The following is a 72089-nucleotide window of genomic DNA, read 5'->3' as shown; positions in this document are numbered from 1 at the left end:
ATGAAAGGAGCCTGATATGGGACTCGGTCCTGGGACTCCTGGATCACACTCTGGGCCAAAGGCAGACGCTCAACCACTGAGTCACCCAGGCCTCCCAGGTCAGTTGATTTTTAGTAAGGGTTCCAAGGCAATTCAATGCGGAAAAGATAGTCTTATCAGCAAATTGTACTGGGTCAATGGAATATTCATATGCAAAAAACAAATGTAGGATCTTGTCTCACACCATACACAAAAATTAAATAAAAATAGGTCATTAGACTTAAATATACAATTGACATGATAAACCAAAAATAAAACAAGAAAGAAAACCTTTGTGACCTTGAGCAAGGCAAATAATTCTTAGATTTGACAACAAAATCAGGATCCATGAAAGAAAAAAAAATTGACTTTGTAAAACTTTTAGCTCTTCAAAAGCACAGTTAATAAATGAGAAGACAAAATAAAAACTAGGAGAAATTATTTGCAAACCATATTTGAAAAACTATTTGGATCAAGAATATATAAAGAACTCCTTCAACTTATACAAACTATGATCATGAGGTACTGCTGTATACCTGCAAGAATGACTATAACTAAAAAAGATTGACAATATTAAGTATTGATGAGGATGTGGCAAAGTTTGAACTCTCATATATTGCTGGTGGGAATGTAAAGTGGTGTAGGAACTTTGGAAAACAGTCTAGTAGTTTCTTAAGAAATTAACATAAATTTACCGTTTATCCTAGCAATCCTACTCCCAGTCTCTACGCAAGAGAAAAGCAAACATATATCCACAGAAGACTTGTACGTAAATATTCATAGTAATATTATGCACAAGAACTCCCCACAAAACAATCCAAATGTTTAACAAGTGATGGATGTTGTAGCAAAATGTGGTGGCATCCATACAGTGGTACAGTACTCAGCTGTAAAAAGGAGCAACTGACACATACTACTCTATGGAAGTAATTCAAAAACGTTATTCTCAGTGAGACAAGACTGACATTTGTTTGATTCTCTTTAAATACACTTCAGAAAAGGCAAATATATAGAAACAGAAAGTAGATCAGTGGTCACCTGGGGTTGAGTGTGGGAGCAATGTTTGGCAGTAAGTTGGCATGAAGGGTTTTTTTTTTTTTTTAGGGTAATAGAAATGTCCAAAAATGGGATTGTGACAATAGTTGCACAACTCTATACATTTACTAAAAGTAATTGAAATATATCATTACAATGGGTGTATTTTGTGGTTTATAAATTAACCTTAGTAAGGCTATTTAAGAGGGCAGGTCATCATGTTGGCAGACAATTGATGCTTTCTTATACAAACAAAATGGGAACGGTATTTCAATTTAGCCATAGACTGCCAGCTGTTTCATGAAGTCATCTACACACTTTCATTCATTGTCCTCTTTTGAATCGTTCCACTAATATTTGCAAATTATGCTGTGTTGGCAGAGGGGTTTGTGGTAAGCAGTTATCCTTCAAAGTTCTGAGTGAACGTAACTCTGGAAGTATTAGAGAGACTTGCCCTTTAAGTGCAAAGGACGCAGACATGCTTCTTGTCAGTTCATCATTTATGGTTAGGTTTGCCCAATTTTATTTTGTCTTTTTTTTTAATTTCTGATTTTCCTAGTTCTCTGACCCGGCTTACCTCTCCTTTGGTTTCATCCTCCCTTACAACTTGACCTGGTGATGATTGTTAAACCAACATTTGTTGACTTATATATTACAAAGTATTTTTCTTTTTTTGTTAACTGTATATATATCTTACTGGCTTGCTTTTATCATATTAGGTTCTGAGTATCTGGTCTAGTTAACACTAACGTGACTTAAACATTAGTTTGCCTTGGTTTGGCTTGGTTTGGATTTGCCCAAACATGTTCTGTGTCAGCTGTCTAAAACTCAGGTGCAGGTGTCAGCCATGCCCCTTTCAATCCGGTTAGATAATGTGACTTGGGAAGCAGATTGCTCATTAGCATACTGTCCGATCAATCTAATAGACTTTAATTCAGTTCGATTTAGCTTATTCCTCCCCAGGGTGCAGTGTGACTTTCTCCAACTTGTTGAGGTAATGCTCTGGTCCACGGCACTCAATGTGTCTCGGATGAATGTACCCACCAGTTCTCCTACCTGCAAGGTTACTGGGGGCTGCCAATATGCAGCCTTTAGGTTTGCCTCCTACCTTGCCTAATGATTCATTTACTGAATCATTAGGTGCACTTTCTAGAAATTGCAACCATGCTGCTAGAGCGTAAGCTGTTGAAATCAATTATAGCCATTGAGAGGACTACTTGAAGTCATTTGAAAATTCTAATGGGGGAAAACATATTAGAATTTGCCAGTGAAGGTTTTCTCTGTTTGGTATAATCATTAATGGGTGTGAGCTCAGTAAACTATTATTGATTACATTGTAACTAGAAGAGTATATCTCAATAAAATTTTTTTTAAAGATTTATTTATTTATTTATTTATTTATTTATGATAGACATAGAGAGAGGCAGAGACACAGGAGGAGGGAGAAGCAGGCTCCATGCCGAGAGCCCGACGCGGGACTCGATCCTGGGACTCCAGGATCGCGCTCTGGGCCAAAGGCAGGCGCTAAACCGCTGAGCCACCCAGGGATCCCCTCAATAGAAAATTTTAAAGATGAAGTTAAAACCAATGACATTTGGATATGAGTTTTCATTATTGTGTTTCTGAAACACTTTCTTAGACTCCTGTCAGCTTTGAAAACAGAAGTGTGTATGTTTCCTTTGGGTGAATCTGTCACCTGTTCTCCCATTTCACCTGGACATCTGGGCTTGTCGATAATTTTTTTTCTCTTTTGTAAGTTTGAGGGGACATGGTCCAATAAAAGGAAAGGGAGTGTTGAGTCAAAGGTTTAAATTTTATTTACAACAACCAGTATTGTTTTGATAAACAAGTCCTAATATCTCTGCCTGTCAGTGTCCCTACCTTAGAATGGGGATGATAAAATCTTTTGCAAAGGGTGCTGTGAGGTTTAAAATCGATGTCTATAAAATCCTTGGCACAAATAGGTGCAAAACAAATGCTGTCTGATGCTCTTTGCTTTCTTTTCCTCTTCATAATTCCTTTTCTTTTTCTTTCCTATTGCAACCTTTGCATGTCTACATAAAATAAACTTTTTGGAAATTATGATGCACTTTCCTTCCTTATAAAGCCTCTTCCAATCTTGTAGAGCTATAAGATGATAGTCATTCATCCATTTATTTAATGATTGTTTATTTGCTTCCTTACATGCTGGGCTGTGTTCTAAACGTTGAATATACAGTTGAGAACAAAATTAAAGCTCCTGGCCTCATGGAACATACATACTAGTAGTTATGAGTAATCATGTGGGTTTAGTGCCCTTAAAAATCTGAGTTGAAATAAAATTGAATAGTATTTTAACACCCTTGATGGTACGACCAGGAATTGTCAGTGGTGTGAATGTTTGACAACTTAACTTTTGAGAAAAGTGGCCTCATGTAAAGTTTGGCACTGGATGTTTTAGATCATCTGAAAATACTTAAAAAAAATAAAAGAATAAACCAACAGTTGTCACAAAATTTCATTTCATTTGGTCTTTAAAACAACCATTTCTGTATCCTTTGCATAAATACCTAGCAGTGCAATTGCTGGATTGTAGGATACTTCTATTTTTAACTTTTTGAGGAACCTCCATGGTGTTTTCCAGAATGGCTGCACCAGTCTGCATTTTCACCCACATTGTAGAGGGCTCCTCTTTCTTGGCATCCTTGCCAAAACCTGTTGTTTCCTGTGTTGTTGATTTTAGTCATTCTGTCAGGTGAGAAGTGATGTCTCATTGTAGTTTTGATTTGTATCATGATGAGTGACATTGAGCATCTTATCATGTCTGTTGGCCATCTGTATGTCTTCTTTGGAAAAATGTCTATTCATGTCTTCTGCTCACTTTTTAACTGGATTATGTGTTTTTTGGGGTGTTGAGTTTATAAGTCCTTTATGTATTTTGGACATTAACTCTTTATCAGATATGTCATTTGCACATATCTTCTTAAAATAAACTTATATATAGGAAGTTATATTTTAAGTGTAAATTTTTCTTTCAAGTTTAAATTCAAGTTAGTTAACATAGAGTGTTTACAGCAACATCATCAACAATAGCCAAATTATGGAAAGAACCCAAATATGCATCAACTGATGAATGGATAAAGGAGATGTAGTATATATGTATATAATGGAGTATTATTCAGCCATAAAAATGCAATGATGTTGATGAAGCTAGAGGGTATGTGCTAAGTGAAAAAAGTCAGAGAAAGACAAATATCATACAATTTCACTTATATGTGGAATTTAAGAAACAAAACGAATGAACATAGGGAAGAAAAAGAGGTGAACCAAGAAATAGACTTAGATATAGAGAAGACACTGATGGCTACCAGAGGGGATGATGTAGAGGTGATGGGTGAAATAACTGATGAGCATTAAGGAGGGCGCCTGTGATGAGCCCTGAGTGATGTATGGAAGTATCGAATCACTAAATCCTACCCCTGAAACTACTATTACACTGTATATTAACTCATTAGAATTTAATAAAAACTTGGAGAAAAAGAGAAAACAACAATTAAAAGCAGAAACGCCGGGACACCTGCACCCCGATGTTTCTAGCAGCAATGGCCACGATAGCCAAACTGTGGAAGGAGCCTCGGTGTCCAACGAAAGATGAATGGATAAAGAAGATGTGGTTTATGTATACAATGGAATATTACTCAGCTATTAGAAATGACGAATACCCACCATTTGCTTCAACGTGGATGGAACTGGAGGGTATTATGCTGAGTGAAGTAAGTCAGTCGGAGAAGGACAAACATTATATGTTCTCATTCATTTGGGGAATATAAATAATAGTGAAAGGGAATATAAGGGAAAGGAGAAGAAATGTGTGGGAAATATCAGAAAGGGAGACAACGTAAAAACTGCTAACTCTGGGAAACGAACTAAGGGTGGTGGAAGGGGAGAAGGGCGGGGGGTGGGAGTGAATGGGTGACGGGCACTGGGGGTTATTCTGTATGTTAGTAAATTGAACACCAATAAAAAAAAAAAGCAGATCTTACATTTCTTCTATTTATAATAAGGAACCAAAGGTAAAAAGATGACAAATCTTACCTAAGTTACATAGCCAGAGGGTGGTGGTTCTGTTTGTCTTCAAAATCCATCTTTTAAATAATATGTCAAGATAGAGGCTGCATTAGCTACATAGACCGATGCTAGTTCCTAACAGTGGTGAAAAAGATGACCTCTATCTTCGATGCCCATGGCCTTCTCTATCTGTATCCTGGTCTTCCTCCCTGCCATTTTTCAATGCTTAACCAGGGTTATCATCAGGTACGGAGTCTGTATAGAGAAAACCGAGGTAGAAATAGATTATTTCAAAGGATGGCCAACATGCATATGAGAAAATGCTCTGCATCACTTGCCATCAGGGAAATACAAATCAAAACTACAATGAGATACCACCTCACACCAGTGAGAATGGGGAAAATTAACAAGGCAGGAAACAACAAATGTTGGAGAGGATGCGGAGAAAAGGGAACCCTCTTACACTGTTGGTGGGAATGTGAACTGGTGCAGCCACTCTGGAAAACTGTGTGGAGGTTCCTCAAACAGTTAAAAATAGACCTGCCCTACGACCCAGCAATTGCACTGTTGGGGATTTACCCCAAAGATACAAATGCAATGAAACGCCGGGACACCTGCACCCCGATGTTTCTAGCAGCAATGGCCACTATAGCCAAACTGTGGAAGGAGCCTCGGTGTCCAACGAAAGATGAATGGATAAAGAAGATGTGGTTTATGTATACAATGGAATATTACTCAGCTATTAGAAATGACAAATACCCACCATTTGCTTCAACGTGGATGGAACTGGAGGGTATTATGCTGAGTGAAGTAAGTCAGTCAGAGAAGGACAAACATTATATGTTCTCATTCATTTGGGGAATATAAATAATAGTGAAAGGGAAAATAAGGGAAGGGAGAAGAAATGTGTGGGAAATATCAGAAAGGGAGACAGAACGTAAAGACTGCTAACTCTGGGAAACGAACTAGGGGTGGTAGAAGGGGAGGAGGGCGGGGGGTGGAAGTGAATGGGTGACGGGCACTGGGTATTCTGTATGTTAGTAAATTGAACACCAATAAAAAAAAAATAAAAAAAATAAATTAAAAAAAAAAAAAAAAAAAAAAAAAAAAAAAAAAAAAACAAAGGTTGTTTCAGTCTTGTGATTTATGATTTTTACGAGTTAGTAGCATTTTTAAATCAGAGGATAATATTTAACCCAAATGAATGAATCTCTAGAGAGAATTTCAAGCATGATGGCACATGGGGACAAGGGTGGCATTTTATGGATGGAATGACTTACTGGGCCTGGTCTAGTCTTATGGAACTGGGAATCACCCACTTTGTGGGACCTGGTCCTGGATACACATTACCTGGGATTTTAGAGACAGCAGCAGTTTATATTCTAAGTTCCTATATATAGGGCAATTAAAAGATATACTGTCTATCTTTCTCACCACTTTGCAATAATTTGAAAACACTTCTTAAGGTGACAAAAATCAGTGATTCAGAATATGCTCACTGAAAATATTTTCCTGAACTGGGTGAGTTTTACTGTCAACAAATTAAACCATCTCTGAAAAATCCTCTTCCAAATGAAAGATTTCTCTTGTCTAGAATCAATTCTCTTAAAAAGTATGTCAAAAGGGATCCCTGGGTGGCGCAGCGGTTTGGCGCCTGCCTTTGGCCCAGGGTGCGATCCTGGAGACCCGGGATCGAATCCCACATCGGGCTCCTGGTGCATGGAGCCTGCTTCTCCCTCTGCCTGTGTCTCTGCGCCTCTCTCTCTCTGTGACTATCATAAATAAATACAAATTAAAGAAAAAAGATTAAAAAAAAAAAAGTATGTCAAAAACCAAAGTGACCAATGCCATATCTCCATTGCATTACAATTACATAAGCTTTTAAGTGAAAACAATGACAATTTGAATGGCAAAAATTTATTTAAAAAGTTATACCTAATACAATCACAGACATCTACTAATACCTGCTAGCCTAGGAAAATTAATTATAACAAAACTCAGAAAATGTCACTTATATCATCTGCTCTCAAAATAAAAAATCTTGGCCAAAAATTATCTCTTTCCTAATATTTGGTCAGCACAGAAGAGAAATCGACTTCCATAAAGAGCCGACATTTCCAGCTTTTCTTCTTTCCTAATTATACAGAAAGTTACTCTGAAGTCAGACTACTTTTATGCATTAATTAACCTGAATCCCCCATGCAAATATTTAACAAACATCCAGGAAACAAATATTCAGACATTGATTGAATTAAACAAATATTCAGACATTGATTGAATTAAACTGAACCCATAATCCAGATTCCACATGCTGTTTATTTTTTCCTCACCTAAAGTGGATGGTGGGTGTGGGTTTGATTTTCTTACACTCCCGGGGTTTTGAGCATCATTTGGTGTAATTGATTTCCCTACAAACTGACAGTCTGATAGACAAGGAGCCTATTTATTTCTTCATCAGAGAAATGGGCTACAATCTTTCTCAATGTGGATTCTATCTCTTTCATTTAAATCATATTTAATCTTTAGAAGATTATAAGAGGAGTTATGGAGAAAAACTAAAGGTGTATGTAATATTCAAGCACATTTTTATGTTAATAGAAATGTTTGAATACCAATAGTGTTAAATCTTAACCAACAAATAATCATCATGGTTACTTTGTGAAAATGTAAATGATTTGTACCAAATTGATAATAAATTACATCAAAGGAGGACAGGGCAAGGTAATAAACTTTGTTATTTATACAGTGATAAACCTTAAAAATACAGCATATATAGATTCTTTTTTTTTTACTATTATCTCTCCTTTCTCTACTTAGCTCCTTCCTTTCCTTTATTTAAAAATTCCTTATTGAGAATATGCTACATTACTGGCTCTCTGGTAGATCCTGGTTAGTTTTTTTTATCCTTGTAAGTAATAGTTATTACATAGAATTTTTGGGGAGAGAGAGGAAGGTAGGAGATCCCAGAGGAGGGAGTGAGAACAATGAGAGAGAGGTGGAGAGAACGGATAATGGCAAAGACAAGGACACGTTGTTAATATTAATTCACACTATATTGAACTTTATTTCCCCTTGAGTTGGTTGTCTTATTTACTTACTGAGTATTTCATAAGCAAATACTATGTTCCAGGCACTGTGCAGGGCCCTGGGGATGCAAAGTCAAGAAAGACTCCTTTACTTCTGTCTTCAGGGAAGGTGCAGCCTAGTGGGGGTAAGAGAGTAAATAAAGCACAACAGACAGGGCTGGGGAAGTATGTGCTGCAAAGTCATGCACAAACACTGTGAGCCCAGGGAATGCATCTAAGTCAGATGAGAAAGAGGTACTGAATTTACAACGAGAAGGTCAAAAGTAAAACAAAACAAAATAGAACACATTCTTTTTTTTTTTTTTTTTTTTTAAATGACTGAGGCCAAGTCCATGGGTGCCTCATTCCTGCTGCCTGGTGCTGCCCCACAAGCCATACTCGCCACCTTGGGCTAAGCTATGTGGAGAAGTAGGGCAGGCAGTCCCTTTCTGCAAGAGGCTCCACCCCAAGCCTCAGTTTCTCCTTAAAGTGGGACACTTGTAGCTGTCCAGTTGGCCTAGATAAAATGAGGAGGATTTAATGAGGAAGACTGAATGGCATGGCTATACCTTTTTAGTCTTATCAGCTGAAATCCCATTAGTAATTTAAAACATGGCATAGCAAATGTACCATTTGCTATGCCATGTTTTAAGGTTTACAGAGTGCCAGCTCACTTTACAGATATAGATGCCGCATGATAATATCATGTGGCAAGTCTGATTTATGGGCTTAGAAGTGGTGTTTGTTTCCTTTGATAAGTCCCTAATCATTTTGCCATTATAGCAAATTATCAATAGTTCAATGGCTATTTTAGCCACACTGAACAAAATGACCAATATTTTAAGTCTGTTTGCCAGAGTTATTATTATTTTATTTGAGTGAAGTGGTTTTTTGTTTGTAATGGTATAATTGGCAGTTCCTAAAAAATATCAGCTCTGCCAATCATACCATTATGTGGTGGTAACTTTGATGTGAAGTTAAAACTAGAATATCTTTCCTCTCTGAGAACACAGGGGAAAGGACAAATAATGCACTTAACATAATTTTCTTTGGTAGGCTGAGGTACTAAATGAACAGCTGCATCCCACTGTGTGAGCTGTGCATAAAATGAGAGTATGTTAAGTAGCTGCCAAAAAAAAAAAAAAAACCCTTTAGTTTCAATGCTGCTTTAGACGGACGATCAAAGTAGCCCTGGCATCAATAAATTAATCACCATTCTAAAGTTATTTTATAACCAAGGAAGCAAATATTATAGAAATAGAATTCTCATACATTACAATGTGGAAAAGATGTGTGCAATTTTCTCAAAATAATGTTAATACTAAAACGAAGTGTCCTAAATTATATATTAGAACCATTCAATGATGATACATAATAGTAAAATAGTACAGATTCTTTTTACAACTCTGATTTTGCAAATTCATATCTACTTAATATAGCATTCAACTTAAGGTAGCACTCATCCTGCCGGGAGAGGAGTCTCTCTTAAGCAAGATATTAATTCATGAGCAGAGATATGTCAGAGATTGCTGAATAGATAACATAATGAAAATCCTGGAATTACTTCTAGCTTTTGCCATTTTAGCTTCATCATTATAAGAAAAGAGTGGTACTAATTCTTTCTAGCAAATTTAATAATAATTAGGTAATTGAATCTCCCACTCATAGCATTTCCCCCTTCTTTGGCATCAGATATTTAAAGCTTTTCTGAAGCCTAAGTATGAAGAGTTTCCTAGGAATGAGTCTCACCACAATTAAGCCCTTTATTAAAAAACCCGCTTTCATTAGTTAGTGAGAACTTCAGAATATTGGCTTTACCACTCTCCACATGCTGTTTGTTAATATGAGATGCATTTAATTTTTTATGCAAAATTAGGCTATCACTTGTGACTGTGCTGTGCACTTCATAACGCACAACAAATCCATTTTCTTTAAGATTCACAGGTGATTTTATCTTAAATATATTTGTACTTTACTAATTTCCAGGTTAGTGAAAACAGAAACATTTCATAGTGATTCATTCAAAGTGACATAACAACAAAAGCTTTAGCTAAAAAATTCCCAATTTATAACAACAGCATGTATAGCATCTTAACTAACAATATATCATACTGTGTCTATAAAAAATAATCACATTCCGTGGAAGAATGGGGAATACGGAGAAGTTGGTGTATGAGTTCTGGAAAAATACGAATTTTTGATAAATGATAATTACTGTGGCATTTTTGTTGTTTTATTGATGAGATGTCATCAAACAGATTCAGAAATGTCTGCTCTTTTTTTTTTTTCAATACCCCACACATTTCAAATACCGTAGAGAAGAAAGATTCATGGCAATTACTTAGAGCCTGTAAGAAGCCCATTTTATTTTGAGTTTATTTCCCTTACATTTTCATGTAATCAGGTTCGAGATTGATCACTGTGTTAGTTCACATAGTGTTACATTAGAAGCCAGGTACTCTCTGGAATATGAAGCCCCTCCCCTGGTTCTTGACTAAGTTTGTGAACTGGTTCTTTTTTAAGAAGCAGTCAGTGCACAATCTCGTCTGCTAAGAATATTCTTTTTCCCATTGTCTGACTGGTCAACTCTTACTTTGTTGATTCAAAACTTAGTTGTTAGTATCAGGGAAGGAGTTCCTCTCTCTCCCAGCCTTGGCTTCCTGATAGGATGTCTTTTGTTTTTTCCTTAATTTCCTCCAGTGTAATTGAGATATAATTGACATATAACAGACATTGTCTTAGTTTAAGGTCTGCAACATAATGATTTGATATGTGTATGTATTGTGAGATGATCACCACAGGAAGTTTAGTCAGTGTATCACCTCACATGCTCACATTTTTTTCACTTTCTTGTGATGGAAACTTTTAAGACCTGATAGGGATTATTAGGCTCTGTGCAACACCTGGGAATGGTTGTACTTGCTTCTCTGTGTTTCAATGTGGGCATCTCCCTGGGCATTTTAGACCATCTCCCCTGCCAGGATGAACTAACTCACTGAAGACAAGAACTCTCTTAGTTACCTGTTTTTTCACCTGATGACTAGACCAATTTCTTCCCAATGTCATAAGGGAGATATTAATACATGTTTATTACATCACAAACAATGTAATTGGCTCTTCTTACAAGAAAAGATTGTTATAATCCCTAGCAGTGATGGAAAGTTGGATCACTGGGCGTGATATAATTGAGCATGTTGAAGGAGTCCGTGTTACAATGAATCCATTGAGTAGATACGGCTTTTCAACAATCTGTTAAATCATTAAGATTTAAATAAGGGTTTATTTTTTTTTTTAAATTCTTACTGGCTTAGCATCTATGTAGCTTTTCTTCATGTATCAACTCTTTTCTGGATTTTTTTTTAATGAATAAGAAGGACATATCCTGTAGCAATACTCTGAAAACTCCATCAAGCTTCCAACTTGAAGAATACTGCCAAGTTATGCACATCTTAAGATTTTTCTCTTATAAAGCCAAGAAATGTGAAACTTATTAGCAGTTCTCATGTATGGTTTTATGAGGAAAAGGAAAATGCAGAAGTTAGTGTTCCTATGGCAATGAGGCTTCAATTCTGACTCCTTTCCCAGCTTTGCAAACCAGCGAGCCATGGCTGTGGATTCCTCACTCAACCAGACAGCTGGCACAGCCTCCCAGGACAGAACAGTTGCTTTGACAAAAATCTTTGTTGGATCTGCTTTACTCTTTTCTTCTCTGTTAATTCTCACTTGTGTTAAAGAAAAACCCACGCTTATGTACAGATAACTTGGTGGATTTTTGATAGAACTTGCTTTTCTCTCATATATATATAACCCATCTCTTTGTCATTTTCTTGTGCTTGACTTATGAATCAGCCTGCATTTTGCTGGCTCCTATCATATCATTCAGAAAAAAGTCTGAAAATCAGTGCATCATCTCTGGAGCAGGAACTCAAATTCTGTGATGGATGACATTGCAATGAGGCACGAATCAGGCAATGTCAGGCACCTGAAGCTATACCTACAATGTCAGCAGCGGAATATCATCATACTTGAGAATTCAGTTTTAGATGATCAGAGGCCGTGTTCCTTGGAGGCTGCATTTAGGCCACAGCCAAAGATCTCGGACATTAGAAGTCTTCCCACTCATAGGCTGCATCCCTTTGAATTAAATTAGGATTTGATTCTGAGTTCTAGAAGAAGCAGTATTTTATGTCCAGGGGCTAAAGAGAGCTCTACTGAAATCCAATCCACATATTCAATTGTTTACGGAGAAAGAGGTGTAAGAATCAGGAATGAGAAGGAGCAGGTTTAAGGGTGATATTTCTCTCTGTCGTTAGATTATTATTGCAGTTATTAGGGGTTCAGAGAAGATATTTTTCCTCTGAAAAATATTTTTTAAAATTAACATAAGGTAAAACAGTCCTATGGGTTTTAACACATGTGTACATACCTGTTACCACCACTTCGGGATACGGAACCATTTCTTCACCACAAATTATTCCTTCGTGCTATCCCTTTATAGGTACCCTCTGCGTGCCCCCCCCCCCAACCCCTGGCCACCACCGATCTGTGTTATGGCACTATACTTCTGAGAATACTAACTAGTCCTAGTCCACTAGCAAATTATAGTAGGATATGTGTTTTTCGTGTGGACCAATCACTTAGCAATTTTGGGGAGCAGGGAGCTAATGAGAGAAAGGGTTCAAGGGAGAGGAATGGGAAGAATCACTTCCCCTTTGGTTGGTATGCCCTCCTGGTGCCTCTCCTTTTTTTTTTTACTTCTTTTTTTTAATAATAAATTTATTTTTTATTGGTGTTCAATTTACTAACATACAGAATAACCCCCAGTGCCCGCCACCCAGTCACCCCCACCCCCCGCCCTCCTCCCCTTCCACCACCCCTAGTTCGTTTCCCAGAGTTAGGAGTCTTCCATGTTCTGTCTCCCTTTCTGACATTTCCCACTTATTTTTTCTCCTTTCCCCTTTATTCCCTTTCACTATTATTTATATTCCCCAAATGAATGAGACCATATAATGTTGCCTCTCCTTAACCTCATCTATTCTCATTAATACAGAAGAGCTAGGAAGACTAAATAAAATCTTTCCTCTGTCCTCAATCAAAAATTCTCATAAGGAAGTATTAAATCTATGTAGTGGAGAGAATAGAATTTTTTTTTATATGTTGTGTAGACACAGTCTACTGTCAGATACAAATCTGGTGTTTTGATAATATCGGGTGGTTTTCAGGCAGGCACCATATGAAACTTGCTGCTTCTATATATGGTAAGGGTGTTTTTACCTACAGAGAGAGCCACCCTGTGACACAACTCCTGAGAACTTTTTTCACCCTGGCCATGCATCTTGCCAGGGAAGGGATGAGCTCTGCTGGATGAGCCATGACCCCCTTTCCTGCACCCTCGGTCTAATTTACACGGAGCAGTGTCTGGCCACAGAACTAGCCACTGTCCAATTGATAAAAACAATGGAGTTCATAGGCGTCCGTGATAGAAGTAGAGCACTCAGAAAATTGCAGAGTGGTGAGGGAGTGACAAGCTTGCTCTACTTGTGCTGCAGAACACCTGGCGTGTTGTGTCTGGCTTTGGAGATGTTGAACAGGTGACATTGAAAATACTAGGGAAATACAGTGAGTTGAATGATCCAATGAAATGAAAAACAGGTTAAAGAATTTCATATGGGTGGCTTGGAAAGGGAAGACTCATAGGTACACGTACAATTGTCTTCAAATATCTCTCATGTGTTACCTGCCCCAGAACAGTGATTTTTAAGTTCTATGAATCATAGACACTTTTGAGAATCTGATGGATGCTTTGGACATTTGATGTAGAAAAATGCACATACACATAGTATTTGTATGTATGTATACATATATTTTGGGAATTTTAAAGAAGAATACACATATATTTTAAGGAAACCCTCAGATGTGCCTTCTTCCTAATTGGTGGATATAGAAAGATCAGAGTAGCAGATTTCAATTTAGTAACAGTAGAACTTTCTAGTGATTTGAGATTTCTGGAGCTGAAATAGGCTGCTTTAGGAGTTAACAAGCTCTCTGTCACTAGACAAGTTTAAGCCTAGGCCAGTGGTCCCTTGATGGTTTTGTTGAAGAGGAATCTTATAAATATGGTAGAGTTTTGGCTAGATGAACTCTAATTTCTTGAAAGCCTTGCGAATCAATTAGATTCTATGAGTTTTATAGTAAAAACCTCATGTAATATGGTTGATCTATAAGGCATATGGTAATCCTTTTCACAGACACTGGCATTCATGTACAGCTTTATAGAGTATTTGATTTATTTTAGGACTTCTGCTTAATTTCCTCTTGGTGTGCTCCATAATTTTCATTAGCTCCATTTGGAGTCCTTTTTGGGTTTGGCTCTATGGACCAGTATCCATATTCATTGCAGTAATAAAGCTTTAAAATCGAGATATAAAGTCATGTGTTAGTTATCAAATTTCCTTAGCTCATTAGCTCCTAAAGAATAGAAACTGGAGTTTTTTAGGTTGATCTTGCAGAAAGATCTGCTCCATGGGGTTACTAAGGTCACTCTGTGATTCACTGCCATCCTTTGCACAATCATATTTTCAAGAAGCTTTTGTGTCAATTGCCGTAATGACTTTACACTGTTTTGCTGGAAAAGAGGGGAGGGAGACAGGGATTTGAGAGAGACAGAGGGTGGAGGGGAATTCTGGTCACTTTTAACCTGTCCCTCTTAATGACAACTTACTATGCTGCCAAACTAAATGAACAGGTTTAGTTCCCATTTTCCAGGCATTGGGACTTTTCCTGGCCCTAGGTGCAAAAGCATTGTTTAATGACAATTATATTGCTTGGGACTTCCAGATTAATCTGGGATACAGCCACATCTTTTCGTTGTCCAGACAAGGCACAGAGAAAGGATGAATAAGGTCATCTCCCAAAAGGTAGAAACTTCATGGAAAAAAAAAAAAAAAGAAACCAGAAGAAATATTGCTGTGAAGCATTTGTTGTTATATCATTAATAGGGCTTAGATGTGTGAAAAATAGGTTTAATTTATATTTTTAAAATGCTTTTGAAATATATTACTAATCTTTTCATTCCCACAAACTGGAGGTTATTCGAGAGATTTCTAAGGGTGGTTTCCTCCACAGGAAAGCAACATGTTTTTCAAAATGCCAGCTATTTCTGGGAATTATCATAAAGGGTATTAAAGTCAGGAGAACAATATGTGGAATTCTGGATGTTGCAACCAGAGGAATAACTAAAGAAGGTCCAGGAAAGGCCACCTGAACTGAATCAAGGGAATGTGAGTGCTGCCATCTGAGGACAATCTAAAAATATTTGCTCTCATCTGTCTGGCAATATGCAGGCTAAAATGAAAAATGATTGATGCCTGTCAAATTATGAAAGTTATGTATAATTGGAACCAGACTTAAATGCAAATGAACTAACATATGTGAATGGGATTTAAATAGTTCCTGGCACATAGTAGGTGTTCAATAAATGTTAATTCCCTTCTTGTGCAAGCTTATTTGGAAGTTTAAAAGATGAAATTTTAACACAAATGAAAAGAAATATACTTTGCAGCAGGTAGTAAACATATGGAATTTGGTATTGAGAGAGGTGATTTTGGTGGAAAATGTAGAACTAGCTTCAAAATAGATTTGGATAAATCCAGAGATGATAGATACATAATGATCAGTTAAGGGAAACTAGTTATGAGTCTGTAGGCTGAGGAGACGTCTGACTTAAAAAAACAGAAGTTTGTTGTTTTTTCTCATTATGAAAGACACATTTGCTAAATAATTTTCAGAAAAAAGTACATGAACAAAAACCAAAATCACTTGTTATCAGTATTTAGTAATATCACTCAGAATTTTACATGTATAGTTTCCATATTTTTCCACATAAATGAAGATACTTCATTAGCTGTACATAAATGTTTGATACATTAATGTACATTAATGAAGTGAATATCTTTCCATATCATTAAAATTGTTTACAACACAGTTTTATTCAATTAATATTATATACTGTGAAGGATATAATATATACCATGTAATCCACTGCCTATTGATGGACCTTGATAATTTCTCCAAATCTTTGCTATTAGAACCAACATCCTGCTGGTTGTTGGCTTTGCATAGTTCTTAAGATATTTTATTAGGTTGAATTCCTACATGTGAAATTGCTTGGTCAAAGAGAATAAAAGTTTCTTTTTTTTTTTTTTTTTAGAGTAAAAGTTTCTGAAGCTTTTTTTTTTTTTTTTAAAGATTTTTATTTATTTATTGAGACACACACACACAGAGGCAGAGACACAGGCAGAGGGAGAAGCAGGGTCCATGCTGGGAGCCCGACGTGGGACTCGATCCCGGGTCTCCAGGATCACATCCCTGGCTGTAGGCCCGCTGTGCCACTGGGGCTGCCCTGAAGCTTTTAATAGGTATTCTCAAATGCCCTCTAGAAACATTATAATAGTAATATGCACTCAAATCTTGGTTTAATAAAATACTCATTTCCTCAAACTCTCCCCAAATCTAGGTGTATCAAAAATAGTTTACCAAGTTTATTTTAGGAATATGTTATAATTTTAATTTACATGGATTAGTAGTGAGATTAAATATTCATTATTTTAAAATATTTATTATTTTAGGGACAGATATTGCCATTTTATTATATACTTTCTCCAATGTTATATTGATATGTTTGCTTTTTAAAAAATAATTAATTTGAAGGATTTTTCAATGTTGCAGTTGACTTTTTTCTTTTTTCTTTTTGGGAATTCTCCTTCATTTGAATCTGGCCAACTTTCTACTATAGAAACCAGTAGGACAGGATATGCTAATTCCCAAGGTCCTTTGCACTTACTGTGTTTAGGTGATCTAAGGCAGCTAATCAACTGCATCCACCTGGGACTTTGAATTGGGAGCTAGTTAGACAAAGAAGGAAGGAAAGGCAAGGATTTACTCTGGTAATGTGGCAACTCAAGCAGTGAGCAGTAGCAACTAATGTCTCATGCTCAGTGTCTTCCACAGTGCTGCCTTCAGCAGATAGGATCTGTGACATGATTTTGGTTGTGATTCTGGCTGCCTAGCTTCCATTTATTCATTTAAAAACATTATCACTTTCCAATTCAGACTTATTGTGATGTATATATACAGTAAATACGAAGTGTATTATATGGTTAATTTTGACAAATGTATATTAGTTTTATAACCACTACCAGAAGCAAGTAGTAGACCATTTGTTTATATATTGGCTGTTTAATAAGTGTCAGACATGAATGTCTTACTTATGCTCTTTCATTCAAATCATGTCACAACTCTATGTTGTTGGGTTTTTTTTTTTTAATCATTTTCATTTCACCAAAGAGAAAAGAGATATTAAGTAATTTGTCCAAAATACAAATTTGGTTTTTTATTGAGCCAGGATGTAAATCAAGCAAGTCACTTTTTTCCTAGTCTAGACTGCTTCCACAGATCAAGGGATTGTTCAGTTGTTAAGATACTCATAACCTAGATGGCAACTTAGAAGTATAATTTCTCCACATTCTCCCTATTTCAAATCTCCAATATTCAGGAACACAGCCTAAAAACAAGATAAAATTCAAGTGTACATAACTTCATTTTGGCATTTGGTTCTGACTTCTCTACAAATTTTTAGCATGCAAGGTGTTTTTGTGGTGTTCATGTCAGAAGTCAATGAGGAAGTCAACATGTATTTATTGAATTCATTTATGAATTCACAGAACATGAATCTATGTTCATGGTAGATTTCTGAGTGAAGAAAGTATAAATAGAGAAAATATATAGCCTTAATTCTTAATTTTGTTGATGAGGAAAAAAAATAAGCAGAAATGAATGGGTTGGGGGCACAGGAAAAGGTTCTTTATGACCTAGGGTTAATTATGTGGGAGATAAATTGAAAGAGATACCAAGGAAAGCTCCATGAGGGAGAAATGGGTTTGAATAAAATGTACTGAACACAATGTAGATTTGGGATAGGTAGAGAGGAGGAGGAAGTTACTCCTATGTAGAGACGAAGAAAATGGGAATGAAGTAGGCACATGTGAAACACAGATACTAACTGGAGTGGAAAGTTGAGTTGGAGAGTAAGATGAAATGAGGTTGCAAAAACATCTGTTACAGACAAATTTGTTTATCAAAGAGAGAATGTTGGCTTTGATTTCATAGGCATTGTGGCATCGGTGCATACTCTTGAGAAAACCATAATTTAGGAACCGTGATCTCTGTGTTTGCAAAAGTAAATTAAGATATGAATTACAAAAGCCCCTTAAACATCAGTGTTCCCCATGGATTTATCTAAAAACTTATCTTTCCCTTTGAATAGCCTCTTCCTTGATAATTCCTGTCACCTTTAAGAGGAACGCTTTACTTTTATAGAAGAGGTAAGGGAGGCCCAGAGATGAGGTCATTAGTAATTAGTGGTAAAGTCAGGTCTAGATATACATCTTATTGATGACCAGCCTAGCACACAATTTTTCAGATCTCTGGTTTCCAACATCGTCCTGAGAGGCAATAAGATAGAGTGACATGGATTATAGGTTCTCTGGGCTCAAAATCCAGCTCTGCTTCTCAGTAGCTTCTGACTTTGGCACCTTTCTCTCTTATTCCTTTGTGTTTTTTTTTAGAGTATCTGCTTCATGGGTTCTGGGAAAATTAAACTAGTCAATATTCATAAAACATTTAGAACAGAGCCTGGCACATTCCTTGGGAAAGGAAGGTGTAAGGAAAGCTGAATCAAGGATTACACTGCTGAACTGAACAATGGCAATCTTCTTCCCACTTCACAGAAAACAAATGATATAATTTGATTCTTCATTTTCAGTTTTTGGCTGATACATCGTTTTAAAATTTTTGTTGTCATCACTAGTGCAGTGGATAAAGTATGGCCTTCTAGTCAATTCTATGATCTGAAGAAACAGAAACAACACTAACATATCTTATCAGGTTGTTTTCCATTTGAAATGAAGTATTATATATAAAGTTGAGTGTGTGCCATTTGGCGGAACTTAGTAAACGTTAACTCTTTTTTCTTCATTTTTTTGGTGTCAACCAGCAGTAGTAGAAAACAAGACAAATGGAGGAACAGCAAGTAAATAAATATCAATGAAAAACTTGAAAACAGTTGATAATTTGTATACTTATTGTGTATTTGTGTATGTTTTCTGAATACGTTTATACATGTACTCTCCTCACTTGGATTTTTTTTTTTTTGATTTTATATTATATACCATTTAACAGAGATTTTGAAGTTCTTTAAATGCACTTTCAGAGAAAGAAAGATGAGCAGGTTTTAAACTGCTTATGTAGACTTTCCCACACAACACTGTTCATGATAACCTCCTCTCTGCACCTTGAGAAGGAAAATAAGTGAAATTCTGAGTGATTTTTTTTTTAAATGTACATTGTTTGGAGTGCCTTACTAAAACTAACACTGTATTGGGTAGTGAAACTTGGCCACAAAAATGTTTCAATTACTAAGTATTATTAAATGTTTATATGAGCTAAAAGAGTCAGGCCAACAGTGATTCATTTCTCTGCTTTTCTGAGTGGGTCCTAAGAAGAAAGCAGCAAATGAGAGTACTGGCTCTGCTTCTGATGCTACAGCTTTAGGAAAGATATGAGGGAAGACTGGATCCTACTTTACTTGGATGAGTGGGAGTTTCTGGGAGGGAAGGGCATTATGTAAGGATCAAGCCTTTGGGAGAAGTTGGCGCATATGTATTGTTTGTTGAGATAATGCTCTTAGATGTCCATCTAGCAAAAGTGTTACCTCTAGCATTAGCTGCATATCCTTAGAGGGGGAAAACTTGACTTTGCTATGCTGTGGTACTTGGTAGTAGAGTAAGGTGCTATATGGCACCTTGTTCACTATCTCTATTCCTTTCATTTTTAAGGAACATTGTGTTGAGTGCTTAGGTATTGGTATATTGAAATAGGGAGGGATTATTTTTTGAGATAAGGAGGAATTTTATTTATTTATAAATTTATTTCTTATTGGTGGAATTTTATTTATTTATTTATTTATTTATTTATTTATTTATTTATTTATTTTTTATTGGTGTTCAATTTGCCAACATATAGAATAACACCCAGTGCTCATCCCATCAAGTGCCCCCCTCAGTGCTCGTCACCCAGTCACCCCCACCCTCCGCCCACCTCCCCTTCCATCACCCCTAGTTCGTTTCCCAGAGTTAGGAGTCTCTCATGTTCTGTCTCCCTCTCTGAGTAAGGAGGAATTTTAGTGAGCAACATGCTTTGACCAAATTTCTCCCTCTAACTTGAAGCCTTCTATAATACATATACCGTAATATTCATAATTTTTTCCTGTAAATTGTTTCTGATTGGAATAAATATACTGATATCATGTGCTTACAAAGTTCATTATAAACTCCATTGTATGAACAGCTTTTGTCAGTGGTTTTTTTTTTTTTCAAATTTTTATTCATTTATGATAGTCACAGAGAGAGAGAGAGAGAGAGAGGCAGAAACATAGGCAGAGGGAGAAGCAGGCTCCATGCACCGGGAGCCCGACGTGGGATTCGATACCGGGTCTCCAGGATCGCGCCCTGGGCCAAAGGCAGGCGCTAAACCACTGTGCCACCCAGGTATCCCCTTGTCAGTGTTTTTAACTGAGGGGAGAATATGGGTGTGGGAGATTGAGATAATAACAGAAATATATCAGGACCCACATTTTCAAATAGCACATGCCCCAGGTTAAGAATTAAGAAACATAGAATGCTCCTTCTAGTAAAAGAAAAAGTCCTACCCTCAAGGAGTATGTAATATGATTACAGAAATAAAGCAAAAATTTCAAGTACTTATTTTGAAGACTATGTTAAAATTCTTCGTGTAGTGATGAAGAAACAAAAATATGAGAACTTCCAAGATAGAGTGATAGAGGATGAATTAGGGTCAGCATAGTGATGATACCCTGAGCAACCAGGCTCAGGATGCTGTGATCACAACTTACTAAAAACTAGCATCGTCCTGGGGTCTTTAATATAGTTATTAGCCTTTTTGTGCCTTGGCTTCAACATCTGTAAAATGGGGATAATGATAATACTTTGCTTCTTAAGATTATTTTGTGGATTAAAAGAGTTACCAGTAAGGCTGTATTTATTATCTTTTATAGCTATCATCCTGTTTGTTGGAATACTGTTGGTATAATTAATCTTTTCTTCTTTCAAATAAATTTAGCTCTCAGCAACTTTTATTTTAAAATAAACATTCACTTAAACCATGTTAGAAACCATATTTTAATTTAAAAGTGCACATTTTAAAAAGAAGCAGTAAAATAGTACAAATGATTTGTTATTTGGAAACAATCAGTTGATTAAGCTTATCCTAAGAGGGGGGTGTTCTGGTTTCTTTACTGAAGGAAAGCAGGTTAAAGTGCATAGGCTGATAAATGGAATTTACAACTCCAAGCTTTTTGTCCCCAAGAATAATTACCTGGGAATGGGAAGGCAGCATTGGTCAAGGATGCCTTTATTTTATAAAGATTTTATTTATTTATTCATGAGATACACAGAGAGAGAGGCAGAGAGAGAAGCAGGCTCCATGCAGGGAGCCCGACATGGGACCCCAGGATTAGGCCCTGGGCCGAAGGCGGTGGTAAACCGCTGAGCCACGCGGGCTGCCCGGGATGCCTTTATTACTTAAGTTTGCTTTTCTCAGGAATTACGCACTGCTAGAGTGAGACTGAAAGGCACCTGGTTATATACTAGTTTTAAATGTTGATTGATCATAAAAAAGATATACTTTTATAAGAGGGGAAATGCATTCAACATTTTTCCTTGAGTAAAGTATGCAGAAAACTTGCTTAAATGGGGCATATAATTTTTAATGACTCAGGCCTTTAGTCCTCGGAAATGAACCAAGTGTGATAAATAAGATGGAAGCTGGTGAGTATTAGTGTCTCGTCATCACATCAGCAGGTTTGAAATCACCTGAGAATGTGTAAGAAAGGTAGTAGCTTGAAAGACTTGGTCTTTAGTCTAGCTGACTTTAAAGAACATTGAATAAATTGTAGAAAATTGATTATAATCAATTAATCCAAAAATATCTTTCTGAAAATTGAGAGATACTGACAAGATAATTAGAAATAGTGTAAGACTCTCATTCCAAGGAAAAAACAAAATCAGGGTTTCTTTTTTCATAGAAATTGTTTTTCTGTCAGTTTTCTTTGACCCATACATTATTGACAAGAAAATGTTTCCACCTTGTGCCTTTTCTTTTGCTAACTTTTGACCTTTGGTTTTTCAAATACCTATTCGTCTACACATAGGTAGGCTGCTCTTCTTTCTGTTCTTTGTTCACTGACTATCCTCAGGAGGAAATGATCACTCATTAGCCCAGGAGAAAAGCAAGGTTTGTGCATCATTACAAAATAAATGAATGCATTTATCTTTTTAAAATCAGATATAATAATCTAAATATATGTTAAGGCTGTCTATAAAGATTATAAAGATGAGAGAGTGTGGGAAGTTAAAGAATTAGGTAAATTAGAAAAACTTAAGAGGAACAGGTACTAGTGAAGAAAATATTAACTATATAGTATACCCAATTGATTTTAATATAGCATCAATGGAGCATCAATGCAAAAAAAAAAAAAAACTATATCCATGGAATTTAGTTGACTTTAATTTTGTAGGACATCCAGTGTTTCAGGACTCCCCTAAATTAAATAACATAGTTCAACAAACAAAGGAATTTAAAAATAGAGAAAAAAAGTGGTGAACGACCAAGTTGATGTTAAGAAATATTCCTGATTGATAATAATTAGAATAGTAATTTTTAATTTTGGTGTGTGAGACAGCATCATTAGCTAATGAAAGGTTTATGCAAACTCTCAATATACTATAACATTAAAATTATAAAAAGCTAGGCATAATTTTAAGAACAAAACAAATGACAGGGGATCAAAACTATAAAAAGATTCAGAATCACAGAACTAGGGACAAAGGGGTATAATAACTATCAAATATAAAACCATAAAGGTCAAGGAAATGGACATTTGACAAATCAAAATGAGATTCATTGAGATGAGAGATGAGAATTGAGAGTTATGTCAAAAACTATAGAAAATTTTAATATTTATGAAAAGGCCCATTGTTCATATATAGAAGAAACCTCAGTTCATCTTGATAAAATAGAGTTGAAGAAAGTGAATGTACATTTGCTTAAATGAATTTCACAAAAATTCCTTTATTTTATGCCTGAAAATCTTCTCAAGCATATTTTGCTATTTTTAATAGAGAAAAGCAAACAAAAGGGGAATCTTTATTACAACTGCAAATCAATTATGTGTTCATATTCTGGGAAAAACATTGCCTGCATATATAATATACAAAATTAGCTCACATAGAATTTCTGATTTACATAAGATACACATAAACAATCACAGACGGATATAAAATGCAGAAATATATATATATATATTTATTTATTTATTTGGTGAGTGTGTGCATGCTAATAATATTTTCCTAGCAGAAAACTAAAACTCTGAGCCTTTAAATGATAATTAAAAAGAAATTAAAAAATTAATAAACTCTGTATATTACTGCCTAACATTTACTTATTTATTTTAATATATTTTTTTAATTTTTAAAGATTTACTTGTTTATTTTAGAGAGAGAGTTTGGTGGGGAGGGGCAAGAGAGATTCTTTAGCAGAATCTGCACTGAGTGGGTAATGTAATGCAGGGTTCAATCTCATTAGATTGTCCCATGCTTAACTAACTGAGCCATTGGGGTGCCCAATACTACCTAACATTTCAAACTTCTTGTTCTACCTCAAGAATTGACTTCACAGGTGTGGTTTTATTATCTATAAAATGGGTATAAAAATACTTATCCTATTATGTATTGATTAAATAAGGAATTATCTGTAAAATATTTAACTCTACTCCAGAAATATAGTAAATCTTTCATAAAAGTAAATATTATTAAGAAATTGTTATGAGAATTGGGGAATAGAATGCTTATACTACCAAAGTTGCTTTTGTTAGTAATACTGAATGATAAACATACTAGTCACTTGCTAATACACTAAGGAAGAGCTGAAAATGAAGAATTCATATTTTTAATTTGATAAATTGGCCTTATCCAAATGAATGTAACTATTACCAGAAGTTTTCATTTTTGTTTATGGATAATTTCTTGAATTAGTTGATGAATGCTTGTTTTGACTATCCTGTATATGTTTTTGACTCTACAGAAAGGAATTATAAAGTCAATCGTATGTCCAATGTATCTCTTCTTCAAAGTGTAGTAACTAATTTCTCTCAAAGGCCAATTATTTAATGTCCTAATATTTATGGCAGACTAAGTATGAATCCAGGATCATTGGAAGTTCTATGTATATCACAGGTAGATAAAAACATGATGAGATTAAAATTTTTATTTCCTAGAAACTCACATTCTTTAGACCTATCTAGAAAATCAACTGATTATGTATGAAACTGTGGCATCATCCAGTTTACGTTTTTCCATCTGGTCCAAAGAATAGTGTCTGTTCAATCTCTTGCTAAAACAATACACAATAGTTGGCTATTTTCTGTATTTACTAGTTTTGTAATTCTGTTAATATGGAAGTTTGGCTAATTGGATATCCACTCATTCATTTATACATTCAGTTACACTTTCTAAAGATAGACAGTAATGTATTATTAATGAATCCATGTTCATATTTGATGATCATTATTTTCTAAGTGCTTGCAAATTATCAGTTCTATAAGCAGTCCATGATTTTGCTGGTCTTTGATTTTCAGAATTAAATCTTTAGCATTTGAAATTTCCAATAGGGATCCCTGGATGGCTTATCTGTTTAGTGCCTGCCTTCGGCCTGGGGCGTGGTCCTGGAGTCCCAGGATCGAGTCCTACATCAGGCTCCCTGTATGGAGCCTGCTTTTCTCTCTGCCTGTATCTCTGCCTCTCTCTCTTTCTCTCTCTCTCATGAATAAATAAATAAATAAAATCTTTTAAAAAATAAAATAACTTCCAATAGCGTTTTCCTCATTTTAATTGTCTGCGCAGAATATCCCATCCCTTGAGGTAGCAACTATGAAGACTAAAGCATTAAAGAGGTAGGTGAATTTGGCATAAATTGTAGGGTAGTCAACAAGTAATTTTTCTTTTAAACAAAAAAATCCAATTTTTGGCATTTTTCTCTTCTAAATTCTCCAGTATCTAAACCATGGTTTTAGAGGTGGACTTCCTGGGTTTGAATCCCAATCCCAAAGCAACATCTCTGGATTTTAGTTACTTCCTCAGTAAGTGTGGATATAGTAATACTTGAATCATGGGTTGTTGCGAAGAGAAGATTAAACGTTTTCATGAAGCGTCTAATACAGGATGCGAAACATTGTAGAAACAGTACATTGGAGAAGGTGTCATTATTGTTATTCTATCCATCCGACTTCAAGCATCCACAAGGAGAAGAACTTTAGCTCTTTGTTCAGCTTTCTCCACTTCTTGTCTCTAACTGTGGTACAGGTTTGGGGCCATGTCCAGGGGCATGGGGGCTGGGTGGGCACTTAGGGTAGAATAAATACAAACTGATGGTACAGTGGCTTCCGAGCAGGCTGGGGAAATGGAGTAGAGAGCCGTGCTGAGAGGATAGGGGGTGAGGTAGGCAGAGGAAGGCCCGAGAACTTTGGGGCCCATGCATGAGGTAAGGCATTACCGAGAGGAAGGAGTTGGTTGGTTCCTTTGCTTCAAGTCCAGATACACCACTTGTAACCGAATGAGGACAACGATGTCAGCCGAGCCTTTTAAACACCCACGGTCTCCAGTGCATTGGTCTGAAGTCATCTCTCCAGGACAGGAGGAAGTTAGCAGGCCTCAGGGAAAGACAGTGCTCATCACTATCTTTTCTGATTCAGAGCCACTCTCCTATCCCAAGCAGTTCCCACTCAAGCACATGGGATTCTCTAAAATTGGCTTATAGAGGCCTAAACCTTTTTATTTTGGAAGCAAAATCTTAGAAATAAAAGCTTAAAATGCAAATGAACTGAAATAACCAATCTGTTTCTAATATATAGGAGAGGGATGAAGAAGCCAAAAGGCATCTGGAACTTTGTCTCGACTGTGTTTTATCTCTCCACTATGGGCTGATTTAAAAAAAAATCAGATTTATTGAGGTATAATTTACTTATAATAGTGTTCTCAATAGGTCTGATTTTGTTGAGGCACAAGACGGCACTTCTTTAACTGCTCTCCTGGACACCTGTGCAAAAGCTATTGAGACTGCAGTGCAAGGTATTTCTGAAATCTAGCTTCCCATACTCTAGCTATGTTGGAATGGAACCAGTTATCACATCAATGGCTCAGAAGGAATCCCGAGAGCAGCCAATTCCACTGTATTTCTATGATTTTGACAGAAAATGGAGCCTCTCGTGCCTCCCAATGCCAGTGCTATTGCTCTGGGCCTCCTCACATCCCATTTCCTCTCTACATTTTAAAACACTCCCATGCCTTTAATGTTGGGGTTAGTCATTAATGGAGCAGTCATGGGCACATTTTGCCTACTAACTGGTCTGGAGAGCTGCTTTGACATGAGTCTAATAGTACAAGAATGTATCTGTCCCCCCATGATTCCTCTCCTTCCACACACTTTAGAATGTTATTCCTTGATAAAGAGTAAATTCTATAAGGGCACAGGTTTTGTGTTATTCAATAATGTGGACCAAGTAACCGGAACAGTTCCTCTTGTTAGTAGGTAGTCAATAAATATTAATAGAATGAATAGAGCTTTTGATCATTCTTTAACAAATTATATAGTTATGCAGTAATATCACAACTAATGACTAAAAAATACTTTCCGTCTTTGAGTTTATATTCTGATGTGTATAGGGGCATTGGAAAAGGCAAAACAAACAAATAAGCAAACAATTCCAGAATAGAATAGAAGTAAATATAATTTCAGGCTGCCATTATACTATGAAGAAAATAAATCAAGCTAAGAAAATAGAGTGACACGTAGGGAGTGTTTGCCTATGTGAGATAGGGTGGTCAAGACAGTCCTCTTTGGGAAGGCAAATCAGGGCAGGATATTGAGTGATGTGAAGATTTCACATATCAAAAGATTTGGGAGTAGGCAAGAGTAATAGAAAGTATAAAGGTTCTGAAGTAGGAGCATGTTTTGTGAATCTGAGAGCGAGTGGTTGGAGATAATGCCAGGGAGCTAAGCAACTTCTCTATTGTATGGGTCTTATAGGTTATGCTAAGGATTTGGGATTTTATTTTAAACATACTAAATCCGCAGGAGAGTTTGGAGTGAGAAGGTCACATGATCTCATTTACAGGATTGAAGATCACTGATTAAAAGACTACCTGGTGAAGAGACTGACTAGGAGGCTTCTGCAGCATCACATGAGGGGTGACAGTGGATTGAACAAGCGTGGCGGCTGTAGGGTGGAACTCAGTTTCTGGATACATTATTAAGATCGAGTTTTGAAGGTGGATTCGATGTGGGTAAGGAAGAGAGGAATTAAGCTTCCTCAACTGAACTGGGGAAATCTATCTTGCTGTTAAGTGTTTCCTCAGGGAAGGGAGTGAGCTGATATATTTATTATAATTCCCTGAAAACTCAAAAAGAAAACCATCATTTAAAAAACTAGTATGCATTTTTTCTTTGAATATTTTTGATTTTGAAAAATGTTAAACAAGAAGTTGAAAAAAATGGTACACAATGGGTAACTAGATACCCATTGCATACATCCACCCACCAATTGTTAATATTTTGCAACCTTTGCTTTTTTTCTTTCCATGTATATGCAAACACACATAATTTTCCTTCCGAAGCATTTGGAAGCATGCTGCAGATATCACGTGACTGTACTTCTAATATTTCAGCATGTGTTTACTGAAAACAAGGAAATTCTCTTACATAAGCACAAGACCAGAGAAATCTGACATTGGTACAATGATGGTAATTTAATATACAGTCCATAATAACATTTTCTCAGTTGTCCAATAATGTTCCTATTTTTCACTTACCCTTGAGTCAATCAAGGGTCATTCATTGCCTGACATTATTTTTCTTTAGTCTCCTTCAATCTGGAGAAGGGGTTGGCAATTTATTTATTTATTCACTTATTGTAAAAGCTTAGATAGTAAGTATTTTAGGCTTTGCAGGCCACATGTGGTCTTTGTTTTAACTATTCATCTCTGCCATTATGGGCAAAAGACGCCATCAATGATATGTAGATTATGAGTGTGATTATGTACTAATAAAACTTTATTTGTGGATTATGAAATTTGAATTTTATATAAATTTCTTGACTCATGAAATATTATTCTTCTTGTGACTCCTCCCCCAAATTAAAAAATATAACCATGCTTGCTTGTGGGCTACAAAAACAAGCAGCAGACTGGACTTGTCCCCTGGCCTATAGTTTTCCAATCCCTAATCTAGTACAATTCTCTCACCTTTTTTATTGTTTTTAATGGCATTGACATGTTTGAAAAGTGCAGGCCTGTTATCATGTTGAATGTCAAAACCAGACTCATCTGATTGATTTCTTCATTTTTAAATACAGGGTCATTATCTTTGGCAAGGATGTGTAAGAGGTAGTGCTGTCTTTCTCACACATACATCACATGTCAAAGTGTATGCATGATATCAGTTTGTCCTATCATTTGTAATGTTCTTTTCCCTTCTTTACTTCAGTTTTGTGAGTATAAAATAGGATGTTCTTATTGATCTGACTATATCCATATCAAGAGTGCCTATAAACAGTGAGATTTTATAATGAGAAACCCAAGAATACCCAATGGAAAAAAAACTGTATGAAGAGATGATTAACCACCATGAACCTTGTGCACTGCTGATGGGCATACTGTTACTAAAAGATAAACATTTATAAATGAATGATTTTTATATCATTCTTATTTTTACTTTACGAAAAGTTTTTTGATATTATATACAAAAAATTGGGTCAATCACATTTCTCAGTTCATGGTGTGCTATTATCTCCTGTCCCTGCAGAGCCTTTCATTTTCTCCTTTTTTTCAATCTTCCTCTCCCTCCCAAGCAGAAATCCACTCTACTGCATTTGAAGATACAAGTATGTGAACAATATTAAATGTTATTTTGTATTAGTATGTTATAAATTGATATAAGTGACAGCGTATTATAATCTCATTGTTTTTCTTTTTTTTATCTCATTGTTTTTCTGACTCACTTATTCCCCACCATGTTCCTAAGATTTATCCATATTGTTCTTTGTGTTGTTTTGCTTTGAGCATAATATTCCACAGTCTACATCTTTTGTATCTATTTATTTCCCTAGCAAAGTGAACTTATGTTGCTTTCAACTTCTTTTTACCACACACAATGCTACGATGAGCATCGTCATACATCACTCCTGCTGTGTCTCTGCACATATTTCTCTGGGTCATGTACTTGCTGGGTCATAGTGTTTACTCAGCCTGCAGTACGCTGAGCACTGCCAGTCAACTTTTCATGCGTGTCTGCCAATGATTCACAAGATTCCTATTTCTCCACATTCTCACTAATATTTGTCATTATTTCTAGTTTGGGCCTAAGTGATTGGTATAAAGGGATGCTCTCTTTTCATAAAATTATCTTTCTACTGGGTACTCTTGGGTTTCTTTTACTTACTGATGCAAGAGCTCCTTATATCTTATAAACTGATAGTTTTTGATGCATTTATTATATGAAATAAAGTAGGATTCAGAGAGAGAAAGGAGGAGGAGGAGAGAGAACAAATATAGCAGGATGTTGACAGTTACTGAATCCATTTGGAGTTTATATGTGTCTCATCCTACTATTCTTTTTACTTTAATCTTTTTTTTAAGGCAAATTGAACTCCAATAAAAAATATGTATAGTAAAAAAGAAATAAAAAATTTAAAAAAAGTTCCAGCAAAGCAGATATTAAAGGATCTATATGATCAATCACTATTCTTGCTGAGCTTATTCAAATAATGAGGCCAGCTTTGTTAAAACTGGACTTGTTTTACAAATGACTTAGTCTTGAATTGGCTATCTTTAGAAATAAGGGTGATTTTAGAGAGAAAAATTATGTTTCAGTAATATGTCTTTATGGGTATTAAATTCTACTTCTGATTGTCAAAAAAAGCTTTATTTATTTATTTTAGAGGGAGAATATGCTTGTGCCTGCAAGTAGGAGAGGGGCAGTGGGAGAGGGAGAGAGAGAATCTTCAAGCAGACTCCCTATTGAGTGTGGAGCCAGTGTGGGGCTCAATCCCCCAATTTATAAGATCATGACCTGAGCCAAAACCAAGAATCAGACACTCAACTGACTGAGCCACCCAGGTGCTCCTTGCTTTACTATATTCTCAAAAAGGCCTATATTAGGACAGCCCCAATGGCTCAGTGGTTTGGTGCTACCTTCAGCCCGGGGTATGATCCTGGAGATCAGGGATCCAGTCCCATGTCAGGCTCCCTGCATGGAGTCTGCTTTTTTCTCTGCCTGTGTCTCTGCCTCTCTCTCTCTCTGTCTGTCATGAATAAATAAAATCTTTTAAAAACAAAGGCCTATATTAAAAATTTGGCTATAGTTCTTTTTCTTTGCATCAATAGAGCTCTCAAATGCTAATATATTTACCTGTGGAGCTGAAACATAGAAAGTATTTATATATTCATTCAACTATTGAAGAAATTGTTATTGATAAACCACTATCAGGCAGATAATCTTCTGAGTAGTGCCAATACAGTGGTGAATGAGACAAAATCTAATTTTTTTTAAAGATTATTTATTTATTTATTTGTGTGAGACAGAGAGAGAGTGAGTACACAAGTGGGTGTGGGGTGGGGAGAGACAGAAGGAGAGGGTGAAGCAGACTCTCTCCTGAGCAGGAAGCCTGACATGGGGCTGGATCTCAGGACCCTGAGGTCATGACCTTTGCCAAAGGCAGACACTTAACAGCCTGAGTGACAGAGCCACCCAAGCACCCCCAAAGTACCTAATTCTAAGGAAGTGAGTCCTGAGTCAAGTGAAAGGATATGGCCAATAAATAAATAAATAAATCAGTAAATGAAAAAGATAACTTCATGTAGTAACATACTCTGAAATAAATAAAACAGAGTATATGATAGCGACTGAGAAGGCCTTGATTTACTTTGTGAAATGAGTGGACGGAGTGAGTAAAGAACTTCTAGGTTAAAGACAGACTGAGGTGATAGAGTATCATGGACTTTGGAATCAGATCTGGGTTCAAACTCTAGTCTTCTCACCAGGTTAGGATTCAGATAGACTTGCATTTAGCTCTTATTCCATTCTGTGGCAAATAACAAACGCTGAACCAATGTTCTTTTGCTCCTGTTTTATCAGTCACTGAATAGAAAAGTGAAACGCCAGTAGGAGGGTGTGCAACAGAAACAGGAAAGAAAGTAGAGTGAGTTATGAACAAAACATCAGAAAAAGAGAAGGAAAAGTGGCATCTGGATGAAAAAGCCAGATGGAAGTGAAAGGCAGGGAGGAAGATGGGGGCAGAAATACCCAGGTTCAGGGGCATCTGGGGGGCTCAGATGGTTAAGCATATGCCTTTGGCTCAGGTCCTGATCTCAGGGTCCTGGGAATGAACCCTGTGTTGGGTTCCCTGCTCTGAGGAGTCTGCTTCTCCCCTTCTGCCCCTGCCTCTTTTTCTAAAACAACTCTTAAAAAAAAATAGAAAGAAATGCCCAGTTTGGTGAGGGGATTGGTAGCATTTATTATGGAAAACAGAGATCTCTTTGATCAAGGCTGATTTAGAATTGGTGCCATTAGTAAACATCGGTTGAGAAGCCAGATCCCCCCTTTGATAACTGTTTGAGTTCATGAGATAATATTAACAGTAGCTCTTTTCCCTAACTCACTTTTTAAGGAAGCTCACTGACTTGATAATGCCAGGATAATGTGTTAGTGTGACACTCCAGAAATGTGCAGGGGTTTAAGTAAAATGGACAGATCAGGGGAGAACAGGTCATGATTACGGGTGAGCTTGAGAAAAGGGCCAGAACTATTACTCAGAGAACTGTCTGGCAACCTTTCCATTCTATGCTTTGATTTTAAGAGGTTTTCAAATTTAGTTCTTATAATTCACAACAGGTTAGAAATTGGCAGCTGTTTCTTAGACCAGATGTAGTTTTCATTAAAAGATATTTTGATTGGAAATGGTCTCTTTAGAGTAGCAAAAGAAGGGGGTGTGTGTGGAGAATCGTACTGATATTATCCTGCAGATTTTTTTAAATTAAGAAAATATTCTAATCCATAAATATGTGAATTAGAAAACGAGTATCATATAGCTCCACGGCTATATGTGGGAACTCAAGTATGGCAAGAAAGTGAAGAGGGGCTTAGATAGGTCCAGAATTAGTTCCTATTGATATAGGCATACATAGCTAGAGGAGATCAGAAACCAAGAGAGTAAATGAAAATTAGTGACGGATATCCGAGCTCAGAGATTTCTGATATTTTCAACTCTGGTCATTGAAAAGGAAAGTCATTGGCTAACACTTCAACAGGAAGTCAGAGAAACAAGAAGTTGTACAGAGTTCAATTTACACAGCCCAGCGCTTGAACTGGGTACCACGTGCTAAATAAATGAATGAACATATCAGAGGCACCAAAATTAACAGAGCTGACTTTCCCATAATGATAATAAAAAATTTTATTTCTGTCCATCTAGAATCCATCCTGGATACAACATCCCAATTTTTCTCTGATGAGAAAAACTTTCTGCGCCACCCGTTCTCTACTCATGTGTTTCTGCTGATCTACTTCCTGCTCAGAGTGACACTTGACTCAGTCTAGAGCAATCAGTTATAAGTTATAATCCCAGCTTCATGATTGGTTCAGAGGAAGACACATGGCCCAAATCTTCCAATTAGGACTGACCCAGGGATTTTTGCTGGGGTGACTGGGAAGGACTTACATTCTAGACTCTGGTCTTGCTGGGAGTATAGCATGTGAGCTTGAAGCCACCAGCAGCAGTGTTGTCACCTGAAATGTGGAACCTGTCTAAGCATTGAAAAGCATCGATAAAGCACAGGAAAAGAGCTCGAATTCATCCTAATGTCATCATCTGGCCCCTTGCATTCTCTTGTGCCTGGATTTCTACACTGGACTATTCAGCCAATCAATTCCTGGTTTCCTCAAACCAGCTCTTGGCTATGAGTGATCAGAGCAGGAGGAATCTTAACAAATATGGAGAATGTATGTATTTTATTATATGCTAGGCAGTAACTAAAACATAATATGATGATTCTTTTCTATTTCAGAAGATAGATAATCTGGATTTATTCTTTTACTTAAATCCATAATAGTTTGATGTTTTCTGTTTTCTATCTTGCTACAGTACTGAGTAATAGTTAGTGATATGAAAGTCCTTTCATGGCCTTTCCATTAACATGGAAAATAAAAATTTCAGCAGATGAATGCTATATTCTTAAAGTATATGCTATTTTAATTGATGATTCCAATTTAATTTGGGGAACTCAAAGTAGAATGAGTATGAACCTTTAAATAAGTGTACTACTTATAATAATAATTGTGTAATTTGCACTCTGCAACGTCTACAAAATTCTAAGTAGCCATCTTATTTGGTAAAATGCTTGTAGGTAAGGCAGTGTCTTATAGGTTAACAATTCCCTTAGTTGTCGACGAGCCATTTAGTACAATGGTCCACGATATAAAAATGAGTGAAAAAAAGATTTTGATGAGTTAAACCAGACACTGGAATATTCATACAATAAAACTTCTATATAGTTTACACCAGTCTAAAATATTTCATCCAAGGGTATATGATTATGAGTGGTACAATTTGGATTTAGAGAAATCAGGAGGAGAATGCTTCCTGTTTGGACATTGAGGTGGGCAGAAAATGGCTCCCTTAAGATGTCTGTGTCTTATTCCCTAGAATCTCTGAATATGTTACTTTACATGAAAAGAACTTGGCAGATGTGATTATGGTTACGGCCTTGATATGGAGAGGGACACCTGCGTGGCTCAGTGGTTGACCGTCTGCCTTCTGCTCAGGTCCTGATCCCAGGGTCCTGCAATTAAGTCCTTCATCGGGCTCCCCGCAGGGAGCCTACCTCTCCCTCTGCCATGTCTCTGCCTCTCTCTGTGTCTCTCATGAATAAATAAATTTTAAAAAATCTTTAAAAAAAGGATCTTGAGATGGAGAGATTATCCTGCATTATCTGGGTGAGCCCAATTTAATCACATGATTCATTAAAAGTGGAGAACCTTTCTTGACTGTGGTCTAAAGAAGGGAGAGAGGGAAAAGCTGTGACTAAAGTAGAATAGTCAGAGACTTGCAGTGCTGGCTTTGAAGATAGAGGAAGGAGAGTGGGGCAAGAGCCAAGGAATTTGGATGGCTTCTAGAGTCTGGAAAAGGCAAGGAAATGGATCTGCCCAAGAGCATTTAGAAAGAAATGCTGCTCTGTTGACACCTTGGCTTTAGCCCCATGAGACCTATGTTGGACTTCTAATCTACACAACTGCAAGGTAATAAATTTGTGTCATATTAAGTCATTAAGTTTTCAGTAATTTGTTCCAGTGCAATAGGAAGTAATACAGCCATTAATGCTTTTTGTCAGAGCAGAGTTGCATTCAACCATATAGTTTACAACCTCACAGTGGCCCAAACTATGTAGTGAAAATGTTTGCCTCTTTATACGTACGTGCATAGGTGAGGTCATAGTTTCCCTGCTGATACGTTTCTATAAAAAACAAATAAAAAGAAAATAAAAATAAGAAGTAACATACACCTAAGATCACAATCTGTTTTTTTTTTTTTTGTTTTTTGTTTTTGTTTTTTTTTACAATTTGGTTTTAATTGACCAACTTGCTTGAGTTTTCAGGCATCCCAAAGCAATCTGAGTCCATATTTCTTTTTGTAATTAGCCAGTATTTTACCTGTAGTCCAAAGAATTAGTCAGCGGTAGAAGCCATGGCGCAGAGTTTAAGTACAAGAAATAGCTCCTTAAAAACGCAATTGGGAAATATTCATTACCAGCGATCACACTACTTAGATGCCAGGATGAGTACATTAGATTTTCTAAAGAAATAGAGTGCATCAAGTTTTGATAGCAATGGGAATTGAGGAGATAACAGAATCTCAGAATTCTAAAAGATCTCAGATGTCACTGAGACCAGTGATTTTCAAACTTGGTCATGAACAACTTTGGGGAGCTTTTCAAAAATAAAAATTTCCTGATTTCATGTCAGGTATATCAAATCAGATTTTCGGTGGTGGTCTTGATAGTTCAGATTTTTAAAAAGAGCTCTTCATGTGATTCTGATATGAATGACAAATATTTTGGATCCACTTAGTCTTTCTAGTTTTCTCCATAGAGTATCATGTTGTCTGGGAACAGCGAAAGTTCGACTTCTTCCTCGCCAATTTGGATGCCCTTTATTTCTTTTTGTTGCCTGACTGCTGAGGCTGGCACTTCCAGTACTGTGTTAAATAACAGTGGTGAGAGAGCAATCCTTTTCTTGTTCCTGACCATAGAAGGAAAGCTTTCTGTTTCTCCCCATTGAGGCCTATATTAGCTGTGGGTCTTTCTTATACGGCTTTTATGATGTTGAGTTAGGTTCCCTCTAACCCTCTAACCCTACTTTGTTGAGGGTTTTTTTCTTTTCTTTTAAATCAAGAATGGATACTGTACTTTGTCAAATGCTTTTTGACATCCTTTTATTAATGTGGTGTATGATGTTGATTGGTTTGTGAATATTGAATCACCCTTGCAGCCCAGGAATAAATCCCATTTGATGGTGGTGAGTGATTCTTCTCATGTACCATTGGATTCCATTTGCTAGTATCTTGTTGAGAATTTTTGCATCTATATTCTTTTGGGATATTGGCCTGTAATTCTCCTTTTTAGTGGGGTCTTTGTCTAGTTTTAGAATGGAGGTAATGCCAACTTTAAGAATGAGTTTGGTAGTTTTCCTTCCATTTCTATTTTTTGGAAGAGTTTGAGAACAGGTACTAACTCTTCTTAAGTTGTTTCGTGGAATTCCCCGGGAAAGCCATCTAGCCCTGGACTTTGGTTTGTTGGGAGATTTTTGATTATTGGTTCAATTTCTTTGCTGGTTATTGGTATGCCCAAATTTTCTATTTCTCCCTGTTTCAGTTTTGGTAGTTTATATGTTTCTAGGAATTTATCCATTTCTTCCAGATTGCCCAATTTGTTAGCATATAATTTTTCATAATATTCTCATAATTATTTGTATTACTGTAAGTTTGGTTGTGATCACTCCTCTTTCCTTTGTGATTTTATTTATTTGGATCTTTGCTGTTTTCTTTTTGATAAGTCTTGCCAGAGGTTTATCAATTTTGTTAGTTCTTTCAAAGAACAAGCTCCTGGTTTCATTGATCTGTTCTATTTTTTTTGTTGTTTCTATATCATTTATTTCTGCTATAATCTTATTACTTTCTTCTATTGGTTTTAGGCTTCATTTGTTTTTCTTTTTCTAGCTCCTTTAACTATAAGGTTGGTTGTGTATTTGATATTTTTCTTGCTTTTTGCAGTAGGCTGGTATTGTTATATACTTCCCTCTTATGAACTCTTTTGCTTGATCCCAAGTTTTGGACCATCGTGTTTTCATTTTCATTTGTTTCCATGTACTTTTAAATTTCTTATTTAATTTCCTGGTTAACCCGTTCACTCTTTAGTAGGATGTTCTTTAACCTCCATGTATTTGTGGTCTTTCCAATTTTTTTCCTGTGATTGACCTCAAGTTACATAGCTTTGTCATTGGAAAATATGCATGGTATGATGTCAATCTTCTTGTACTGGTTGAGGCCAGATTTGTGAACCAGTATGCGATCTATCCTAGAGAATGTCCCATGTGCACTTGAAAAGAATGTATATTCTGCTGCTTTTGGATGAAATGTTCTGAATATATCTGTTAAGTCCATCTGGTCCAGTGTATCATTCAAAGCCATGCTGATCTGCTTAAATGATCTGTCCATTAATGGAGGTAGGGTGTTAAAGGCCCCTACTATTATTGTATTATTATTAATTAGTTTCTTTAGGTTTATTATTAATTGTTTTATATATTTGTGTGTGCTCCCAAACTGGAGCATGACTATTTATAATCATTAGGCCTTTTTTTTTGGATAGACCAACAAAAATTTATTTGATATAGTTTTCTTCATCTCTTGTTACACTCTTTGGTTTAACATCTAGTTTGTCTGATGTGAATATGGGTACTCTGGCCTTCTTTTGACATCCATTAGCATGAAAAATCACTCTCTATTCCCTCACTTTCAATCTGCAGATGTCTTTACGTTTAAAATGGATCTCTTGTAAGCAGCATGTGTCTTGTTTTTTTTTTTTTTTTTTTAAATCCATTCTGACACCCCTCATCTTTTGATTGGAGCATTTAGTCCATTTACATTCAGAGTGATTGATAGACTTGAATTTATTGCTATTGTATTTACTTGTTAAATTGTTGTTTCCTGAGATTTTTTTCTGTTGCTTTCTAGTCTTTGGTCTTTTTTTATGACTCAAAGAATCCCCTTTAATATTTCTTGCACAGCTGGTTTAGTGGTCGTAAACTCCTTTAGTGTTTTGTCTTGTCTTGTTCTTTCCTCCTTTCTTTCTTTCTTTCTTTCTTTCTTTCTTTCTTTCTTTTTTTCTTTCTTTCTTTCTCTTTCTTTCTTTCTTTCTTTCTTTCTTTCTTTCTTTCTTTCTTTCTTTCTTTCTTCTTTCTCTTTCTTTCTATTCACAATGACAGCCTTGCTCGATAGAGCATATTGCATATTTTTTCCCATTCAGCATGCATATTTTTTCCCATTCAGCATGTTGAATCTATCATGCCACTTTCTTCTGGCCTGCCAATCTCTGTGGGGGGATCTGATACTCACCTTATTTGTCTTCCTTTGTAAGTCAGGGATTTCTTTTCCCTTGCTGCTTTAGGATTTTTTTCCTTATACCTATATTTTGCAAATTTTACTATGATTTGTCTTGGTGTTGGCCTGCTTTTGTTGATTCTGATGGAAGTTCTGTATGCCTCCTGGATTTGGATATCTGTTTCCTTCCCCAGATTAGGGAGATTTTCAGCTATAATTTCCTAAATAAACCTTGTGCTCTTTTTCTCTCTCTTCTTCTTCTGGAACTCTTACATGTGAATGTTATGGTTTATGGAGTTGCTGAGTTCCCTAAGTCTCCATTCATGATCCAATATTTTTCTTTCTTTCTTTTCTTTCTTTCTTTCTTTCTTTTTTTCAGCTTCATTAGTTTCTATAATTTTATCTTCTATATCAGCTATTTCATTCCTCTGCTTCTTTTATCCTTGTGGTCATTACATACAGTCAATTTTGCATCTCAATTATAGCATTTTTTTATTTCAACCTGACTAGTTTTTAGGTCTCCTATCTCTATGGTAAAGGGCTCCCTGGTATCTTCTATGCTTTTCTAAAGCCCAGCTAGTATCCTTGTGATTATTGTTTTAAATTCTGAATTGGGCATTTTCCTTATATCTGTTTCAATTAGATCCCTGCCCATGACCTTTTCTTGTTCTTTCTTTTGGGATGAATTCCTCTGTCTTGGTATTATCTTATATCTATGTCTTTGTCTTCTTCTGTGTGTTAGGAAAGCCTGTTACGTTTCCTGCTCCTGAAAGTAATGGCTTCATTAAGAAGAGGTCATGCCCTGTCCAGGGGCTGGTGCTTCAGGAAGTGTGTCTGGTATATGCTGTGTGTACTCTGCTGCTATGTTCTGGTTACTCTTTCCCTCAGATCCGTCCTCTGTAGAGTTTCTCCTTCAGGCTTTTAGAGCTTCATATTTTCACCATGGCACTAAGGATTCTAGGGCAAGATATCCTGAAATCTTAAAAGCAGATCTGCAAGCAAATCTCATCTTTGGGAAGAATCAGCACCAGTGGTGAAAATCTGCACAATTCATAATGGTCTTTACTTTAGTTGGTTTAGATTTGTCCAAGGGGCAGAATGAGCATGGAAGTTGCTCTAAGAACACCAGATAAGGGAGTGCCCATTTCTAGCTGTATTTAAAATAGTGAAATATTTTTTTCTCATCCAGTTAACAACTTTAGTTCTTACAGCTGTTTCTCATAATTAGTGTTTTTTTTTTTTTTTTTTTTTTAGACTCTTTTCGACTCCTGCCTTCTTCTCTGAATATCTTTGGATGGTCAATTTCCCTGCTAGAGTGTGACACCAGAAAATGATTGTGATACTTTAGGTGGTGTGTGAACAGCACAGAGTATAATAAAGTCCATTGCTTACCTAGTTCTAGTCTTTGCACTTCTGTTAATGCAGCTCAAAGAGACACTGTCTGCGTATGCCCTGCATCACCAGGTTGCCTTCAACTGAGTAGGCAGCCAATGAAAGCAGTGAGTTTTCTTTACATTAACTTTTGCAAAGCCATTACTTCCCCATCCTATTTTGTGCCTTTTTTTTTTTTTTTATTTATGATAGTCACAGAGAGAGAGAGAGAGAGAGAGGCAGAGACATAGGCAGAGGGAGAAGCAGGCTCCATGCACCGGGAGCCCGAAGTGGGATTCGATCCCGGGTCTCCAGGATCGCGCCCCCGGCCAAAGGCAGGCGCCAAACCGCTGCGCCACCCAGGGATCCCTCCTTTTTTTTTTTTTTTAAAGCTGTAACATCATGGAATTTAAATATGGAATATAACAGATTTTGTATTTAACTTCATTAAATTTTACTTCAATTTAGTCTGTTGATAGGTGTTTTAATTTTATTTTGTAAAGTATGTTCATTGCTAGAGGGAAGGTGGGTGGGGGTGGGGTAATCTGGTGATGGGCATGAAGGAGGGCATGTGATGTAATGATCACTGGGTGTTATACACAGTAGATAAATTATTGAACACTAACATCTGAAGCTAAGTAAGTACTATATGTTATTTAATTGAATTTAAATTAAAAAGGAAACAAGAAAAGTATGTTCCTTGAGCCCTTTAGTTGCAGCAAATTTTCATATTTATTGAACATGCTGCAACATACCACTATAAACTGCTATTTAGAGAGACTGGAGTCTATTTATTAAGTAGCTAATGAAGTAATTGATGAATAATCTTCATTCTGTTAGTATATTTGTTAGAAGAGATATAAATCCATCTAACTGTATCATTTTACAATTCTCATGTCTCTATTTTATTTATAGGAATATATTAGACTTTGTCAAAAGTCTTTTAGAAGCTTGGTTTTATTAGGACATTCTTCCAATGTATTGTTAAAATGTTAGACTGAGAATGTGGTCTGGCACAAAAAAGTTGTTGAAGAGTGGAGCTAATAGAATCAAATCCCAACGTGAGTTAATTAATTAAGCAGATTTGGAGAAGTTGAGTGACTTGTGTAAGATCTTGTCCTTGGAAGCAAAAGGGATGTAGGACATATGTTGCTGAACATCTTGTCCAGTGATGTTTCTATCTTACTACACCATCATTCCATTCTTGATTCCTCAGCTAAGTTGCTAACTTTCTTTTGTTGATGAATGTTTCACTGCCCTGAGGCTAAAGCTGTGAGATGCAGGTGAAATTCTTCCTTGCTAGGCTATGCATTACTCCAAGCTATGTTTAATTTTGATACAAGTGAACTGGGTGAAAAAAGAAGCCCCCTTCCTTTTTCAGTCTACTTGATACTGAGGTTCTCTAGGGATGAAGAGATAAGACTAGATGTCTTATTTTCTAGAATTATTCATTTAAATCCATATAGCCAAAAAGTGGTGATGAAAGTAAAAAACTTCAGTGTCCTAGCCTTTCTTTGGCATGGAATAATTGTCTGATCTAAGACTACTGAACATAATGGAAACAATTTGAATTCCAGAGGGTTACATGACAGGGCTATTGGTTAATAAGAGGATGTAGGCATTCTAGCTAATGTGTTGAACAACATTAGATTTTTTTCCAAGAATCTTTATAATAAGAAAGAATGAGATGCTTCTGGTATGCTTCTAAGATGTCTATTAAATTGTCATGCAAAAATGGGGCTACAGTTTTGTAATAACAGATGACCCTGAGTAAATGGTTTATTGCATAGTGGTATGACAAAGTCCTGCTGACCTCCAAAGATCCACTACTGGTCTGACTGTATATCTGAAACATTCACAATTCATAATATATTGTATTATCACATTGAATGCCTAAATACTATAATTTGTGTTATATGTTATTCTATTAAACCATAATCACCGTTATCACACTAGCACCAGTTATCAGAACAGTTAGCCGTCCAGCTAACAGACGTAGGCAGAAACAAACGAGTTTTAATGGAGGAAACGGAGAACAGGTATGAGTGGAAGATAACACAAAGGAGCTTTGAAAAACACCAAAGATGAGAGAGAGGTTAACAGATATATGTACATTATTAGTTTCAAGGGTAGAATTTAGTGATTCATCAGTTGCATATAATACCCAGGGCTCATTATATCAAGCACCCTTCTTAATGCCCATCACCCAGCTCTGCTATCCCCCAACTCACTTCCCCTCCAGCAACTCTCAGTTTGTTTCCTGCAGTTAAGAGTCTATTTTATGGTTTACCTTCCTCACTGTTTTTATCTTATTTTATTTTTCCTTCCCTTCCCCTATGTTCATTTCTTTTGTTTTTTAAATTCCATGTATGAGTGAAATCATATGGTATTTTTCTTTCTCTGACTGACTTATTTTGCTTAGCATAATACAGTCTGGTTTCTATCTTACTACGGTCATTGAAAATGGCAAGATTTCATTCTTTTTGATGGCTCAGTAATATTCCATATGTATAATTTGTACAGTGATATTCCATATATATAATTATGTTATATATTATAAATGTATGTTATATATTATATATATGGAATATCCACATCTTCTTTATCTATTCATCTGTCAATGGACATCTGGGCTAATTCCATATTTTGGCTATTATGGACATTGTTGCTATAAACATGCCCCCTTTCGAGTTATTATTTTTGTATCCTTTGGATAAATGCTTAGTAGTGCCATTGCTGGGTCATAGGGCAGTTCTATTTTTAACTTTTTAAGGAAACTCTATACTGTTTTCCAAAGTGGCTGTGCCAGTTTACATTCCAATCAATAGTGTAAGAGGGTTGGAGGAGAGCATTCTTAAAGGAGGTAACCAATGGCCAAATAGTAGCTTTACTTTTATTTATTTATTTAACATATTTTATTTATTTATTCATGAGAGAAACAGAGAGAAAGGCAGAGACGTAGGCAGAGGAAGAAGCAGGCTCCCCGCAGGGATCCCAATGCAATGCTTGTTCCCAGGACACTGGAATCATTCCCTGAGCCAAAGGCAGACACTCAACTGCTGAGCCACCCAGGCATCCCTAGCTTTACCTTTAGACAGCCCTTGCTCAGATTATTTTAGTTACAGTTATGAAAAAGTGAGAATATTCCATGGTAGTAAAGATTTATTATTTTTATGTAAAACCTAGTTTTTCCTCTATAAGCTAGAATATCAATAATCATGGTTTTAAGATTTGGCATGTTCTGAGAAAATCCATAGACAGAAGAAGATATTGAGATTTATTCTCAAGAGTACAAATAAATCACAAAGAGGAGAGGAACAGAACCTAGTAGAATTATGCCTTCAGGATTGTTTGGGTCTTAGAACTCAGGTTCGTGATCAGATGAAGCAAGAAAATAGGCTTGAGTTTATTCTTTTTCTTTTGGTTTATAAACCCAAGTACCACACTATATTCCTCAGGCAAACTCAGGTTATAATGTGAAGACTAAAAATCTAATACTCACCATAGACATCATATAATTATCCATTCAAATATTTTTACATTTTTAATTTTGTATCTAGTATTGGTAGATTTTGCTTAGAATTCCTTTTGGCCTATATTAGATTGGAATTGGAATTGTGAAGTTCACAGCCAACATTCTGGTGAACTTTCACCTGTATTCTAGATTCAGAATCTTATAAGATATAACATGTCATTTAAAAAACATTTAAATAAATATGCTAATAATTCCCTTCTATTTTGTACATTAGACATACCATGAAGTTTATATAAATATTTGGGCGTAAAAAATAAATTGTAAAGGCTTAAGGCTTTTCTAAACAAGGAGGATAAGGAAATGTTAAATATAATTTGACTTATTCTAAGAAAATATTTCTTCATTCATTTAATAAAGTATTTTTTTGAGTACCTAATCTATGTCATACTCTATACTAGCTGTTAAAGGAATATGCAGTTAAGCAAGACTTGGTATTTGCAAGAATGATGTGATATTTTCTGTATTCATTCTGAGAATAATTATCCTTAGGTCAGGGGTAGTGTAGTGGTAAAATGAGTTGAGTTACAGAAGATCCAAACTAGATAGGCTAACTTTCAGGAGCATTAGGCAACTATTTAGGTATTAGAAAGGAGATGGGGATTATGGGATGGCATAAGTCTCAGTATGAGTGAAGGGCTAACAGCAGGGTTAATTCCATTCTAATCTACAGAATTACTAAGGATTTCTATATTGTACTCAGCTAGAACTGGACTTAGTTTGAAATGATCCCATCTATGAAGATAAGTTTAAGTGCTGTGAGTTATATGGCTAGACAAGTATAAGGAGAGAGAAATAGAAATCTAAACAGATTATTAAAGTGAGGGAATCACAAATGTTAGGAAATGATTTTAAGAAGGATAGTGGCTCTTGTAAGATGTCCTAGGGGCACCTGGCTGCCTCAGTTGAAAGAGCATGTGACTTGTAATCTTGGGGTCATGAGCTTGAGCCCTACACCGGATATAGAGATGAATGACTTAAAAAAAAAAAAGAAAAAGATATTCAAATCCTAATTTCTAGAATCTGTGAAAATCTTACTTTATGTGGCAAAGGCAAATTAAGTTTGCAGATAAAATTGCCTGTTAATCAGATGCTCTTGAGATGGGGAAATTAGATTGGATTATCTGGGTGGGTGCAATGATCTTGTAAGCAAAAGAAGAAAATAGAGTGAGATAACCCATGGAATGGCTGCATGTGAAGGACTTGATCTGTTGTTGTTGGCTTCAAAGGTGGAGGAAGAGGACCAAAAGCCAAGTGATATGGGTAGCTTCTAGAAGCTGAAAAGTGGGGTATCCCTGCGTGGCTCAGCTGTTTGGCGCCTGCCTTTGGCCCAGACCTGGGATGGAGTCCCACAGCGGGCTCCCGGGATGGAGCCTGCTTCTCCCTCCTCCTGTGTCTCTGCCTCTCTCTCTCTCTCTCTGTCTAAAATAAATAAATAAATACATACATACATACATACATACATAAATACATAAATAAATAAATCTTAGAAGCTGGAAAGTGCAAGGAGTTTATTCTTCCAGAGAGCCTTCAGAAGAAATGTAGTCTTGCCAACACCTTAATTTTAGCTAGATGTGACTCATTTCAGACTTCTGACCTCCAGCACTGGAAAATAACCAATCTGGGTTAAATTAAGCCACTAAGTCGGTGTTAATTTGTTACAGCAGCAATAGGAGTTTTACCCATAGAAGTAAAAATCTCTGAGCTTCATCTTCCTTAAATCTGAAAAGACGGTTATAATACTTGCCTCCAAAACAACTTCAAAATTTTATTGCAAAACGCATATAATACAATGTATTTGAAGTATATAGCACAAGGCTGGGCAAAGTCCTGTGCAGTTAGCATGGTAACTTGTATGCAGCTTTTTATGCATTTTGGAAAGAGGCTTTGAATTACTTTCTTCAATATCTCCGTGTAATCCTCTGAGGTGATTGCTGTGTATGCACTGTTGACGCGTGCTGCCCCACCGGACAAGCAAGCCACAGCGTACAAGTCATTTCAGATAGCATTTAACAGAGTTCCGCATCAGAAGCACATGTCTAAGGTGCAGACTTGTGAAATAGAACAGAAGTTGACAGCTTAGACTGAACACTGGCTAAGGGCAGAAGTTAAGGGTACAAGTAAATGGAAAAATTTCAAGCAGGACAAAGAATACCTTGGGGAAGAAGATTGAAAAAAAAATCACTAAAGCGCCTTGTGTTTATTTTATGTCTGGCACTGTTTTAAGCATTTTACATCCATTAAATCACTTGATGCCCAAGACAATCCTATGAAGTAGGTATTTAACTATCTCCGTTTTATACATGAGGTCACTGAGGCAATTAACTGGCGCAAGTCACACACTTAGTAAGAGGCAAAGCTAGAATTTGAGCCTAGGCAGTTTGGCTCCAGAGTCCATGCTCTTTATCTTTGGACTCGGATGAAACTGCAACATTTGAATCATAGTTTTCAATTTTATGTCCCATAGGGCTCTTAACACAGATGTAATTTTAATAATTTGAAATAAGCATGAAAATTTGGAAGAAATATTGGACTATTTTGCCAAAAATAACTTGTGGATATTTGTTCTGTATGTGATTACCTTCCTTTTGTAGATTTGGGAATCATTCCAATGTTATGTGTCCTGTCCTCTGATGTAAAAATCAGTGCTCTAATTCTCAGGCACACCCGGAGCACCTGCTTACGTTAGATCTAGTTGGACAAATCGGATGCATGCGCAGGAGTCTTTGACTTGCAGAAAACATGCACTGCATGGAGCTTCTGCTTTGCTGGTGTCTGGTGCCAGTTGTAAGTTCAGTGTCCTGAGGCAGAAGTGGCATGAGTATTGGAAGCTGTCATTGGGGCCATAAATCCAAGTCTGGTGGCAGAAGTGGTATTGGCAAGTTTCTTACCAGCACTCTGACATGGTTTCGGCCCTTTCTCATGGAATTTTAGACTGAAGTCCCTTTCTGCAGCCATCTCATCTCTTCTGTGAACTGCCTAATACTCAATACATTCCTTTCTTGCTTTAGTTTAGCCGGAGAGGATTCTGTTGCTTGCAGCTATGAATGCTCATCAACAGAGAGGTAATGAGAAAATGATACAAAACTATCTTTTTAACAAAAATTATTTATTTGAGAGAGAGAATGTGTGCACATTCGTATAGGGGGAGGGGTAGAGGGAGAGGCAGTCTTTTTTTTTTATTGAATGTACATATCTAACACTTCTTTTTTTAAAGATTTTATTTATTTATCCACGAGAGACAGAGAGAGAGAGAGAGAGGGAGGTAGAGACCCAGGCAGAGGGAGAAGCAGGCTCCATGCAGGGAGCCCGACGTGGGATTCGATCCCGGGTCTCCAGGATCACAACCTGGGCTGAAGGCGGCGCTAAACCACTGAACCACCAGGGCTACCCGAGAGATAGTCTTAGGCAGACTCCACGCTGAGTGAGGAGCCCGATGCGGGGATTGATTTCACGATTCTGGAATCCTGACCTGAAGTAAAACCAAGAGATGGACACTTAACTATGCTACTCAGGTGCCCCAATACAAAATTGTGTTTTAAAGGGGGAATAAAAGAAGTTATAGGTGAATCAGAGATTAATAGAAATTACCAAAAACAATAAAAGGAATGAAAATATAAGTTAATACATCTATCAAATCTCGGGCTGTGCGATGCCTTTGTAAGTGTCAAATTAATTATATAGATCTGTTTAGGTGATAGTCCAGGATGGAGCAGGAGTAGGAGACCTTAGTTTTGTCTGGGCCCAGGCATTCAGCCGGATAGCTATCAAATCATGCTGGATACTCAAAAATTCAACCCAGTATCTAAGAAAAGAATAGCCGCAACTCTACAAATAGGAAAGCGAGCACTCTGGGCATGGTAGGAGGTGAGGAGGAGTGGATCCCAGGCCATCTGTGGGGCGACAGACTGTGGGGAGGGCGGGGGGCGGGAAGGCCCAGAAAGTGAGAGCAGCAGAGCCCCAAATCGGGACTTTTAGGGACCGCGGGGTGGCTGGGGGGTTGAGCACCGCCTTGGGCCCAGGGCGTGACCCGGGGTCCCGGGATCGACTCCCTGCGGGGAGCCTGCTCCTCCCTCTGCCTGAGTCTCTGCTTCTCTCTCTCTGTGTCTCTCATGAATAAATAAAATCTTAAAAAAAAAAGCCCACTAAAACGGGGACTTTTAGCAGTCGGCTGGGGGAGGGCCGGCGCAGCTGACAGGTGCTGGGCGGGGCGGGGGTGGCCCAGGAGGATGCGCGAGGGCGCGGGGCCCTGGGCCGGGGCTGCGGGGCGGGACCGGGGGTCCTGGGCGGGGTCTCCGCAGAACCCGCGGAACCCCCTCCTCCCCGGCGGGCGTGGCCTGGCGCGGGCCGCGGGGGTCTGCAGGGCTCGGGCTCCGTGGGGTGGGCGGGGGGACACGGCCGCCGGGGGGCGGGGGACCCCGAGGGTGACAGGGTTCCGGGCGGGCTGAGCTGGGCGCGGGCTTCCCGCCCCAGGACTGGCCGCTGGAGGCCGGGGCACCCGCAGGCTCCGAGAGCCCCGCAGCGGCCCCAGCGCTCCGCGGGCGGCGCGAACCCGAACCCGAACCCGAACCCGAACCCGCGGACAGACGCCGCAGAGCCGGCTCCGGGGGCCCGTAGTGCGCGCGGTTCAGGTGTTTGTCCCTCGCAGGCCTTTAGTTGTTCGATTTTAATGATTTTGTCTCTTTCCTTTTCAACCAATTTCTTATTTTACCAACTCTTTTTTAAAGAATATTTTTAAATTTTCATTTTAACAGTTACATTTTATCCTTTCATTGTATTTATCTTTTTTTTTTAAAGATTTTATTTATTTATTCATGATAGTCACAGAGAGAGAGAGAGAGGCAGAGACACAGGCAGAGGGAGAAGCAGGCTCCATGCACCGGGAGCCCGATGTGGGATTCGATCCCGGGTCTCCAGGATCGCGCCCTGGGCCAAAGGCAGGCACCAAACCGCTGCGCCACCCAGGGATCCCCCTTTCATTGTATTTAATTTTATTTTTGTACATATGTAAGTTTTTCTTTCTTTATGATTTTGGGATGTGGTTTTTTCTAACAAACTGACCAAAATATACTCAGGATATAGTGTATTGCTCTGTTCTACTCAGTTGTCTGATTATATTCCTTCTTCTTCTTTTTTTTTTTTTTGTTTGAAATCAAAAAGGCTTTTAGTGACATGCAATAAAAAGTAGAGGCTAACTGCTAGGATAAATGAGGCAGAAAAGAGAATTAGTGATGAAGAAGACAAAATGATGGTGAATAAAGAAGCTGAGAGATAACCAACTACTGGATCATGAGGGGAGAATTTGAGAGACAAATGATACTGTAAAGCAAAACAATGTTAGAATAACTGGGATCCCAGAAGAAGAGGAAAAAGAGAGAGGGTGGTTGCAGAAGGTATACTTTAGCAAATTATAACTGAGAACTTCCCTAATTTAGGGAAGGAAGCAGGCGTTCAAGCCCAGGAAGCACAGAGAAACCCCTTCAAAATCCATAAAAATAAGTCAGCACCCTGACATACAATAATGAAACCTGCAAATTTCAGAGACAATGAGAAAATCCTTAAAGGAGCGAGGGACAAGAGATCCATAACCTACAAGGGTAGAATCATTAGACTGGAAGCAGCCAGGCCAGAAAGGACTGGCATGCTATATTCAGAGTGCTAAATGAGAAAAATATGCAGTCAAGAATACTTTATCCAGCTAGGCTCTTATTCAAAATAGAAGGAGAAATAGAAAGCTTCCAGAACAAATAGAAACTAAAAGAATTTGTGATCACTAAACTAGCCGTACAAGAAATACTAAAAGGAATCTTAAGGAAAGAGAGAACCCCAAAATAATATGGACCACAAAGGAATGAAGATAATATACAGAAACACTGACTTTACAGGTAAAACAATGGCACTAAATTCACGTTTCAATAGTTACTCTGAATGTAAATGGGCTAAATGCCCAAATTGAAAGACTCAGGGTATCAGATTGGATAAAAAAGCAAGACCCACTAATATGCTGTCTGCAAGAGACTCATTTAGACCCGAAGATACCTCCAGATTTAAAGTGAGCGGGAGAAAAACCATTTATCATGCTAATGGACAACAAAAGAATACTGGGATGACAACCCTATATCAGACAAATTAGATTTTAGACCAAATACTGTAATAAGAGTTGAGAAAGGACACTATATAATAATTAAAGGGTCTATCCAACAAGAGTATCTAACAGTTGTAAATATTTATGCCCTAACATGGGAACAATCAATTATATAAAACAATAACAAAATTAAAGAAACACATTGATAATAGTACATTAAGCATAGGGGACTTTAACACCCCACTCATTGTAATGGACAGATCCTCTAAGTGGTTATCAAAAATTTCCCAACATACAAGAGTCCAGGGACAGATGGCTTCCAGAGGGATTCTATCAAACATTTAAAGAAGAATTAATACCTATTCTTTTGAAGAATAGGAAAAGGAAGAAAAATAGAAAAGGAAGGAAAACTTCTAAACTCGTTCTATGAGGCTGGCATTACCTTGATCCGCAAACCAGACAAAGACCCACCACAAAGGAGAACAGACCAAAATAGCTGATGAACAGGGATGCCAAAACTGTCACCAAAATACTGGCCAATAGAATCCAACAGTACCTTAAAAGAATTACTCACCACAACCAAGTGGGATTTATTCCTTGGCTGCAAGGTTGGTTAAACATCCACAAATCAATCAATGTGATCCACTACATTAATAAAAGAAAGGACAAGAACCCTATGATTCTCTAAATAAGTGCAGAACAAACATTTGGCAAATACAGCATCCTTTCTCGATTAAAACTTTCCATAGTGGGGCAGCCCCGTGGCGCCGCGGTTTAGCACCCCCTGCAGCCCAGGGCGTGATCCTGGAGACCCTGGATCGAATCCCACGTCAGGCTCCCTGCATGGAGCCTGCTTCTCCCTCTGCCTGTGTCTCTGCTACTCTCTCTCTCTCTCTGCATCTCTATGAATAAATAAATAAAATCTTTAAAAAAAAACTTTCCATAGTGTAGGGATAGAGGGAACCTACCTCAATATCATAAAAGCCTACAGGGAATATCATTCTCAATGGGGAAAAACTGAGAGCTTTTCTCCTAAAGTCACGAATGTGGTAGAGATGTCCACTATCAACACTGTTATTCAACATAGTACTAGAGGTTCTAGTGTCAGCAATCAGACAACAAAAAGAAATAAAAGGCATCCAAATTGGCAAAGAGGTCAAACTCTTACTCTCCAAAGATAACATGATACTTGATGTGGAAAACCCAGAAGACTCTCCCTCAAAATTGTTAGAACTCATAGAGAAATTTGGCAGGACATAAAATCAGTGCACGGAAACCAGTTGCATTTCTATACGCTAACAATGAGACATAAGAAATAGAAATTAAGGAGTCAATCCCATTTATAATTGCACCCAAAGCCATAAAATACCTTGTAATAAACCTAACCAAAGAGACAAAGGATCTGTACTCAGAAAACTATAGAACACTCATGAAAGAAATTGAGGAAGACACAAAGAAATGGAAAAACTTTCCATGCTCATCGATGGAAAGAACAAATATTGTTAAAATGTCCATGATACCTAGAGCAATCTCTACATCCAATGCAATCCCTATCAAAATGCCAACAACTATTTTCACATAGTTGGAACAAATAACTCTAAAATTTGTTTGGAACCAGAGAAAAACTTGAATAGCCAAGGGAATGTAGAAAAAGAAAACCAAAGCTGGTGACATCACGATTCTGGATTTCAAGCTCTATTACAAATCTGCGATCATCAAGATAGTATGGTACTGGCACAAAAACAGACACATAGATCAACAGAATTAGAGAACCCAGAAATGGACTGATAATGCTATGGTCAACTAATCTTCAACAAAGCAGGAAAGAATATCAATAGAAAAAGAAATTCGGGGATCCCTGGGTGGCTCAGTGGTTTGGTGCCTGCCTTTGGCCCAGGGCGTGATCCTGGAGACCTGAGATTGAGTCCCACATCGGGCTCCCTGAATGGAGCCTGATCCTCTCTCTGCCTGTGTCTCAGTGTCTCTGATGAATAAATAAATAAAATCTTAAAAAAAAAAGAAAGTCTCTTCAGCTTATGGTGTTGGGGAAAATGGGACAGCCACATGCAGAAGAATCAAACTGGACCATTTCCTCGCACCATACACAAAGATAGACTCAAAATGGAAAAAAGACCTAAATGTGAGATAGGAATCCATCAAAATCTGAGAGGAAAACACAGGCAGCAACCTCTGTAACCTTGACCACAACAATTTCTTGCTAGACACGTCTCCAAAGGCAAGGGAAACAAAAGCAAAAATGAACTATTGGGACTTCATCAAGATAAAAAGCTTCTGCACAGGGAAGAAAACAATCAACAGAACTAAAAGACAAATGACAGAATGAGAGAAAATATTTGCAAATGTTTTATCAGGTAAAGGGCTAGCATTCAAAATCTATGAAGGACTTATCCAACTCAACACTCAGAGAACAAATAATCCAACCAAGAAACAGGCAGAAGACATGAACAGACATTTCTCCAAGGAAAACATACAAATGGCCAATAGACACATGAAAAAATGCTTGACATCACTAGGCAATAGAGAAATACAAATCAAAACTACAATAAGGTACGACATCACGCCAGTCAGAATGACTAAAATTAACAAGTCAGAAAATGACAGATGTTGGCGAGAATGTGGAGAAAGGGAAACCATCTTGCACTGTTGGTGGGAATGCAAGCTGGTGCAGTCACTCTGGAAAATAGTATGGTTGTTCCTCAAAAAGTTGAAAATAGAGCTACTCTATGATCCAGCAACTGCACTACTATTTGCCCCAAAGATCCAAATGTAGTCATCCAAAGGGCACCTGCACTCCAGTGTTTATAGTAGCAATGTCCATGATAGCTAAACTATAGAAAGAGTCCAGATGTCCAACACAGATGAATGGATTAAGATGTGATACACACACACACACACACACACACAATGAAATACTACTCAGCCATCAAAAAAATTGAAATCTTGCCATTTACAATGACGTGGATGGAACTAGAAGATATTATGCTAAGTGAAATAAATCAATCAGAGAAAGACAATCATCCTATGATCTCACTCATATGTGGAATTTAAGAAACACAACACAGGATCATAGGGGAAGGGAGGAAAAATAAAACAATATGAAATCAGAGAGGGAGACAAACCACAAAAAACTCTTAATCATAAGAAATAAACTGAGGGTCATTGGAAGGGAAGGAGGTGGATGGATGGGGCAGCTGAGTGATGGACATTAAGGAAGGCATGTTATATAATACACACTGGGTATTATATAAGACTGATGAATCACTGACCTCTGCATCTGAAACTAATAATAATAAGAAAAAACAAAACAAAGTAAAAATAAAATAAAATAAAAAGGAGATTATCAGTGGAAAAAATAGTTTATAATGATAGAGAATGTTCTTAAAAATTACATAACACTGTATAAAAGCTTTAAAATATTCACAATTTTAGAGGTAACTAATCATCCAATTTCTTGGAATCTAAGTTAAGACATTATCATAAATAACAAAATGCTTTTTCCATAGACAAGTGTATCTAAGTAGTAAAATTAAAATTGACTAAATAAAAATAAGAGAAGAGTTAAATGTACATTGAATAGGTGAAATCATAAGTTATCATTAACATCATCATTATGAATAATTTCTAGTTTATGAAAATGTATGTGATATGACAGAGTGAAAATAAGTCAAAATTTCACAGTATGATTATATACATGCACAAAAAACCCCCAACAATGGATGCCAATACACTAAGTATCCAACCCTTGGTATTGGCTCAGGTCATGAAGTCATGAACTCAGGATCATGAGATGGAGCCCTGTGTGGGGCTCTGTGCGTAGCATGCAGTCTGCTTGGAATTCTCTCTCTCTGTCCCTCCTCTGTCCTCTCTCTCTCTTAAATTGATAAATAAATCTTTAAAAAGGCTACACTTACAGACATCTGGCTAAATGAGCATATACAATACCTCATCTGAGTTTTAGATTTCATTAAAGTGGTAGAAGACATAAGAATAATACACTCACAATAACACAGAAAAGGGAAGCATAAAATGCTAAAAACATACTGAGTCTAGCTAGTCTTTTGGTTTGCCTATATCAAACCTTCAAAAAAAGATATTGTTTATGCTATTTGAATGGTCTAGTCAGAGAGAAATAAGAATTATTTATGGAGTTGGCCTAGCTATAATAACACAATTGGGAAAAGGATAGTGTATGTAAAAGTAATTTATAGATTGTTATGGGTTGACTTATGTCCCCCCAAATTCCTATGTTAAAGCCCAAACCCCCAATAGCTCAGAATGTGATTGTATTTAGAGATGGGCCTTTAACAAGATAATTGAGCTAGAATGAGGCTATGAGGTTGGGCCCTAATCCATTCTGACTGGTGTCATTCAAAGAGGAAATTTGGACACATGGAGAGATACCAGGGGTGTGTGTGCACAGAGGAAAGCCCATGTGAGGACACTCTGAGAAAGTGACCATCTGTAAGCCAAGGGGAGAGGCCTCAGAAGAAAACAAACTTGTCAACATTCTAACCTTGAATTTCTAGATTCCAGAACTGTGAAAAAATAGATTTCTGTTGTTTGAGCCACCCAATTTCTAGTATTTTGTTTTGCTCCCCCGCCATCAAACTGATATATAGATCAGTTTGATAATGAAACTTTATTTCATTTCTAAAATTAAATACAAAAATTCTAGAGAAAATATTCTCAATCTTAATTCAGGTCTGTAGATAGAGAATAAGGTATTATAAGTATTAGGGATTTTCATAGAAATGCAAGGATGACTCAACAGTAGATAATCCAATGATGTCATAAACTGTAGTTTTAATTTTTAAAAACTTTTACATTTTTATTTAATTCCAGTTAGTTAACATACAGTGTTATATTGGGTTCAGGAGTACAGTATAGTGATTCAACACTTCCATGCAAGACCCAGTGCCCAGCACAAGTGCACTCCTCAGTCTCCGTCACCTATTTCCTCCATCCCCTCATCTACCTCCTCCCTGTAACCGGCAGTGTGTTCTCTATAGTGAAGAGTCTGTGTCTTGATTTGTCTCTCTCTCTTTTTTACCGCCCTTGCTGAATAAAATACAGATGTCTAAAAATAATTTTTCAGTGCCTTTTCTAGCTCTAGAAACCATCACTCACATTCTTTGGCTTGTGGCCCACTTCTTCCAATTTCAAAACCAGTGATATTCCAACTCTCTTACCATTTTTTGTTGTCACATCTGCCTCTGAGCATAGTTGGAAAGTCCCCAGATTTTAAGGATCTAACTAGTTTGTGCCCATCTAGAAATCCAGACAATATCCCTGCATCAAGATACTAACTTAATCACACCTGCAAAGTCCCTTTTGTCCTGTACGGTAACACAGCTGTAGGTTTGGCAGATTACGATTAGAATATATTCCCCTGGTCATTAGTCTCCGTAGTATCAGAGTTGATATCTCCTCTTCCATTCCTGACTTCGATAATCCGATTCTTGTCTCTTTTTTTCTTGGCCAGACTATCTAAACAATTATCTGTTTTGTGAACTTTTCAAAGAACCAATTTTTAGTTTGCTGATTTTCCCTATTTTTTTCTAATCTGTTTCGTTTATTTCTGCTCTAATCTTTATTGTGTCCTTCTCTATGCATTTATTTCTCTTCTTTTTATAGTTTCTTAAGGTAGAATGTTAGATTATTGGTTTGTGATCTTTATGCTTTTTAAATATAGGTATTTATTGCTATAGATTTTCTTCTATCACTACTTTGGCAGGAAGCCATACATTTTTTTCTGATTTCCTTAGTAGCTCTACCTTGATTTATTGTGTGTTTGGGAGTTTATTGTTTCATGTTCCCATATATGTGAATTCCAGGTTTATTACTTTTATTGATATCTAATTTAATTGCATGGTGGTCAGAGCACACACTCTGTATGATAGCCATCCTTTTATATTTCTTGGGGCTTGTTTTATGTCTAACAAATGATCTATCCTGGAAAATATTCCTTGTGTGTTTGAGAATATGTATTCTACTGCTGTTGGGTGGTATGTTCTAGAATGGTCTGTTATAGCTTGTTGGCTTGCAGTGCTGTCCAAGTCTTCTGTGTCCTTGTATATCTTCTGCCTCCTTGTTCTATAAGTATTACACACGGCATTGTTGTCTCTAATTCTCATTGTTGAATTACCTATTTCTCCCTTGAATTCTTCCAGACTTTATATATTGTAGATTTTGGGGCTCTGTTGCTAGGTGCTTGTGTTTGTGCTTGCTGTATATTCTTGATTGATTGAAACTTTTATCATTATAAAATGTCTTTCTTTGTGTCTAGTAAAAGTTTTGTCTTGATGTCTTATTTGTCCAATATTAGTATAATCATTCCAATTTTCTTTCAGCTAGCTTGCATATCATCCCCATCATTTTACTATTTGTGTCTCTGAATACAAAATATGTCTTTTTTAGATAGAATATGGTTGGGTCAATAAAAAAATATTTTCTGCCAATACTTTAATCTGTGTTTTTTTAAAGATAGATTTATTTATTTATTCATGACAGACAGAGAAAGAGAGAGAGAGAGAGGCAGAGACACAGGCAGAGGGAGAAGCAGGCTCCACGCAGGGAGCTCGATGTGGGACTTGATCCCGGGTCTCCAGGATCACGCCCGGGCTGAAGGCAGCGCTAAACCACTGTGCCACCAGCGCTGCCCTAATCTGTGTGTTTAATTCATTTTCACGTGATGCAATTACTGACAGTTTAGGATTTGTGTTTGCTTTTTTGCTATATTTAATGTTTTATCTGCTTTTGTTCCTGTTTCTCCTTAATCATTTTCAAAACCATTATCATAACTCCTCTAATTCTTTAGACAACATTTTCCTATAGTTCTTTGAACATTTTTTGTAGTTGATTTTGTCTTTTACAAGTAAATCCAACATCTGAAACCCCTCAGAGAGAATTTTTACTCAAAGCTTTTTCCTCCATAAGGGCCATACTTCCTGGTTTCTGTGTTTTTTTTTTAATATATATATTTGTTGACAACTAGATTCTTTATATAATAAAATATGGTGATTCTAAAAAATCAGCCATCTCCCCATAGTTTGCCACTGGTGCTCTTTCTGTTTTGAGTGCTGTTTGTTTAGTTACTTTCCTGGCTTACTTCTGCAGAGCCTTTATCTCTTGGAGTGTATGGCTTTTGAAATCTCTGCTCAGGTACTTTGTGGTTATCTAATGTGTGGGAAGAGATTTCCTTAAAAATTCTTGAACTAATAAGTCTTCTACCCTTTCCTAAGAAGCTGTGTGTGTGTGTATGTGTGTGTGTGTGTGTGTGTGTGTGTGTGTGTGTGTGTGTGTGTTGGGGTATACCTTCTACTCTCTAGCAGTTAACAACTCTGGCTTAGCTTATACTTTTTGCTTGCTCAGAGCTTCAAGGTTAGCCAAAGGTAATAGATCATGCCTGTGATGATTAATTTGATTAATCTTATGTGTTGACTTTGCTAGGCTATGGTACCCAGTTGCTTGGTCAAATATGAGTCTAGATGTTGCTTTGAGGATATATATATATATATATACATATTAGATGTGATTAACATTTAAATCAGTAGACTTTGAGTAAAGTAGATTATCCTCCACAATGTGGGTGGGCCTCATTCAATCAGTTGAAGACCTTAAAAGAGAGATTTTACAACAAAGAAAGAATTTCGCCTCTACGTTGCCTTTGGAGTCAAGACTGCAATATCTATTCTTCCCTAGATTTGCAGCCTGCTAGTGCATCCTACAGATTTGAGATTTGCCAGCCCATACAATAGCATGAGCCAGCTCATAAGTCTTCCTATTCACAAGCAAGTGGTTCTGTTTCTCTGGAGAATCATATAGTGGCTGTTTCAGGTATTTTCTGGGCATGTGCACAACGCTGTACATATGTGTGGCCTTCTAGATCCCATGGATAGACCTTTTCAAAGCATCCTATGAGCAGCTTTCTCTTACTCTCTAGATCTTCTTCAATTTTGTCTAGACTCTTTGCTCAACTGATATTCATTTCAGCTTTAGGCTGCTGTGATGTGAAATAATTGTCATTGATTATTTTCAACAAATACCCTGGGGATGGAAGTATTTCCCCCCATCCCTCTGTAGGAAATAACTTTAATCAATGATGTGCCCTGTGAATGGGGCTTTTCCATGGCATTGTGAGATAGGTAAAGTAATTACAGTGCTCTGTTCTGGGGGTGAGGCCTTTGGAGGAGCTTCAAGCCAGCTCTGTCTTCTCTAGTGGCTCGAAAGTTTTCTGTTTTGCATATCTATTATGGTTGTGAAGCTTCCAGTTTTCAAGTCTATGGTGATATTGGGAGAAGGGACATATCACAGTGCCATAAACTTTGCTGTTTCTTTCTTTTTCTTTTCTTTTTTTTTTTTTTGAATCAAAGAGTTTTTCTTGAAGAAACACTCTTTAGATCATTGCTGTTTTTAGGAGGAGAGAGATTTACCACGTTTCTCGTTCCACCATTCTGGTAAACCTGCACCCAGGTCCACTTATCTTCTTGAGATAAGTGTTTATGAAACACAATTCATAATTGCATGAGTGTATATATGTGTGTGTGTGTAAAGGTGCTTCTCTACAGAGTGGAGTATATGTTAAAGGAAAAAACTGAATGTAAGCTTTCACTTTTTATTAATGCAGTTCTGTGCTTGTTAAATATTCTAAAATAAATATATTACTTTTTCAAGGAAATTTTAAAAAGAAGGACAAAATAGTAAAGTAAAGGAAAAATACTTTGGGTAAATTCATCAAAATTCACTAGTATTTTTCACTGGGTAACAGGAGTATGAATTTTTTCTTTCTTCCAGCATTCCTCCCCCAATTTTTAACTGAAATATTATAAGTTCTTGTAATTTTTCTTGAAAATTAGAAAATGGAAAATGTGACATAGATTTCAGTCTCCTACCTAGTTTGTCAGATCAATGCAAGTGAATGGAATTAGTTAATATTATTTGGGTGCCTATTATTTACCTGTCAATACAGAAGTCATTGGTCTTCATGTCAACTATATCAAAATGAATTAGTTTGATAAAGAGTGCACATAAACATAATATAAAGCATTTATTTAGTTTCTAGTACTTTTGAGAGGCATAAAACACTTGGGATACTTTCTGACCATAAGGTTTGAAATTATTTAAAAATAATTCATTGGGATATTTTGCTTCAATCTTCAAAAAAGAAGGCATCAGACTATTACTTCATGAATAGCAAAAGCCCAAAAGCCTAAGGGAAGTTGAACCATTTTAAAGTTGATTTCTAAAGTCAACTATTTGTAATTACAAATATGATAAATAATACAACATAACATAAAATGAGAAGTGTTGTAAATTAGGTTCAGTTCATGTAGGCAAACTGAAGCAGAATTAAGTAATTAGAAATACTAGCTAAATTTGGTGACTAATTTTAATCATTTGGAGCAGCAAACTCTTTTTACTTGAATTATTATATTTCAATCTACTGAATTATCTGGATAATTATCGTCACTTTTAGTATCATTTCACATTCTAAAATAAAGAAATAGAAATGTGTTACTTTTATATTCAACAATTATGGGATGTATATTGGTGGTGCTTTATCTAAGGTCTTATATGCAAAAATTAAAAAGTGTTGGAGGGAGTTCTAACATATATCCTGGCCACTTATTAGTTGTGCTACCAGGAGAGATATTTTCTTTAACTCTTTTGAACTCGAATTCTTAATTCCTGCAATAGTTGTACTAATGCCTCATAGAATCAGAGGAAAGATTAAATAAGGCATAATTTATAAGTATTTCACAGGTAGATACAATCAATAGTTATTTTCTTCTTAGATGAAAATAATGAGAATTATAACAGATGTAATAATATTTACTAACTTAATAAAAGTAAACATGCTAATATGTCTCTAACATCTAAATTGATGTTTTTGAATGTTTAACGCAAGATGGAAATGTATCTTTGTGGTTCCTTTGGAAAATAATATTATTACGTCTTGATTTTCAATTCTGCTTACAAATGGAAAGATCAATAGCATGCTAAATTCTGGGCAGCAGGCAAACCAGTTTTCACATATACTGAGATTTAGAATTATTTTTACTCACAATAGTTTTGTCATTCTCATTATGCCTGATTTGAGCTAATATCAAAACAAGTTTGCTTTTTATTCATATGTATCACTAGCAAGCAAGGTACAAATATCATGAGATGGGCTCAGGGTCTTGGAGAGGCACACTGAAAAGAATATAATGAATAATCCATATTATGAACATCTATTTTGTAGGTAAATACAATCAAAATTCTTTCCCTTGGACTTACATTCATGAAGTTTTATTGGTCAGAGTTTGTTCGCCAGTATATATTCCTCAAAGAACATTAGTGAAAAAATTTCTCTATTGCATAAATACTGAGAGAAAAAGTTATAAAATAGTTTGGCATGTGAGGGAAAAAATGGGTGCTGTGTTCTAGAATTGTTTGTTAGATCTCATTGGTTTACAGTGTTGTCCAAGTCTTCTATTTCCTTGTTGACTTTCTGCTCATTTGTTCCATCAGTTATTAAAAATGGGTATTAAAGTCTTTAATTCTAATTGTTAAATTATCTATTTCCCCCTTCAGTTTTTCAGACTTTATTTTCAAGAATATCATGGATTTGAAAAAGGAAATGTCCCAGATTTCATTCAGTTTCTCAACTCTTATATGAAATGTCATATAAAATGGGTCTTTTACCTTCTAGCATTCTTATCGACTTTGGTCTTTGATCAGTGTTACATATTCACTTTTGAATGTGTTACTTTGATAATTTCCACCTCTGCTCTCCAATACTGCTATCTACTAACATAAATTCCTTAATATGGCACGCACAGCCTTGGATGTGGCTCTGTACTATCTGTAGCTCCAGCTTAGCTCTGGCTGCCATGTCAAATACCACACACTGGGTGGTTTATACAACAGAAATTTATTTTCTCCCAGTTCTGGAGACTAGGAAGTCCAGTATATGCATTCATAGTTGGTTTCTGGTGAGACCTCTTTTCTTGGCTTGCAGACAGCCGCCTTCATGCTGTCCTCATAAGGCCTTTCCTCTATGTGCTCACAGAGAGGGAGAGATGTCTAGCGTCTCTTCCTCTTTTAAAGACGTCAGTCCTATCTGATCAGGATCTTACTCTTCTGGCCTCATTTAACCTTAGTTCTCTCTTTACAGGACCTATTTCCAAATACCCTGATTTAGAGGGCTTGGGTTTTAAGATATGATTTTCATAGGGACACGGTTCAGTATATACTATGCCTTATTTAGGATTAGGCTCAGCTGAAAATTCCTAATTATAACAGTGGCTTAAAAAAAAGATAGGAATTTATTTCTCCCTCATGAATTTAGGCAGTTCTGAGATGATATGGCTCTCCACAGTGCCAAGGACCCAGGGTCCTATTTTGTTTCTCTTCTATCCTCAAAAAGAGTTTGCTTACTCCCTTTAAGGAGACTCCTGGAAATTGTTCACACTGCTTCCAGCAATTAGCCATTGCCTAGAACTTGGACACATGGCCACACCCAACTGCACAGAAGTCTTTGTTTGCAGGTGGCTGTTCTGTAGCTGAGGAAAGTTGGGGAGAAAGCATATTGTGGGACAACTCTCAGCTCCTGTCACAACATTTTCTGACTTTTCTTTTTCTCCCACTAATTTCCACAAGTATTCTAAGCCATAGCTAACCTGGACTGCATTTCATTTTGTGCATCTTTGTGTTTTACTGTCCCAATTTTGATTATGTTGTCCTTTTTTTTTTTTTCCTAGAATGCAACCCCTGTTTAAGGTGGATTGACAGACTTGGCCATAAATCCTTCATAAGAGAGGGAAAACATTTTGTCTTTCTTCAGAAACTGGCTAAAATTCATTGAAAGAACTTTTTCTCTGAATAATCATGGTCTACTCTGTACTGTAGTCACTGACAAAGCTATTTGCTAGAACATAAAAATGCCTGATTTATTATTGTTCTGGTGAGTGATTTGTATGCAGTGGAGAACTGTTGATCATGGTAATTTTCTAGTAAAAAGAACTTGCTTTCAGAAAAATGTTTTATGTTTCATTTATAATTCTCCAAAGCAAATTATATCAATTCTATAGTTTGTTTTGCAACGCATATGGCTGAGATTGCACTAGAGAAATGTTCTTATACTGTTTTAAATAAATGACTGTTTTTCATTGTTAGAATAATTGTTTGCTCTGCTGATGGACAATCCTTAATTTCCAGCTTGTATAGTAAGTATTGGTTGTTTTATCCATCATTATTACCTGTCACTACTCTAAAGAAAGTTATTTCTAAAGTTTCAAAGAACCCCCTTGTCAACTGCATTGGGAACATTTTCTAGATAAAGTGAGAATCATAGATATTTCCTAAATGTTTCACTGTGTATATAATTTTCCTTTTTAAATTTCCCCACTACTAGTGGGTAGAATAATTGTTATTAGGAAGGTAATCATTACTAAGGATAATAAATACAACATCTTTAACAGTGATGATTGATGGAGCTCTTTTTCTGTACCTCACTGAACTCCAGACTCTCCTGTCTTTAAATATCTCCCTTATGAAACTTGATAATTTATAGAACACCACTTTGTGTCCTGCATTTTTTTTGTCTCATGGATTCCATCAGCCTGGATGGGTGGAAATTTTGCTCTGGAAACAATCAACTTCCAATCTTAGCTGGTTACAGCAACAGAGTCTCTCTCTTATGCTACGTGTTCGATTGAGGGTTGGCCCAGTCCTCACTCAGCTCAGTCCTCACTCAGGGGCCCAGGCTAACAGAAGCTCTAATCCAACACACACTGTCAATCTCAAGGGCGAGGAAAAGAACGTGTGTGCTTAAAGATTCATCCCACAAGTGACACATGCCACTTCTCTTCACATTTCATTTGCCAAAGCAAGCCACAAGGCCACCTTTCAATTCAGTGGGGCAGGGAGGTATGGTCCTCCCACAGGAAGAGAACCAAGTAATTGTAAACAGCACCATGGTTTACAACAGCCTTGAGGCAGGCATGTTTTACCTTTGAGGAATGTTTGATGGTATAGAAATAGGACAAATTTCCTGATACAAATTTGCAAAAGATTATTTCAAGAAAAAGACTCATTGGTTGAATTGAACAACTACTTGTTACCCACAATGCTGAAACTTTGTTAAAAAGTGAAACTCATCTTTTGGTTTAAAGCTTGAGAGGGATGCAGTTCCGTAAACAGGCTTGGGAACTAGATCTTCAGATCTAGGTAATTAAGTTAAAGCTTAGTTCAAAAGATAGTAGTCAAGGAAAATAGCAAATATACTAATCTAATTAAATGAAATCTCTTTAGAGGGATCAGAACGAACATTTTCTAGATCGTGCCTGTGTTTCCTAACCAAGTCAATCAATCATTTCCTACGTATGTGACAAGTGTTTCACTGTTCAAGACACTGGAATTCTTGGTAACTAGTGAAAAAAAATTTAAATTTACCCTTAAAGAAAATGTTCTCTAGTACTAACAGAGCTAATCCATAACCACATCCATTTTACTGATCATTTAATAACCTTTTCATGTGATCACAATCACAGGCAACTGAAGGCTGTCACTTTCCTTTGAAAAATACTAGATAAATATAATTGTTACCATGTATTGGATACCCACTACATGCCGGGAATTAGCAATTAATAGTTTTGAAATCTCAGAGAACTCTGTAAGATATTAGCCCTCTTTAGGATAAAAAAGTGAGTTTAGGAAAGTTAAGTAGTTTTCCCCAGCTCTTCTGGCTTAATTGTTAAGTGAATTTTTGAGATTTAAACTCAAGTCGCCTGATGTCAAAGTCAGCCTTCTTTCCTCTACATCACACCACATCTTTCTACTAAATTATACAAAAACTGTGGTGCTGTATTTCCTTTGCATATTTTGCTTTTGAAGTTGATGTTGCTGACAGTGTGATTAATTAAACATTCACCAGACACGATTTGTTCCTGAAAGAATGTGAAGGTTGGGTGACTTGCTCAGATTATTCACTGAACTCTTTCCTCTTTGTTTTATATACTGCCAGCCTCAGTTGAGGGTTAAGGTTTCCTCCAATAGATTTTAACAGAATTTCTACGACTGCAGTGGTTCACAGAGAATGGCTCTGGAGAAAGATATATCAAGGTGCATCTGCATGAAAGACCAGCACTAATCTAGTTTTACAATTAAAACTACCTGGCATCACAAATTAACATTTATTGCTCCCTCCCTCCTCTTTTTTCTTTTGCTATCCCAAAGCTTAAGTGTATGAGAGATTTCATATAAAACAAATACTTATTTTCACCATAGAGATGAGAAAACTGAGAAACAGTGAGGTTAAATGGCGTATTACCATTCCTAACAAATCTACCAAGTGTGGTATTTTAGTCGTCTCCGTGTGCCAAGGCCGTATTTGCTCATTGTCATCTACCTCTATTTTCCTGGAAAAATAAACTCTTGTTTAACCACGTAGCATTAAAATATCAATTGAAAAATCTCAGATCTCGAAAATAGTCAGAACACAAGCCATCCAAGTGGAAATAGATGCTATAGTGAATATATCCAACAAGAGACCTAAATACATTTTGATCTTCTATAAATCAATAAGCAACAAGATGACTACAATAAAGTAATGAATAAAAAACTTGAATAGATACTTCCCCAATGATGATATCCAAAAGACTACCTTTACCTCACTAACTTCCAGGGAAATAGGTATTAAAAGCACCATATATCACTTTGTATCCAAGATAATGGTAACTTTGAAAATAAACAAACCAAAAATGACCCCCTCCCCACCCCAATAAGCATTAGCAAGGTTATGGTACATTCAGAGCTCATACATGGAGGGTGAGACTGTAGAGTGGACTAGCTATTTTGGAAAGTCCGTTTTGGTATTTACTAAAGCTGAGTATATGCCTCAGCATATGCCTAAAGGATATGCGAGTCTTAAGTTATCAAGACGTGGACTAGAATCTTCATCACAAGCCACCATCATGGCACAGGGATCAAACTCCAAGGGCCCATCAATGAATTGTGATGTCGACATTGTAGAGTAAGAATGAATGCACCGCGACTACATGAAGAGGTGTGGGGAATCTCCAAATAGGAAGTTGTGAAAGAAGCTAGACGCAAAAAAAGGTAGACACTCGGTGGCTCCAGTCATATGAAGTTCAGAAACAGCAAAAACTCGTGTTTGAAGTCAGAATGGTGGTTACCTTGAGAAATAAGGGGTGGGGGGAGGGCAATGAATGGGGTGCTAGTGATGTTCTGTGTGTCCTGAGTTCACCTCAAATAGTCATATTTACTTTATGCACAATCACGACACTAGTACACTTATGATCTGGGCATTTTAAAAATGTCACACTTAAAAAAATGTGCTTAATCGTGGGTGTGTTCCTTTTTCTTTCAGAACCTCCTTGGACATTACAACTCTTCTGACCTGCCCACTTAGCAAAATGTACTCCTGGCCGTTCCTTGCTTCCTGGATGAGGTATACTCACGGAGCATAAGTAGGGTGAGGTTGGCCAAGTAAGATCTTAACTAGAAATTCATAGGAGTCAACGTAAACAACGTCGACATTGTATCACACCCTTGAGCCACTCTATGAATGTGGGTAATTGAATTGTTTATCTGTAGTTTGCTGCTGGAGAGATTTCTCAATTAATATTTCTACTAAGTAGGCAGAATAATTAATTTTGATTGTAATAAAATAGTGAGCCCAAGAATTTCTAACCCATCTTATTAGATTATTCTTTATCCTTATTGTTCTATACTTTCTGTCTCTCTTTTTTATCCACTGCAAGAAAACATTTCTGTTCACTTAATGGATTTCAGACCTTTTAAAAATATTCAGATCCATCTGATATTTATCTTGATTTGGATGTCATTCAGAGTGTTTGCAATGAAAAAGATTTTCTATATGCCTTTCTAATATCTAGTATCTGTCACTGCCACTAGGCTGATATGCCCTTGGTTTTGTCTTTCCTTTTGATGAAACGTTTCACGAGAATATGAGATGCATAACTGTGCATTTTTAAAAATTAATTTCAAATATTAGGTAAGGCTGTTAGATTTAGAAACCAGGTTTATTTACCTAGATAGAAGTAACAGCGTAGTATAATTTTAAATATGATTTTTGTGTAACCATTAAAAAAGTGATACAGGTGGTAATTAGAGAAAAGCATTTGTGATCTACATATTCATGCAAAATAAAATTCCAGAATCAAACTACAACCCAGATGGGGTCTTCAAAGACTCTGATTTTCTTTCATGCATCTAGAGCATTCAAATATGCATGAAAACTTTTTATATTCATTTTTACTGATGATCAAATAGATGAAGGATGGACAGGGCAATTTGTCATTTTTTGGGGGGCGGTGGGTGACTGCAGTGAAATATTATTGATAATTATAGCATATATTTTATCCAGATGTTAGCTTTTTTCATTCTCACTGCATACCCCTCCACATCCACCAAAGTTTAACTATCTCTGGCATCATCAAAGGGAAAGGCAGTTTTCTTGTTCACACCCCAGATGACTATCTCTGGTGCCACTCTTCCTGTTTCCCTCACCTCTTCTGTGGGCCACTGATTGGCCCTTTGTTTTCTTTAAGAGTATCAATTATTCACACATGTTTTTGTGCCAGACTTCACTGAAAATTTGGCTGTAAAGCATTTCCTACTCATTACCTTGTACATGGGGGTCTGTCTCTCTCGTCTTTCTCTGGCTTCTGAATTCGTTTTCCCCCTGGGCTTCTGTGAAGAATCTCCTCCCACTTGCAGCTGCTTGCAACCAGTGGCCCTATTCCTTTCATTTTTTTACAGAGAGCAACTGAGATCTGGCTCTGTCTTTTTCCAAACTAGGCCCTGGGGGCCTCAGCATTGAAACTGAAGTGGCCTGTCAGGGTGTTTTGCTACACAAAAGGCCGTCTACTACACAGAGAGATTATGCGTAGTCTCTGGAAACCTAAGTGATTTCCGTGGGTTCTCTTTTCCCCTGTTTCAAATAGACGAACATAAAGTGTCACTTAGGAATCTTAGCCATTCACTCTTCACAATTTATCGATATCACTAATCAGACAGGCTGCCCTCGTCTAAGTAGACAGTCTTCTCTTCCACTGAAGAGTTTGCCCCCATGCCGCTCTCCTCAATTGCATTGTGATTGACAACCTGTAGAAGGTGACGCCTTCTACCACCTGTTAGTGCCAAGAACAGAATCAGAAAAACGCAGTGACCATAAATGTTTTGTGGAATAAAAAATTAGCAACGAGGGACGCCTGGGTGGCTCAGTGGTTGAGCTCCTGCCTCCGGCTCAGGTTGTGATCCTGGGGGCCTGGGATTGAGTCCCGCATCGGGCTCCCTGCATGGAGCCTGCTTCTCCCTCTGCCTGTGTCTCTGCCTCTCTCTGTGTGTCTCTCATGAATAAATAACTAAAATCTTTAAAAAAATTAGTAACAAAATGCCAGATTAAAAATCACTGAATAAGATTTTTATTTCATGTAACTAAACCATAGACTTATTTAATTGGTATTCGCATTTAGCTTCCAAATACCAATTAAACTTGGCACACACCGCTTCGAAGTCAACGATTCCCAATGTGTGAGTAGGCTGGAATTCAGAATCTCAAGTATAGATGAATATGCGTGCATATGTCATATATGTACATGCACACACGCACTTTCATGTATGTGTACATTTGGAAAAAGTCTCCTTCCAACCTGTCCCAGCTAGCCACATTTAATACACTGTCTCTCCCAATCCTACTAAGGAAAACTACTGTCATCAAGCATTACACAATGGCTAGCTATGTGCGAGTTACAAACTTCTTTTGTAATTATGTTCAGTGAATCTATTTGGCAATTTTGGTGCAAAATAGTAGTATCATTATTGATTCTTATTTTAATATCTTTCATTTCTATTGGTAAGTGTGCCCCTAACTGATTACTTTTATCCTTTAAATCCATTTAGAAAGTATAAAAAAAAACTTAAAGAAAAACACCGCTAAATCTTACACTCTTTATCAGCTTCCTCCATAATTAAGATTTTATTCATTTGTCTTTGAATACAGGCATACAAAACAAAGTTTGTGAAATATAAGAAGGTATAGAGTAAGAAGTAAATTTTCCTTCTAGACCTGCCTCTGGTGACTCAGTCCCTTCCTCAGAGGGTCGATTTTTTAGTTCTTTTTTCTTCCATAAGCCTTCTGCACATACACAAGCATAAATATCAGCTTTTCTATCTATCATCTATTCATCTATACATCCTGTAAAACATTTGTATTTCTTGTAAAGATTAGATTAGAAATGTCATTGTGTGGAATTTATTAAATTTATTATGATGGGTGCTTGATTTGTTTCTAATCTTGGGCTATTATAAAGCACACTGCGGTGAAGATCCATATACAGATGTCATTATATATATGGGATAAATTCCTAGAAGTGGAATTGTTGAGTGTGCTACTCTCTACAGTGGTCACACCAACAACAGTGATGCCTGTGAAGTGGACCTCATACAAAATGTATGTATAAGTCATCATTGTAATTTTATCGTCACAACATTTCTCTAAAGTTTGTATTATTTTTCTAAGATGAGATGAGAAACTTGAGGCTTGGGCGGCTTGGTAATCTGGCTGAGATCCCACAAGCTCTGAATCAGAGCCTTTTCCAACATCGTCTTCTCTTTGTCTTAAAGAGGTGGAAGAAACTGTCTTTGGAACCAGTAAGTCCTGAGACCTGTCAGAATCAAGAAGCCAACTCAGGACATTTCTGATGTGGAAAATTCTGTCCTTTCTTCTCTATTCCTTAGGGGTACAGAGAAAGCAGGTGTATACATGGACATACACACACGTACATGTAGATCTACATACATGCATATTTTGTTGATTTTAAAACATGAAAAGAAAGACCTCTGGAGATTTATAATGTAAGGTCATCTCTGCCTCCTCATCTGTAAAACAAACCTTCGGACTAGATTATCTTTCAGAGTTATATTTTAAACATAAATAAGTTCATTAACTGGCTGAAAAGTTTCGGAGTTTTTTTATTTTGGAAAATTCTTCTTTTTAGTTTAACATGTGAAGGTAAAAGACTACGTATCTTCCAGATTGGTAACACATGACATTTCTGTCTTTCTTGGCGATGAAGTATAATTTTTTTCCTTTCGGATTATATTATTTCCCTGTACTAGGCATATTAAGTGGGTGCACACCCAAGAAGGGTGACTTAGAGAGAAGAAGTATTTGGTTGTCTCAGTTGTCTGGGTATCATAGCATACTTTACATGGTGTGGCTGTAGATGATATGCATTTATACAGCAGGCATTTAATTTGTCATGGCATATGTGCTTTAACATAACATGCTGATAATTGTGTGACTGGTTCTTTTGAATGTTTCAAGAAAGGGTTACCAAGTAAGTTGTGCAAAGTACAGCTATGCTTCCCCAGATTTTGCAAATACTGTTTCTGCTTTGTCCCCAGCCCAATTTTATTTATATATTTTTAAAATTTTGAGCTTAAAAAGTAAGTACTAGTTTTGAAAAAGAAGTAAAAGTAAAAGAGATGATTCTCTTTTGCTTGGTCTTCTTAATTTTGGAATTCTGTTTATGAGAAGTATTTGCAGAAAAGTGTGGGCAGGTAATCATTTAATTTTCCCTATCTTCCAATGATATGAAATGAAGTAACTGTGGATTTTACAGACTCACATTAATACTGTAAATTTCCTGCAGTAGACACATTTAATTGATTAATTAAATTAATCACTCCATATTTTAGGAAAAAAATCATGAGTTAAAAAAAGCATCTCGGCATTTGGTTTGGATTGAGACACTGCACACCTACTGTGTAAGCAAGTTTATTTTTTCCTGTTTAATTTCCTTAATCTTTGGACACTTAATAAATTCAGGTCATTGGAGAAATTATAGGTGGGGACAATAAAGTCTAAGAGTCAAATAAACAAAAGCCCAACACACCCAGAAACCCAAATTAGAGATAAGGAATACTAGAGAATAGTCAGAAAATATTTCCCTTTTGGGGGGCTCCTTCCTCCCTCTTTTACATGGTCTCTTAAAAATTTTCTTTTTGCTGCCATTAAGCTAAACAATATATTTCCCCCATACACCTCTCTGAAATGGGAATCTGCCTTTGGAAACAAAACAAAACAAAACAAAACATCTATTTCCCTAATTTACTCTGTAGATACTTTGTATTTATGGAAAGTTGCTTATCTGAAAAACAATCTTATGGGAAGTTGCTTATCTGAAAAACAATCTTATCACACAGGGAAAAACCAATGGCTTAGGCTGATCATCTTCCATCTGAGTCTACAATTCTTTGCACAAAATCTTAGATCCTAAGAAAAATCTATGGGTTCAGAAAGTAAAAAAGACGAAAAGTGTGGAAAGAAAGAAGTAAAGCATGGATGACCCTACCTTAGGACGTAGCAGTATCAGAGAAGGCTGAGCAGGATCCTGGACCCGCAGCCCCATTCCGTCAGAAGGAGCACCTCCTGCCCTGCCTGATGGGAATTCAGGAGTTTCACCAGCTCCCAGAGGTGATAAGGTTACTTGCCATATCGAGAACCAGGAAAACCTGGTTAACTTAAATTAGAAAAAATTATCAACAGATGCCAACACTGAGATGACAAAGATGTTAGAATTATCTGATGAAGATTTTAAAATGGTCATCATAAATAACAATGCTTCCAGGAGCAATTATAAAATAATTGATACAAATGAAAAAATAGAAAAGCCTCAGCAGAGAAATAAAAGATTTAGAGGCAAACTGAAATTTTAAAACTTAAAAATAAAGTATCAAAAAACCATGACAAAACAAAACAAAACAAAAATAAGCAAAACTTTTACTGAATGGGCTCAAAAGGAATACAAAGAGAACAAAAGAAGGAATCAATAAGCTTTAAGATAAAAACAATAGAAGTTATCTAACCTGCACATGAGAGAGAAAAGGCTTTAGCTACATTTGAGACTATAACAAAAGAGCTAACATTTATGTTGTCAGCTCCCAGAAAGAGAGATGAGAGAACATAGGGCTGGGAGAGTATTAGAAGAAATAGTGGCTGGAAATTCCCCAAATTTGACAGGAGATATAAACCTAGAGATTCAAGAAGCTGAAGAAACCTTCCCCAGTGTAACCCAGAGAAATCTTGGCCAAGACACATCATGATCAAAGTCCTGAAAGCTAAATACCAGGGGAAAACTTTAAAAGCAGTGAGAGATGGTACCTTACTTATTGGGAAAAGTAATTTGAACGACAAGAGAATTTCTTATCAGAAATCATAGAGGCCAGAGAATGTGCCACAACATTTTCAAGTGCTGAAAGAAAGTTACTGTCAATTCAGGATTCTATATCTATTGAAAATATCCTTCAGGAATGAAGGGAAATTAAGCCATTTTTCAGATGAAGGAAAACAGAATCTGTTGCCAGCAGAACTACCATAAAATAATGACTTCAAGAAGTTTTCTAAACAGAAGGGAAATCATACAAGAAGGTACCATGGAACAATGAAAATGGACAATGGGAAGAGTGAAAATATGGTCTTTACAATTTATATTCCTTCTTCTCTTGACTTTCCTACATTATGTTTGGTACTTTTCAATGTTTAATGTGTCTCTCCTTGTATGTAGAGGATATATTTAAGACAATTCCACTAGGAAGGGGGGAGAGCAAAGAGAATTAAAGGGAGTTCAGGTTTCTCCTTGTCACTTGTACTGTTAAAGTATTAACACAAAAAATTATGAAAGTTATGTACATGAAAGTATGTATTACCTATAGCAACTACTAAAAAGCTGTGTGTAGAGACATACCCCAAAAGCACTGTAGATAAATCAAGATAGAATTCTGGAAAAGGTTCAAACACAAAGCAAATAAATACAGAGAACCAGTGAAAATTATTCAAGGAATGTTTAAGAAGATAACAACAATTCACACATAATGGAAATGATTAGTCAGTTATATTGCTTCTTCCTAAAACCCAGTTAAAAAGGGATCCCTGGGTGCTCAGCAGTTTAGCACCTGGCTTTAGCCTAGGGCATGATCCTGGAGTCTCGGGATAGTGCCCCACATTGGGCTCCCTGCTTGGAGTCTGCTTTTCCCTCTGCCTCTCTCTCTCTTTCTCTCTCTCTCTCTCTGTGTGTGTATTTCTCATGAATAAATAAATAAAATCTAAAAAAAAACCCCAAAACAAAACAAAACAAAACCCAAACAGTTAAAGAGTGCTGCATACACCATGTGAGAATTTTACTGGAAGTGAGACAGGCAGTAGGTAGGTTTGGAACCGAGGCCACTTGGAGACAGAGAACTGGCTTACAGGGAGCATTAGGGTGAGGTACTTCGTGAAGGCTGAGCAGGACTCTAAGCAATGGAGGAACTGGGCTGGAGAAATTAGATGGAAAAGAAGCGCTCAAAGAAATTGTACGCAGGGGAGTTTTGCTTATTTCACATTTTTGCCCTGCATGAGACTTTGATCCACATTAGAAGGAAGCCTCTTTTCTATTCCTTCTCGTACTTCTTGCATTTCACTTGTATTATCATTTTCTACTCTTTTAGGATTCAAAGGTACTATACGTTAAATTACATCACAGGCAAAGTAGATTATGATGGAAGAACTGTGGGCCAAGCCATCATGAAAGTGTTCCTCTTTTCTGGCTAAACAAGTTTTGAGTTCCAAACAACAGACCTAATACTTATCTTTTGGAACCACTTTTCTGATGGCTGCAGATGGTGGGGTCCAGCTGAGATTGATGCTCAGCGCTAATGTTCAGAGAATGTCCTTTTATGGGAATTTATCAGCAAGCAGTGAGCAACTATCTTATTTAGCAGATTATAATGGCGAGTTGAGCTAAATATAGTTTTCACACACAGATTCAGTAGCTGCAGTGTTCTGTAACATATTAAAAGAAGAAGGCATATCTTGGTCTGTAGTCCAGGGTTGGAGTAGAGGCAACCCTCTGCCTTGAATGAAGTGGACCCTTCTGTAGGCCAGATGTAAGGACAGAGTAGAGAAACACACATGCAACTCTGATGAGGACAAGTTTTCTTTTAAAACTGCATTGCCCACATAGTATTTTTTTAAAACATTTATTTATTTGGCAGAGAGAGAGAGAG

Source organism: Canis lupus, chromosome 36 (genome assembly GCF_011100685.1).
Source record: "Canis lupus familiaris isolate Mischka breed German Shepherd chromosome 36, alternate assembly UU_Cfam_GSD_1.0, whole genome shotgun sequence".
Classification (NCBI taxonomy): domain Eukaryota; kingdom Metazoa; phylum Chordata; class Mammalia; order Carnivora; family Canidae; genus Canis; species Canis lupus.
This window is presented reverse-complemented; position numbering follows the sequence as displayed.